The sequence below is a fragment of the Cygnus atratus genome, chromosome 4, assembly GCF_013377495.2.
Source record: "Cygnus atratus isolate AKBS03 ecotype Queensland, Australia chromosome 4, CAtr_DNAZoo_HiC_assembly, whole genome shotgun sequence".
Classification (NCBI taxonomy): Eukaryota; Metazoa; Chordata; class Aves; order Anseriformes; family Anatidae; genus Cygnus; species Cygnus atratus.
The window spans coordinates 7,401,533-7,473,086 of record NC_066365.1 but is presented as its reverse complement, the minus strand read 5'-3'; the positions used below and the strand labels follow the sequence as shown (position 1 = coordinate 7,473,086).

General features: G+C 42.5%; 4 protein-coding genes across 4 annotated transcripts in view; 2 read left to right on the top strand and 2 right to left on the bottom strand.

The window, feature by feature from the left end:
• Positions 1 to 8,984: 8,984 nt before the first annotated feature.
• Positions 8,985 to 19,903, bottom strand: LOC118243545 (alcohol dehydrogenase 1). The gene is given in 10 exon segments (XM_035537690.1): positions 8,985 to 9,065; positions 11,017 to 11,155; positions 12,525 to 12,660; positions 13,155 to 13,265; positions 13,267 to 13,416; positions 14,108 to 14,327; positions 14,435 to 14,522; positions 16,658 to 16,796; positions 17,507 to 17,608; positions 19,886 to 19,903. Coding segments are annotated over 10 exon segments (1,128 nt in total). The 3' UTR covers positions 8,985 to 9,040.
• A 17,228-nt stretch (positions 19,904 to 37,131) lies between these two features.
• Positions 37,132 to 43,041, top strand: C4H4orf17 (chromosome 4 C4orf17 homolog). Its single transcript, XM_035543537.2, has 7 exons — positions 37,132 to 37,282; positions 39,252 to 39,458; positions 40,054 to 40,118; positions 41,670 to 41,831; positions 42,096 to 42,177; positions 42,512 to 42,680; positions 42,990 to 43,041. The coding sequence occupies exons 1-7, from the start codon at positions 37,132 to 37,134 to the stop codon at positions 43,039 to 43,041; spliced, it is 888 nt and encodes a 295-aa protein (XP_035399430.2).
• A 6,048-nt stretch (positions 43,042 to 49,089) lies between these two features.
• TRMT10A (tRNA methyltransferase 10A) lies at positions 49,090 to 59,729 on the bottom strand. The gene is made up of 8 exons (XM_035543524.2): positions 59,612 to 59,729; positions 58,303 to 58,604; positions 57,158 to 57,320; positions 55,943 to 56,014; positions 55,418 to 55,492; positions 54,250 to 54,399; positions 53,003 to 53,108; positions 49,090 to 50,183 (listed from the first exon to the last, which is right to left on the bottom strand). Exons 2-8 carry the CDS (start codon positions 58,521 to 58,523, stop codon positions 50,017 to 50,019), a joined length of 954 nt encoding a protein of 317 aa, XP_035399417.1. The 5' UTR covers positions 58,524 to 58,604; positions 59,612 to 59,729; the 3' UTR covers positions 49,090 to 50,016.
• Positions 59,730 to 71,281: 11,552 nt separating this feature from the next.
• Positions 71,282 to 71,554, top strand: part of MTTP (microsomal triglyceride transfer protein) — a 28,596-nt gene continuing 28,323 nt past the window's right edge. Inside the window, exon 1 of the mRNA XM_035538009.1 lies at positions 71,282 to 71,427. Within this exon, the coding sequence (XP_035393902.1) occupies positions 71,367 to 71,427 (61 nt within the window). The 5' untranslated portion in view covers positions 71,282 to 71,366. The remainder of the gene's footprint in view (positions 71,428 to 71,554) is intronic.

Here is a 71,554-nt window from a genome sequence, read left to right as displayed (position 1 = left end):
CAGCAGCCTAGACAAGGCAAGTCCCTCTGCTCCCCTCTCCCACTGGGCTCACGGCACAAGAGATGCACCTCCTCACGCTCCAGGGGCAGGGGTAGGTGCTGTGGACGGCAAGGAGGGGCTTGCACACCAACTGAATACCAGCAAGGCTTTGATTGACTGCTGGCAGACCTGGTGCAGGCTGGCCGTGCCACCCTTACCCACATGTGGGATATCTGCATGATTTGCCCCATCCAAGCTCCTGTCAAGCATGGGGGGCTGTGCCACTTGCTGGGAAACGTGGCGGTAACAGGTTGGGGTTAATGGAAGACCACTGCCCTTTCCGAAATGTTGTTGCCACCATCTTGTTGCACAGGAACGCCAGGCATGGGATGAGGAGGGGGCTGGAGGCCAGGGCACACGAGGGGAGGCAGAGGGCAGTCACAGTGCCCAAGGGGCAGCCTGTCTCTCTGGCAAGCAAAATGGCCCAGGAAAGGGGCCCCCAGCCCCCCTGACCATCCTCCTGCTTCCACACGAGGGCCTCTTTCAGGCCGCAGAAGCCCCCTCCCAACATGCCCGTGTTGGGCCTGGGGCGTGGTGCGCCATCACAGAGGCTTCCTGATGTCACCAGGCCCCAGAAGCCCCCTCCCAACACGGCCATGTTGGGTCTGGGGCGTGGCGCGCCATCACGGCGGCCATCACAGAAGCCTCCTGATGTCACAGTGGCATCTGCCCCCCCCCACTTTGTTCTGGGCCTATAAAAGCCCCTGCGCCTGGCCCACCACTCGCTGATCTCCCAAGATCTCTAGCGACTGCCAACGATGGTTGGACTTAAGAGGTCTTGGGGAAAGCTGCCCACCTCTTTGTGGGTCCAAGTGGGTTCATGGAACCAGAGAGGAAGTGCAGGCGGAGGAGCGCCAGCGGAGACGGAGCGGCCGTGGCGGTTGGTGTGGAGCCCATGGAGGTGGATCCACCTGTGGAGGAGGAAGAGCTGATGGAGGTGGATCCACCTCCAGCCCATCTGATGTGGCACAACACCATCGTGCCAGGGCTCCCACCAGCGAGACCATACCATCGTCATCGCAGAACCGCCCGGACCGCTCCGTACTCCCGGCCCTGCCTCCGCCTCCGCAAGTAGGGGGAAGAGGCCATCCCTTAACCGTCATCACGCAGGATTGCCTGCACGATGGCCTCTTCTCCCACCCCCTGTTCCCCCTCTCCCCATCCCCCCTCCCCACCTCTCCTGTAGAGGTGTCACCTCTTCTGCACGGAGTCCCAAGCGCTGGGCAAGAGCGCACTCGGTTTCCTCTGGGCTGCTGCACCGGGCGACAGGAGAAGGCCTCCAAAGGCCACGCCTGGCATGGGGTGTCTCGGTCTGAGGACGAGAAGGCTGCCAAGAGGTGCTTGAAGATGAACCCGCGCCCTGCATGGCGGTGCACAGAGAACAGCAGCAGATCCCTCGAAACAGGCATGCAGACAGCTGTTCCTCTGCAGAAGCAGAAGCCTTCAGGCCTGCCAGGAAGAGCGTGGGAGTGCAGCGTAAAGACCCTTCAAGGCGCTTGGTTACCAGCTCTTCCCGGGACGGGGCAACAAACTGATAAAATAATCATAATAAAAAAATAAATAATACATTACAACAACAACCACAAAAACAATAATAAAAACCAGTAAATCCGCTTTCCTCTCTGATTTTTGGTGTCATTTTTGCGACTGCACCTGGACTCCGGGATCCCTTTCTGGTCTCCCCCAGACAGGAAAGATACTGATGGGTGTGGAGTGGGCCCAGCCCAGGGCACATGAGGGAGTGAGGGGCCGGGGCACACGGCATACAAGGGCAGGCTGAGGGAACTCCTTTGGTCAGCACGAAGGAGAGAAGGCTCAGGGGTGGACCTGACAGCTGCCTGCAGCTGCCTGCTGGAAGGGAGTGGAGAAGATGAAGCCTGCGTCTTCTCTGAGGTGCTCTGTGGCAGAAACGTGAGCAGCACCAGGCCCACACTTGCAGGTGGAGACAGCCCAGGCAGCAAAAAGGAAAGGCTTCCACTAGAACACAGTTCCCAAAGCCCCGTCCAAACTGGCCTTAAACACTTCCAGGATGAGGCATCCTCTAGAGGATGGTGAAGATTTGTGCTCCTTCTCCAATCGCTTTGTCAATGCCCCCTTCCCTAGAGAGGGATCCCAGCTGCCTGGCTTCCCTGCCATCTAATACCAGGCTATTGGCTCCACTGTCCCAGCACCGGAGCAGCCAGGTGACAAGGTGCTCACCTGGACAATGACTGAAATCTTTTTGCATATCTTGTAGCTCATCCTGGGATAGGCATTGGGTAGCTATGGATGCTTTTATGATATCTTCCTCTTTGTCTTCCTGTTCCTCTGATGGCCCAGCCACTTTGTAGTAGCCTGCCTGGTTTTCTTCTTCCTCCCCAGTCTGAGTAGGAGTTCCTCCGCTTTCTAAAATACCTGACTTTTTCATCCATTGTTTCATCTTGGATACAAGGCAACTGACACTGGCACAGTTTGGTTCCCTGGCCCAGCTTTGGAGCCTGTCACAGGGACTGGAATGGCTGCAGGGTCCGTTGCAGGGGTTGGAACTGCTGCAGGGCCCGTTGCAGGGGTTGGAACAGCTGCAGGGCCCGTTGCAGGGGTTGGACTGCTGTTTCTCAGCTTTGCAAAGGCAGAACCTGTCTATTTCATTGGATCCAGCAAGGGGAAGTGCAAAGTCCTGCACCTGGGCAGGAGCAACCCCAGGCACCAGGACATGCTGGGAGTTGTCCAGCTACAAAGCAGCTTTTTAGGAAAAGACTTCGGGATCCCAGTGGACACCATAGCTGTGCTGACAGCATGTGCCATTGCAGCAAAGGCAGCTAATGGTATCCAGGGCTGTATTAGGCAAAGTGTTGCCAAAGGGCTGAAGGAGGTGATCATTCCCCTTTACTCAGCACTGTTGAGGCCACAGCTGCAGTGCCATGTCCAGTTCTGGTCTGCACAGTAGAGGAGTGATGTGGAGCTAATGGAGAGAGTTCAGCAGTGGGCTACGAGGAAGACTGAGGGACTGAAACATCTCTCCTGTGAGGAAAGGCTGAGAGAGCCGGGGCTGTCCAGCCTGGAGAAAAAAGGTTCTGGGAGGATCTTCCCAAAGGGCACTCATTGATGTATTCGAGAACTGCCCAAAGGGGGATCCAGGAAACTACAGGCCTGTCAGTCTGAGCTCGGTGCCAAGGAAGCTCATGGAGCTTGTTATCTCAAGTGCCATCTCGCAGCACTTGGAGGACAACCAGGTGATCAGGCCCAGTCATCATGGCTTTATCAAAGGCAGGTCCTGCTTTACAGCCTGATCTCCTTCTACAACAAGGTGATGCGCTCAGTGGATGGGGAAAAGGCTGTGGCTGTGGCCTACCTAGACCTCACTAAGGCTTTTGACACCATTTCCCTCAGCATTCTGCTGAAGAAGCTGGCAGCTCAAGGCCTGGGCAGTCGTATGCTTTCTTGGATTAAAAACTGGCTGTGTGGCCAGGCCTAAGGAGTTGTGGTGAATGGAGTTAAATCCAGCTGGAGGCCAGTCACTAGTGGTGTCCCCACAGCTCAGTGTTGGGGCCACTTCTCTTCAATATCCTTATCATTCATCTCAGCAAGGGGATCAAGTGCACCCTCAGTAAGTTTCCAGAGTGCTACTCTGCAAGTTAGGCGTGAGTGTTGATCAGCTCGAGGTAGGAGAGCTCTGCAGAGGGATCTGGGTAGGCTGGGCCATCATACACCTAATACCTTTTGACCTTTTTTGTGCAACTCTTATCCCAGTCAACAGCCCTTTGAGCTTCTGGAAACCTCTCAGTACGGTCAGCAATTACACAGCACATCATGAACACACACACGAGTTATTAAAGGTTAACAAATCCCATCTTGCTGCCAGTTTACAGTCATGTTTGCACACAGAACTCACTTTGCCCTGCTGTAAAAGTCACCTTTAATTCTCTTCATTACTTTTTAAGTATAAAACATTAAGGCTACAGGTAATTAAGATGACACCACAAGAACTCATTACGTTTTAATTGAGCTTCAGCAGTCCGCTTCCTAGAAAACACTACAAGTTCCTCCCAATAAACTTTGATGAAACAAAATTTGATTGCTACAAAAGTCTGCCTTGAGTCAATTATAACTTGCACTTTACCAGTTATTTTGTACTCTTCACGTGAAAAATTGTTAAGCGCTGCAGAGTACTGGTATTATAGCAGTGCCACCTGGCGGTTACCTCCTACCACTTTCTCTGTGTGCTGCTGATCGACTTCTCCTGGCCAGGCAGGAAGCTCTGGATTTCCACGAGGACCACCATTTGCCTGCAGCAGACGTCCGTGGCTCAGGCTCGCCCCGGGCACGGGCACTAACAAAGGACTAACAACGACATTTATATGAATGTATCAGAAGAAGACGCTGTCAAGTATGAGCAAGGAATTATCAGCATAACCCTTCCCCTATTTTTATCCTTCTGATTTCTCTTGAATGGTATATGCATCAATATACTAGAATCAACCCATAAAAGAACCATCCTTTGTGGTTTATTTTATTTTTATTTTTATTTTTTTTGAAATCAAAGAGCTAGAAATATTAACCATGAACATCCCCAAATGACTCATTTTCGTTCCTAAAATACTAAAAATCATTCACTATCCCAGCTTCTTGCATCTCTACTGAAAAGAATTCCATGATTATTTTAAACATTTCAGTATTTAAATACACTACATTAGCATGGACCTTTGATTTGAGAAGTTATTTTACTTTGGCATGCTTTAGTATTATACGTCACTATAGTGAAATTACTCTTCTAAACATTTTCCTTTCCAATCAACCATTTTTTTTGAAGTATTGGATAATGTTTTAAATTATATTTGTATTTACAAAAGCAGAATTTTATAATTCACTCGGGACTATCCAAAGAAATATCAACCACCTTTGAGTATTTCACATGAAAAAGATTTTTTTTTTATTTTTTAAATATTTCCATTTTCCAAGCAGCTACGACTTGCAGAAAACGGACTCCACAATCAGTAAGATTGTAAAGTAGGTATGTTTATTCAGCGCTGCGCAGCACGGGAGGGGAGGTAGTCCCACGAAAGTCGTGCGCACCTGACGCGGCAACTTGCCATAGTTACATGCAGCAAAGAGTTACATATGCATGAAGTTTCACAATACACCTATACATATTCATAACCTGTCCCGCTTCATATTAAAATTAGTTCCAAGGAGTCATTTCCATAAACTCCTCCCATCTGCGCTTGGGCAGTGTCTCCTGGTGTGGTCGTTGGGGTTCGTGGGGATGAAGGTTGATGACTCTTCCTCGTCACCGCTAGTTGACCTCTTGTCTTTTCTGCAGACTCAGTTGCTCCTTGGCTCTTGTCCATCCGCAGGACCAGTTTCTACCAGTTTCTTAAGACAGGCTCACACTCTTATTAGGAGACTGACCTTGGTAAGGGGCCCATGGCTTCTTGCTTTAGTTAATTTGTACAATGCACCATAGTTAGCAAAGACACTAAGTAGCATCCTAGCTTAATGCTGTCAGCGCTCTCTCTCTACTTGATAAGATTCTCCTAACTCCCTCTCTCAGCTATCGATGTATTTTACAGAAATAAATTGTTGCTTTGAAGAACAATAGGAGTTTCTAATTCTTTTGAATGCTACAAAAGTATCTTCCAGTACTTCATAGGAGAAGGTAGGAGAGCCTAAATCAGAATTCAGAGGGCTGGTTTGGAGAGCAATGCCCCACAAAAAGACTGCTTTACTCAGGTAGTCACAGCTGAAATTTCTAGATCTGCCCTGTTCCACTTGCACACAGGAACTTGCAGAATGAGGGCACACATTATCACAGGTTCAGCAGGGTTGATCTAATGAAATATATCTATCAAAACTATTAAATCACATTAGTCTTATTTGGGAAATTGTGTTAATGGGGGAAAAAATACCTCTGGGGCAATCTAGCACTGATTCTGTTTGTGGAAATGAACCAGGTGATGTTTCCCTGAGGGCATCTCAGTTTTTCCAGCAGGTAGGTGTGTCGGTCCCCTCCTCTCCACCCATACCTCACCACTCTGTTCAGCAGTGCGAGGTGGCAGGCAGCAGTTACAGTGCCACCACCTTCCCGTTCCAATGCTGGCACACTCCTTGTTTCTCCTTTGGCACTCTTTTGGTCAGCACGAAGGAGAGAAGGCTCAGGGGTGGACCTGACAGCTGCCTGCAGCTGCCTGCTGGAAGGGAGTGGAGAAGATGAAGCCTGCGTCTTCTCTGAGGTGCTCTGTGGCAGAAACGTGAGCAGCACCAGGCCCACACTTGCAGGTGGAGACAGCCCAGGCAGCAAAAAGGAAACGATTGTCCCCACAGGGGTGCTCAGACAGCTCCGGTGTCCAGAAAGGCTGCAGAGTCTCTGTCCTGGTGGGTAGCTGACCTTGACTGCACAAGGCTTCCACTAGAACACAGTTCCCAAAGCCCCGTCCAAACTGGCCTTAAACACTTCCAGGATGAGGCATCCTCTAGAGGATGGTGAAGATTTGTGCTCCTTCTCCAATCGCTTTGTCAATGCCCCCTTCCCTAGAGAGGGATCCCAGCTGCCTGGCTTCCCTGCCATCTAATACCAGGCTATTGGCTCCACTGTCCCAGCACCGGAGCAGCCAGGTGACAAGGTGCTCACCTGGACAATGACTGAAATCTTTTTGCATATCTTGTAGCTCATCCTGGGATAGGCATTGGGTAGCTATGGATGCTTTTATGATAACTTCCTCTTTGTCTTCCTGTTCCTCTGATGGCCCAGCCACTTTGTAGTAGCCTGCCTGGTTTTCTTCTTCCTCCCCAGTCTGAGTAGGAGTTCCTCCGCTTTCTAAAATACCTGACTTTTTCATCCATTGTTTCATCTTGGATACAAGGCAACTGACACTGGCACAGTTTGGTTCCCTGGCCCAGCTTTGGAGCCTGTCACAGGGACTGGAATGGCTGCAGGGTCCGTTGCAGGGGTTGGAACTGCTGCAGGGCCCGTTGCAGGGGTTGGAAACTGCTACAGGGCCCGTTGCAGGGGTTGGACTGCTGTTTCTTAGCTTTGCAAAGGCAGAACCTGTCTATTTCATTGGATCCAGCAAGCGGAAGCACACGCTGAGGTGTGGGGCTTGGTCAACAGCAGGAGTTCAGATCAGAATGATTTCAGAGTTTACTGTTCCAGACCCCAACCAGTAAACCCGTAAAGATGCTACTAGCAGATGTTTACCATGTTTGGAAATAGGGAATAGAAATGGGACTTTGCACGCTCTCAAACAGGACAGAGGCAAAGAGGTTTGTTGTACCGTACTCCCTAGCTCAGTTTTTGTTTTGCTTTTTTTTCCACTCTGGATCCTGTTATTGTATTTTCTAAACTTCAAGAAATAGGGAATGCCGCAGATACACCATGTATCTTGCACAGGGGGGATAATTTACCTCTCTGTACTTTCTAGCCCCACAAGCTAAGTATAAACAAACCTTCTTTGTCTTTTCTGTTTAGAGCATGAGTTAGATGTCTCTTAGCTGATACAGTAAATTAGTTTTGGCCCCACAGAAAATGTTTTCTGTGTTACTCTGAGAACTGAGACACTCTTGTTTCTACCGAATCCATGTTAGTCCAGATGAGATCAGTTAAAGTAGAACTAAAACCCCTCTCCCTCTTTTTCGAATGTTTCAGTGATCCAGTTCATGCTGCTGTTTCACACATAGCCTGCCCTGGAAGAGAAAATTCTTTAGCTGAACTGCACCTAAAAAGAATTATTTTATGGTCCACAAAAAAACCTTCAGACCTGACTGCACAGGTAACCACACAGAAACAAATGATTGGAATTTGGGTCTTAATTGCAATGTAAACTGAGTTTTATGATACGCACACATATTTAAGCAGTTCTTTTTGTTAAGGTCTAATCTCTTGGCAAACCTGTCTTCAAATCATTAACCTTGCTGGGCTGCTCAAGGCCCCTTTTTGCTGACACAAACAGCTAAGTCATCATTAGCACACTGTCCTCTTCTATCACAGGCTCTTTTACCCAGCTACCATGCAAGCTCCGATTAGTGCTGTAAGAGGCTATCATCTCTTTTAAAAGATAAGTCAATATTGACCATGTTTTCCAAGATAGAAATAGCTTCTGTTCATGTTTCCATATTACAGATGCAGAAAGCATTATGATTCTTTCTTTGATCTCTAGCACACTGCTACCTGTCTCCTGTTTCCTTCTTCTGTCTTCACAGTTAAAGGTCTGGCACCCTTCCCTCTGTTTAATGGAAACAAATAATAGTTGATGCACATTCATATATTTATTCTCAGTTTTCCAATCATCAGACACACCTATGTAGATTGGCAACAGATCTAAAACAACTGAAAAGGTACACAATTTTAAAAAACAAAATATAACACAACCATTCTTCATAAAATGCTTGGAAGTATTAATTTGGTAAAATATTCATCGGTGAGCGATTCTCTAGTACATCAGTTTATGATTTACTGAAATCGTTAGTTCAAACACACGGTCACACATCACCCAGAAATCCTAATGTCTGCCGTATTTTCCTTGCTTATCAGGTAATGGAATAAGAGGATGCTAAAATCATTCAGGATGGATACTTAGTTCCAACCTAGAGTTTTATTGAGCAGTACTTTAATTTCCTGGTGTGTGAGCTGTTAAACTTGCAGCTTTATTAAGATCCAAAGAAACGGCTTGCTTTTTTTTTTTTTTTTCTTTTATTAAAAGATTGCCTGTTAAAAGCTGTTTAAATAAAGCCAAACCTTTCACAACACCTGTGACAGAAGCAAGTATGGTAGTATCATTGGCTATTAAAAGAAAATTGCTGCACAATACAGAGATTTTTCCTGATTCCTGCTTTGAAGTAGAAGGAAAGATTATTTTTCTTTCTAAATGCTGTGCTTGAAGTCTGGATGTTGAGCTTGATCCTTTTATTCAAGGGTGGTGGTGGCAGATCATTCAGAAATGTCTTATTTCAAATTTGTATCGTTGTATTGGAGGATAATGAAGTTTGTGCTGCTGCTAAGCCATCTGCTGTTTATCATTTGGGAATCCTAAAACGTCAGGACACTGCGAATACTGCAATATAAAACGACAAGTTAGTGACTGTAGAAAACCCCTGTGACAACATCAGCACAATACTGCTGTTTCCTCTGAAAATCTAGGTTATTACTGTTAACCAGGGTACTCCTCACCTCCCCTGCCTCAGCTTGTAGGAAAGTGATGGAGCAAGGTCCAGCAAGCTGAATATACGTGGTATCAAATGAGGAAAGAAAGGGGGTAGGTGAGCAGATCTGAAGGCTGCCAGGAGGGTAGTGGAACCTTCAGCATTGGAAAGATAAGCATTTTCTTTCCATTAGAAGGGGTTAATTTTTGATCTAAAACCCCCTCAAAAATCTCTGTAAGTGGAGATACACCTGCTACAGTAAACCTAAAAAAATACCTCCAGGGTATAAGCATTCCCATTCACTTTTGAGGCATCTTTGTTTCTTTCTTTCTTTCTTTCTTTCTTTTTCTGATCAGGAACAGCATGCAATAAAATAATTAACTGAGCTCTACTGTGGCTCCTTTGTCAAGCAGGATATGTTGATTTCTGGTATGGATGATGGATGAAAGGGGCCAGAAATTTCATTTTTTCAAAAGTAGGGCTTGGCTTTCATCCCTCATCTGTTAGAGTGCAGCCGGCCTAAGGTATGGGGACAATGTGCATAGATCAGAGATAATCAGGAAGGTGATTAATTCCCTCTCTTGCAAGCGTTTAAAAGGGCAATCTGAACTTTCTAATGGTCTTGGCTAAACAATCATAGGTACACCGCAGTGGGATTCTTGCATGCTCTATGCAGAACACTGTGAACACTATTTCATTTAGTAAACACTAAAATGTTTGACTGAGTAAATGATCAGGGGCAACATGTCTCTGTCTTCAGGTTGACTGTCGGTATTTTAGCAAAACTGATGTTGTCTATGTCCTCGCCACTTCCCCTGTTTGCCACACTAAAATCCAAAACTGACATTTGCAGCACATCTAAAATAAGGACAGTCAAAAAATGGAGTAAGTGCTGCATAGTTAAAACCTGGGAACAAACCTAAAAGAAAGCATCAGGGGCAAAATTCTTCATCTGTTACATGATTTTTTTTGTGTTTAGAGCAAGTAATGCCTAAAAAATTGCTAGCAACTGACAATGAAAAGAAAAACATCAATATCATTCTCCAGACTGTGTAAGTTATAAAGAGCTAGAACCTTCAAAAAGGTAGCCCCCACATGTATTGAAATACTCAAAAGTATTTCCCACTTCCGCCAACAAGAATTTTCAGTTATTGCCATGGTGAATCCTTGTCAAACATCTCTGGCAAACAATATTTCTGATTTCAACATCCAGTGAAAACATAGTCTGAGTTGAACTCACAATATTTGAAGAATGCATGAGAGCCAGATTCTGAGTTTGCAAATACTAGTTGTGTATATACACAAAGTAGTTTCCCTTTTGAAAAAAAGCTCTAAAGTTTAGGGCAAGCTACCCAGTGACTTTAGGACTAATTGCACTGGGACTCTGTCCCTAACTCATAAGAAGAATGGTATTTTGCTTTTCCAGTAAATGTAGGTTATTTCTCTGTTCTGTTCCTCATCCTAAAATGTTTCCTGGAATGTGAGGTAACTGACTTCTGGTGCTCTGCAGATTGACATTTTCAGTTTCCTTGGGTTGCTTGCTCTTTTCCAAAGCACGGTGGGCACTGATTTGCTGATCTGTGTGGGTTTTTCTCCCTCTGCCACTCAGACTCTTTGCTCAAACTAGACAGGAAATAGAATCCAAAAGTTCCTCTGGAAGGAAATAAAACATCCCTTACATTTCAAAAGCTAAGGTGTTGCTACCTTTGTTACTACAGCTGCAGCTCATGGACACACAATATACTGGGCAAGATTAAGGGGCACAGTGCATTGCTTTCACCAGTCTCTGTCATGAAGTCAGTCATATTCTGTTACGGTACAGTTCTTATTTATACAGAACTTTTATAATTAAGCAGTGTTTACCTCTTCCCTGCCCTTAGCAGATCAAATCCTTCATTGATTTTACTGAAAGGAAGGGTGTGGGTTATTAATGGGTCCAGAACAAATTTTTTCTTCATGTAGTCAGCAACCAGCTTGGGGACTGAATCTTTACTCTTCCAGCCTGAAAGGAATCCACAGGCAATGTATAATGAACCATTAAATGCTTGTGAAAATGGGAAAAACAGGGACTTAAATTCTTAGATAAACTTTCTACAGCAGAATAGCATGATGAAATGTTGCAGTATATCTTTACCTTTGTAATACAGAGTGCCAGGAGGAAACATGATGCTGTATATAAGTGCAGCTAATCTACAGTGGAGTGGAATGCATATGACAAACCCAGCAAGTGCTTTACTGATACAAGACTAAGTTTCTGAAGTTTGAATCCTGAAAGAATCCAAACTTTTTTCCCACATGAAATACTGATTCAGGCTGTCTATTCATACTTTCATGCCCTCAGTAACACATAATTAAAAAAAAGCCACAGTGATGACATCTATGTTGGTAGCTAGAAACTTGATTGCCTAGACGAAATAGGGCAGCAAGGTATTTATTTTCTTAGAAGCAGTACTAAATAAAGCTCTCTCTAATAGCAGGATCCCCTTCCAGAAGAACTTAATTTGTCTTTCGTTATTTTATCCAGGTGTCTGCTGAATCTATCAGAGGAACTGGTTGCAAAAGGGAAAATCTCTTGTTGGAATTAAGCTTCCTCTGGCCTTCAGTTTTGTGTTCAGTGATCTAGGGCTCACTGAGTGTAGGAATCCCTGGAAGAGCCCAGAAAAGAGAAGGAACTGGGAGTGATGGCAGCTTGCTGGGGCCTGACCTTCATGGCAATCAGGTTTTTTTTGACTGCCAGTGTCCTCTGGGATTCTTGACTCTCCATCTTGTTCCCTGCTCTCTCTTCTTTTTCTCTTCCTCTGTCTTTTTATCCTTCTTATTCTCCATTTGTCTTTTTCTTGGTCTTTTTTTTTTTTTTTTTTTTTCTTTCTTTCCCTTTTTCTTCTTTTCTTTTCCTTCCCTTTCTTCTTTTCCTTTCTTTTTCTTTTCCTTTCTTTCCTTCTCTTTTTTTCCTTCTTCTTCTCTTTTTTCTCTTTTCTTTTCTTTTTCTTTCTCTTCCTCTTTCCTTTTTCCTTTTCCCCTTCCCCTTTCCCTTTCTTTCCCTCCTTTTTCTTCCCCCTTCCTTCTTCTTTCCCCCCCCCCTTTCCTCTTTCCCCCCCCTTTCCCCCCTTCCCCTTTTTCCCCCCCCCCTTTCTTTTTTTTCCCCTTCCCCTTCCCCCCTCCTTTCTTTCCCTTTTTCCTCCCTTTCCCTTTCTTTCCCTTCCCTTCCCTTTCCCTTCCTTTCCCCCCTTTAAAATAGTTATCAGTAGTATGTCCAGCTATCGGTAGTATAATAAGACAAGCTAAGCAGTGAATTTAGATACATCTGCTTTGATTCAAGATGATTTACAAGTTCCCAAGCCAGTTTAAATTGCATCTTTCCAAGTTCTTACCTCCAAAGACAGACCCTTTCCAGGTGCGACCACTGAAGAGGAGCATGGGGTCAAAAGTGATATTCTGTGCTGCAGGGGGCACTCCCACAATGACACTGACTCCATAGTTGTAGTGGCATGAGGCCAAGGCTGCAACCTGCATTTAAAACAGAGAGGGACGTGCCAGGGTCACGCAAGACCTGCCACTTGGAGCACAAACATTTGGTTCCTTCTCCTCTCAGGACTCAGCTTGCACTTCATGTTTTGTTATTGCAGTCACATCAAACAATTTCTCAAGCTCACGTCTTTTGTCTGCTGTCATGTTTTATCTTGTTCTGTTTCCTTACTTTGTCTTATTCATTAATGATAAGACACAGTTGGAAAGAAGATACAGAGTTATGTGAAATTTAGCCACCCTCCTTAGGCTCCCTTTCTATCAGAATATAGAGGGACTACATTTAAGCTCCCTTTCCAAAGTTTGTGAGTGTCCTTCTGTCCTTACATCTTAGTGGCAGATAGCCAGATTTCACACGTTTAAAGTTAGCTTCACAATTTGTCAGTGGCTCTCAGCCCTTCACCCTCGGTGCTTAGCTGGTTAGAGAAGAGAGAGCTAACAAGCTAATGCCTCTTTTGACATTTTTGGTTACATACCATGGTTTCGATACGGCCAATGACCTCGAAGGAGTAGTCCACGCCATAGCCAGTCATTCCAATCAGCACTTTGTGAATGGGCTCCTTGTAATCTTTAGGGTTAATGCAGTCGGGTGGCTCCCAGCTCCTTGGCCTTGGCAAACTTGTCACTATTGATATCAATGGCAATGATGCGAGAAGCTCCAGCCGCCTTGCAGCCCATGATAACAGAGAGGCCAACTCCTCCAAGGCCGAAGACAGCACAGGTAGAGCCTGCTTCCACCTATGGTAACCATATTAACACAGTATCCTGTTATCCTGTTACAGCCCAGGTAAAGTGCAACGCATGTTCTTACTATCAACATACTCACCTAAGCCAATTCTTCTAACTTAGATATCACACGTTAAAAAGAAATTTGCATATGCATACCCTACAAGTGTAGTAGCCAACTACGCTATTATAATCCTACTTGTGACTAAGGTAATTTGTTGCTAAAATATGTCTGAGACTAGGTCTTCATTACAGCACTCAGCTTCAGGTTTATAACCAGATTTTTTTTATGATGCTCTAATTCCAGTGGTGTTAAGATCTGTAGTGTCACTCTACTGGGGGTAGTGCCAGCTGTAAAAAGTCACATACAAGTACTGCTACAAATCATGAATTTTCCATGTATAGGCTCCCTGTATTCCTAGACTTAAGTTACAATAAAATAAATCATCTCATAACATTTTTCTAGGGGTAATACAGCTAGAGTTCTGAGAGAAAACCTAACAAATGGTAATAAGTTTTTTTAAATTGGATTTTGAATTGAAGATTCCTAAGTACCTTAGAGAAACGTAGGCAGGCAAAGAACTAGTATCTTCTTTCCAGCCTGAACTCTGCGAAAGGAGCCTATACGTCCTGGCTGCCATGCTGAAGACCTGTTTGCAGGCCACACAATCCTGAATGGCCCAGAAACGCCCATGGTACTTACCTTTGCAGTCTGCAGAGCAGCCCCATAACCAGTTGAGAATCCACAGCCGATCAGACAAATTTTTTGTGGAGGAGCAGCAGAATCGATTTTGACTGCAGCAGTTTCATGCACTACTGTGTATTCAGTGAAGGTGCTTGTACCAATAAAATGGTGAACTGGTTTTCCCTTACAGGTAAACCTAGTGGTGCCATCAGCCATTAAGCCAGCAGCTGAACCAATGCTGTTTGAAAGATAACCAGAAATAATGGCAAATGAGATCTGTTGGATGCGGTCAGTTCTGTGTAAATTAAAATCAAATAAGGGCCACAGGTAACCCAGGAAACTCACTCATTTTTAATGCACATATTACCCTTGGAGCTTAAGCAAGCGCTGCATTCCCCACACTGTGGAATGAAGAGTGGAATGACCTTGTCTCCTAGAAAGAAAACAGTGATGACAGGGGTGTTAAAGAAAGAAAAAAAGGCAAAAGGCATGCAGGAAGCATGCAGGTAAAAACATAAAACAAGCATATTTTATCCATAGAAAAATGTGCACTAGTAGTGCAGTGCTGAACTTATTTCCTTCATCTGCCCTCATGCTGTTGGAAGATAAACCATCTCTCTGATGTAAACAACATCATTAATGCACTTATGACAACTACTTTCAACATGCAATATCCCTGGTGTCTTTCATAAAACTGAGTCTTAGCTCTGATATAAAATCTTGCTAGCTGCTGCCATTCACCAAGTACTCATTCAGCAGTTTTTTGCATCTTCTACTTAAAAATAATGCTACGCAGGTGAGGAAATGGAGATAAAACTGACATCCATCAGGACAGGAGGCTGACATGCTAAGATAACAGAGCTGTAAACTGCATGTAGAAAGAATGGGAAATTATTAATTTCCCAGCCCTCTTGTGTCCCTTTCTTATTTGCAGTCCTATTACTGTTGCTTTGGAGTAAAGGCAGGTAAAATATTTTTCAGAGAAGCACTGATACACACAAGGTAAGACATCTGTAATTCTCTAGCACAATGTGAATAGCAAAGTAGCAGCTACATCCTCAGTGCAATTTTTCACTGCTGTACATTTTCCACAGCAATAAAGTATGGTAAATCCAGAACAATCCCTAGACTGATAATTCCTAATGCAGATCAATTTGTGATGTGGCAGTTTTGAAATGTGGCTAGTATGTGATGTCTTCGAAGGCAAAGGAAATCTTTGATTTTTACTAAAAAGTGGAAAATGACCTACAGAACATAAAATGTATGCACATGCATGCACACACACCACAACCCCCACTTTATTTAGAACTTTTTGTTGTAAGCTTAGTAATCATTCTGGTAAAACAGCTTTGCATGTCTTTTTTAGAAATCAGAGTTGTAAATTTAGCAACATCAGAGAAACATGACTGTGTGCGTGTTCAGACCTGCTGTTTCAGCTCACCTGGAAACACATGGCAGCTAGCATTAAACAACAGAGTGATTTATAAAGTTTTTGAACCAAAACTTAAGAGAAAAAGCAGCCAGGGCTATAATTGAATTTTGAAATACACATATTTCTTTGGAGTAAAAACAAATCAGAGATCTCAAATAAAATTTGTTCTCATCACACATACCAACCTGCTTTGGACAGACTTCATAGCTGCAGCCAGTACAAACAAAGACAGTAGAAGTACAGAGGTGTTAAAAGTGAACTACTTAGGTAGTTTAACAAACTGCCTGGATAAAATTCAGCATTTCTACACAGATTTAGCTCACTGCATATTTCTTCTTAGCCCTTGTTAGAATTTGTTAAATCCTGGAAAATTGTAGTGAAATGCTGTCGAATCTTGCAGCAGGTTAGAGGAAAATCAACACCTTTTGCTGACTTCTGTATCTACTGTCTGTGGTTCACAGAGGATGCAGTGTGAGGATTATCCTGTGGGAATGTGTGCTTAGAGCCATCCAGCAGAAGGAGAGAGCCCTTGGTGAACAGTGCTGCTGGCACTGTCTTCATTGCTCACTTCAGCACTGACGCTGAACCGAAGCAAACCTGCAGCAGAGAGGGCATCCCAGTTGTGTCCTGATACTCTTAAAATGAAATAATGAAACACGAAGACCTAAGTTCTGATCTACTAAAGTTAATAGATTATTTAGATGTTAGGAGAATGAAGGTGCTTTAACATGTTGTCTAATGCTTTTTCCCAAGGTACGACAAACTATACTTTTATTATTCTTGAGAGAGATTAGTTGTATAAACTGTGATTACAAAACCTTCAGCCAATACCTGTTTTCCTCTGACCAAGAGCAGAGAACCTACAGGAAAAGCACGATACCGGTGGAAAGCAAGGTGCAGATGTTTTTGTCAAAAGCAAATGAAATGGAATGCAAAAAATCTGAAAATAAATCGAGACTGGGAACACAGAAAGATGTGAACAAACAGCACATACTGGTTTTTAAGATATCCTTGAAAAGACTCAGAGTTGGAACACACTCAGCAATACAAGTATTCATGCACATAACAATCTTGACATAAACAGGAGTCTGAAAACTCAGCACAAGGTTTGTGTTCAATATTATGCTGTTTCATACCTGGCTTTAACGAAGTTACTCCCTCCCCAACACTCTCCACAACACCAGCCGCCTCATGCCCAAGAATTATTGGGAAAGGCATAACCAGTCCTCCAGTTACCACGTGGTCATCGGAGCGACAGATCCCCGTGGCCAAGATCTGATTTAGAGGAATGACAAGAATGCTTCAGCATTTATCTATGTCATGTCACATACAGAAGTCAACATATGTCATATATTTGGAGCAGCCACTTGCTTCTCTCCAAAATCACATATGCACACAATAAAACTAATCTAAATTCATGCCTTTGATTATGTGACTCACGATTTTCCTCATTTGTATTGTTTCAGCCAAAAAATTTCAGCCATACGTAGTATTCTACATTGCATTTTGCCTTTTCTTACATTCAGCACAGCCGTATTTCTTTTAAAACTTTCAAGTATGCCTTTACAACTTTTATTTTGACAAGTGCAGCCATTGACACCATGTGAGGAAACCTCTCTTGAGCAACGCTTGAAACTGCTCTAAAATGAAAACATCTGACTGTATCAGATGCTCAATACCCAGATAAAAAAGGAGGCACCCAGCCATGCTGAGTGATTTCCTAGCACGTATTCTAAGAAAGTAAAGGAGAAATTCTTGCTTCCTGGGGATTCAGATTTTTGCCTTCTTGCGTGTTATTAAAAAACAAACAAATAAAAACCTGACTCGTGATCACACTTAGGACTTGAAGTATGTTCCATAGTATCTCCTGAATAGTAACTACTCACCTAGTGAATATTTTCCAAGACTGGATCCTAATAATCTCTAGAAATAATTGTGACTAACAGCAAGATTGAATGCAATTCATAGCACTTATTTTTAAGTACCTTAATGCGAACTTCATGTGTTTTTGGTGGGGCAACTTCCACTTCTTCGATAGAAAATGGTTTATTGGCTTCCCACAGTACTGCTGCCTTGCATTTAATAACCTGCAAAAAGAGCAAAGGAAAAGGGAATGGCACTTGCACTGGGAAGGTCACCACACCAAGACAGATTCTTACATTTCTACATGCAAAATTCCTGCTCGTTTCTTGGGTACAGGGAAAACTAGAGAGAAAAAAACAAGTGAACAAAAACCACAACCAATACCAAAGTAACTGTATATAAGCCCATGTTTTTTTCCCACCAAGATCACACCTGGCTTTGTTCATATCTCTGCTCCCACATTCAGTCCTGCTCTTTCTTTGCGGTGTCTGCTCCTCCCACAGCTTTAAAGGACTCCAGGCCATGGAATAAGGTTTTCCATGTCTCCCTTATGGGGAACAGTGACTCCATTAAATTCTACTGGCTGCAAGTGTTCAGGTGGAATCGTCTTGACAATGCAAGAAGTTCAGTGCATGCCTAAGCATCCTGCATGAGCAGGGGGGACTCTCGTGCAGTCTAGCACCACTGTGCTGAACAATTCTGGTGAAGAACAATAGCAACCTTCTCATATCAAAGCTTTTGAAGTAAAAACAGATGTCTAATTAGCAAGAACTTGTCAACTGGTAATGAAGAAAACAAGCACTAGGAAATAATAGACATATGAAATAAAATAGCACACTCTGAGCAGGCAGACACAAAGTGGGAATGAGCACAGTGTTTTGAAAAAGACACTCGAGAGACATCCGCACTAAATTTAATGCTTCACATGCCAAGCGCAAGTGTGATCAGTAAAAAATTTACAAGTAAAGCCAAAGATCAAAGGGCAACATTTAGAGGGCAAAGGAAATGTCTTTGGAAAAAAAGGGCTTTATGTTTATACTCTCTTGCACACCACACGATAATGATTACACAACTTGCAAATGCAAAGCTTAAAGAACAAAAAGTAGCCAATAACCGTGGACTGCTGAGAACAAATATATCTCTCATTACAATTAGACATTGGTTAACTCTGCTCTGTTCTGATGGCTGATTCCCTGTGAAATTTTGTCAGCCATAACAGGATCCCACAGATGCACCAACTTGCACATTCTCACCCAACTGATCTATTACAGCAAGAACTGTCTGGAGTCACAGCATTTTCATTTTTTTTTTCTATTCCTGTTTTCCACCAGCCTGACAAGTCAGTGCAGCACAGGGAGAGTAAGTTGCAGAAACACACCCTTTTACGAAGGATAAAGATCATGCTGCATGACCAAGTAATCTGCACGGTAACTCATGTATTAACTCCAAGACAAACACGGTGAAAACAAAGTGGTTTAGGTCCACCTCAATACTTTATTTATCTTGCTCATTCAAAGGCTGAATGGAGGGCCAAACTTGCTGATTTTACCTCCGCATGAATTAAAATTAATTTTGTACTTGCTGTATCTTGAGTTAAACTTTAACTTGAGTTAAAGAAAGCCTTATTTTTTTTCCTCTCTCTTGTTTTGTTCAGTTTTGGAGTAGTAAAGACAACTGGCGGCACACAGTCCTGGTACTTTCTTAAGGCACATTCCAGCAAGGTTCATTCCTTCAGTCATTTTCCATGTATGGCTTCCTGTCCATTGACCATTCTGCCACATTTCAGTGTATTTTAGCATCTCTCAGGTAGCCTGAGAAGCTTGATACACTGACATCAGCAGCGGTAACAACCTCACTGTCTCTCATCACTTTCTATCAAAGATGTAAATACTCATTTCAGTCCCAGCTCAGTACTGCATTGCATGTGATACGTACTTCAGTCTTCATTAGCTTAACCCTTAAACTCATTATATCCGTATTCAAACTTAATGACTGTCTTAACATAAACAAACCCTGAAATATAACACAATGTTTTCTGAAGACAAACCATTAATAAACTGATAGGAAATGTCAAGAAGCTAATAATAGTTTGAACCAGCCTTGGATCTCAGAATGGAAATCAACACAGTAAATACATTTATGTATCTCAACACTCACTACATTATATTCTATATTAGCCCATCCAATCAGAGATTAAAATTAGCTTGCTCACCCTGGGGTGACTTAATTCTCATTCTAGCACCATTAGCTTATGTTGCCTCAGTATTTAAAATAAATACATAAATAAATATTGCCTTGAAGAGTGTAATAACCATCTCCTAGGAGCATACAGCGTTCTGCAAGGAAAGGCAGCTCTACCATACAAGCTTTCTCCGAAACTGCCATTTATGCCATACTACCAGTATTTGTGGTGTCCCTGTAAAAACTGCATTTAAAATACATTACTTAGCTGCAGCAAAAAAAAAAAAAAAAAAAACTTTTCTAAAAACATTTCTGCTTACTTTGCCTGCTGTGCTCATGTTGACTGGCGCGTCTGTTTCAGATCTTGCTACCACTGATTTCTTGTGCCAAGGATTGGGTCAGCTGCGAAGTGGTCAGGTTGCTGATTCCGCAGGTGCTGTCCAATACACTAGAAGCTTGTCTAGCAAAGTGCTCCTGCAAGTGCATTGTTCTGACCTTTTAGCCAAGCTGCCAAGCTCAGAGTCCCACCCCTTAAACATCCAAAGCACTAGAAAAAAAATAAGCCACCCATCTGCTGAAATCTTGGTTTTCCCAATTCCTTTGTCAGGCTCATCCCCACCCTTTTCACATCCCATCGGTGGCTGGCCTCAGCTGGAAGCTGTCCCCTCCTTCCACCTTGCCAGGAGGCTGCCCTCCGAGCCTGCAGCTCTCAGTGCAACTGTGGGAGCAAGGAGAAAGGGGGAGCGCTGCTCTTGATCTCACAGAGGCAGGGTCATGGGAACACGAAGGCTTTGTTGAATTATTTTGTTGACACTCTTAAGAGCTCAGCTGATGAACTAGAACATGTTATTGTGCAAGATGCTTAAGAAATATACACTGTCAATCTGCTCCCCTAATTGCTCCTCCAATTCCTTAGTTTTACAGTCTGGCTACTCATTAATCTGTTGGACTGTCTTTCAGTGATCACTGACCAAGGCCAACGAGCTGATCATGCTGATGGGAAAACAAAAATCAGTAAGCTGGCCAGAAGCTGAGAGGATGCGTGTTTCTTACGACGTGCAACACTGCTGATTTCACAAGAGACCGCCTGACCTGTTGGATCTGCCAGCTCCAGCAAGCCCAGGTCCCTCTGCTCCTCAGGCACCCACGCACTTACCCTCTCCTGACACAACATCTAGGGGTTGTGCTGCCCACGGATCACGAGTGGAAAACAGAGGTGCAGGTGCATTTAAGGGCTCCGTGCTCCTTTGAATCAGGTTAAGGCTCCCATACCAATAGGCAAGGGCAGGACACCTCCTGAAAGCAGGGATCACCATGGGCAGGCTGGAGAGTTCCTCCAGGCTTCTTTCTATTTTAATATATATAAATATATTTTTTTCCAAATACTAGATTTTTTAAAAATTATTTTATTTTATTTTATTTATTTATTTTAAGATTTCTATCTTTACAACACAATGAAAGGCTGGGTGGTGGTCAGCACCACAAGCCTTTGCTGTGGATTTCAAGCTTCATCTATTTTCAAATTATTTCCAACACTTTGAAATCAAGATTTTGCCTTCAGAAACAAGCAAAAAAGAAATAAAATACTGCATATAACCTAAGTAATAAGTACTAAGTACAGCAGTCTCTCAGAATTACCTGTATGATTAATTATTTCAAGAAGGTGTAGAGAAAGAGGAGCTTGGGAGAAATATGGCAGATATATGTAATGTCAGGTGAATGCTTTGGGGATGACAACAGAGTGCAAGAGGCAGAAGAGGTCCAGCCAGCTAGGGATGCAAACCATGTTTGGCCCAGGCTAGAAAAGTAGAGATCAAGAGCCCCTGCTATACTGTTTCCAAGACCCACAGATTAAAAAAGAAGAGGGTGTGATCTGAGGCTTCCTATGCAAAAGGGCTCACAGAGTCCATAGGTGGTGACCTGGCTTACCTCCAGGGAATGGCAGACCTCGGGGTACTCATCCATAGGGGCTGCTCTGCTGTTGCAGTCTCCCCACTCCCCAGTGCTTTTACAGTATAACAGTTCTGCTTTATACAGCAGTGGTCATAATTCATCTCAATGGATGCTTCTTGAAAATAAAGAGCTACAGATGGCACAGAAATTTCATTTGCTTTCAGCAAAGTTCATAGGGAACCTAATTTCATAAATATATTGATTTCCAATAATGCTGCTGATCAGCCATGACTGCTTGCAGTATAGCAGATGCTACATGATGTGCTTACATGCTTTGTTAGATGTGTAATCTTCGTGGCACATCTAAGGCAAAGGAATCTCAGATAAGCCCTGCGTTGGCCAAGCTCACACATGGACACTATGACTGACCCATTATGTAACTGGAAGCAACAAATGCCTTCTCCCGTGTACTGCTTACAGCAAGGCACTGACACCAACTCACTGCCAAGACAAAGATTATGCAGATAATCACCATGTCTGAAAGAAGGGGCTGCAGCTCCTTGGTTGCTATACAAAACGGGCCAGGTTAGCTTGCATTCTCCCTCAAGAAGGCACTTGAACATGGACTTGTAACAACCTTGCTCTGAGCTCCGCCAGCTAGCCAACAGAGACTTCATGCTACAAGTTTGACACATCAGCTGAGAAAGACTGTGCATGTGGATGGCCAACTTCGAAAAGCAAAAAAGACTCATTCCTCACTCAGCTAAAGGGAAATCTGCTCCCCAGCTTGCCTGTGTACCCCACATAACCATACATCTCTGAGAGTGGGGTGATGGCTGAAGAGCCCAAAGTAGAAGGCTGGGCACCTCTAGGAAAGGGCAGGCAATACTACAGTCTTACATGTTGCCTTGTTCTGTCAAGTTGAAAATTTTTGAGGTGTGTTGCTATTAGAGAATTGGTATTGTAACACAAAATGTCAGCACAAATATAATGTGTTGAAAAAGCCTCCAAGTTCTCCCACTGAGGCCTTCAACGTAGAAGATACATTCTGTGTACTCTGCGTAGAAATAAACCCAAAACAACATGGCTTACCTCCCTGTGCTGTGATGACTTCTTTCACAAAGCCTCGGGAGGCAGGACCTAGTGACTTTACTTTAAAAAAAAAAAAAAATTGCAACAGAATGAAGAATTTCTAATCCAGTCTATCCCTTGACAGCTGTCTTTTTCCTTTTTTCCAAAGTTCCCAGCTATTTTTCATTATCAGTTTCTTCTTTGTTCCCTTTGTGCTCCCTTTCCGCTCAAAACTCCCCTCATGTCCTCACCTTTTTGCATGCCAATTCCATGAAATGTTTTTCCAGGGAATGGAGTGGAAGCCACCTGGAAACCATCTCCTTTTGCCAGACTGGATGCCTCCTGCTGGGAGCACTGGGCAGTGGATCCTGTCTGCAGGTGTAGGTGGCACAGTCTTTAGGAAAAAAGTGTCAAGAAAAAGGACTGCACATGGAACCATTGAAACACAAGCCGACTTGCATAACTGTGTTGCAGAAACTGCTTTATCTGCATTGCTCTGCCAGATTGCTCAAGATGCTTGGAGTGGGGCTTGGGGACAAGGCATGCAGCAGCCCCAGAATGCAGGGAACCTGCAGTGCTGCCCCTTTTCGGTTTGCTCTTGCTCAATGTTTTGATTTGGCACTGCCACAAAATACTAACTGCTCCCTAGACCCCATCCTGTTCCCCTCTAGGGCAGTTAACTACACAAGTATGTTTTCTTTAAGCTTATCTACTTAATCTATTCCTCTTTATGCAATTAAAACATAAGTAATCGCTACCAGCCTTTTATCTAATTTGTCCATCTCAACACGTTGCACTAATATTCCCTAAGTTGCGTCAACGGCTTGATGCCCAGGTGGAGGCCAGTGATGAGTGGTGTTCCTCGTGGGTTGGTATTGGGACCAGTACTGTTTAATGTCTTTCTCGGTGACATGTACAGTGGGATCGAGTGCACCCTCAGCAAGTTTGCTGATGACACCACGCCGAGTGGTGCAGTCAACACACTGGAGGGAAGGGATGACATCCAGAGGGACCTGGACAGGCCTGAGAGGTGGGCCTGTGAGGACCTCATGAAGTTCGACAATGCCCTTCAAGTGCAAGGTCCTGCATCTGGACTGAGGCAGTCCCAAACACAAACACAGGCTGGACGGAGAATTGATTGAGAGCAGCCCTGAGGAGAAGGACCTGGTGGTGTAAATTGATGAGAAGCTCAACATGAGCCAGCAATGTGCACTTGCAGCCCAGAAGGCCAACAGTATCCTCAGCTGTATCCAAAGAAGTGTGGCCAGCAGGACGATGGAGGTGATTCTCCTCTACTCAGAACCTCCTGGAGTGCTGCGTTCAGCTCTGGTGGTCCCAGCACAAGAAGGACATGGATGTATTAGAGCGAGTCCAGAGGAGGGCCATGAAACAGAACAAAGGACTGGAGCACGTCACTTGTGAAAGCAGGCTGAGGGAGTTGTGGTTGTTCAGCCTGGAGAAGAGAAGGCTCCAGGGAGACCTCCTAATGGCCTTCCAGTACCTAAAGGGGGCCTTCAGGAAAGCTGGGGAGGGACTCTTTGTCAGGGAGTGGGGGGATAGGACAAGGGGGAATGGTTTTAAACTAAAAGAGGGTAGATTGAGATTAGGTATTAGGAAGAAATTATTTACTCTGAGGGTGGTGAAGCAGTGGAACTGGTTGCCCAGAGAAGCTGTGTCTGCCCCATCCCTGGAGGTGTTCAAGGCCAGGCTGGATGGGGCTTTGTGCAACCTGGTCTGGTGGGAGGTGTCCCTGCTCATGGCAGGGGGTTGGAACATGATGGTCTTTAAGGTCCCTTCCAACCCAAACCATTTTGTGATTCTATGGCTCCATGACATCTTTACTTTGGGACTGTTACTTGTGCAAAGGACACAACTCTGAACGTGCTCAGAGGATGGTATCCATATCTGCAGTTTCTAACTATAGGAGCATGTAATGGGGGATGATTCTTTTTTACTCCCACTTCATAGGCATTACAGCCTGCTTTTCACTCCTCATTCCCCTCAGGGCTGAACAGCCTTGCATCACCTGCTTTCCTGAACTGGTGCATGAAGTTGACTCCAGGTAAAAAGCACTAGTAATTTCTGCAACCACCTTCATTTAACATAAACAAGATTAATTTTTTTCTTGCACTGAACCTGACCTAATTTAACAGGATGAAATTATAATCACAGCTAAAGTAATTTAACTCTTCATAGAAAATGCTTTTAAGGCAAATTATGCTTTACAGTTTTTAGCGGTAACTAAACATTGTCATACAAATAACATGCATATTAACCTTAGCGAATACTTAAGCATTTTTTTACATAGGTTCCTTTTTCCCACATCTATGCTGTTGATATTATTTCTAAGCTTACTAAGGTACATTTATATTTCTTTTCAAACCATGATTTAACTGTCCACAACTAAATAAGTAAATAGTTCTGCTCTCACTGAGGTTCTTTAAGTTGAAAATTCAGTATTTCTTCTCCCTGATAGCAATTTCCAAGTTACTTTTTTACAAGTCACTTCTTACTCTTCAGAAAATGATAAACACAAAAGATTCAGCTCTAGACTCTACACGTTAAAAGTAAATAGAAAAAAAAATGCAACATTGCCAAAGCCCCATCCTGCATAGCATGGAAGCTGTGAATGCTCATCTCCTTTGTATTTCTTCCACCTACATGTTTCAGGATGTCCAAAGGATTAGGTACATGAAACACTGCAGGTGATCACTAGTATAATACTAAAATGGAATTAAAATTGAGCAGCAGGTAAGATTCAGATACCACACAGGCCAACCCAAATCAGATCTGTTCAAAAAGCTTGCAGTGAATATCTGAAGATTACACAAATGTGGATTACAAGGCAATGGAGCTGGATTAAGCAGGCACAGAATTACAACATCTGGTTTTGTGAGAAACATAACCAAAGACTTCTGGAAATAAACAGCAGCACCTTTCAAGAACACAAAGATAATATGTAATAAGTCAACTGGGAATTGTTCGTGGGACAATGCCTTACTCCTTTTAGTAAGATGAAGAACTAAAGCCAAAGGTGGAAGCTGCAAATTAGCTAAACACCATTTATGAAAGTTTGCGGGTTTAGAGCAAGCATTAAAGTAATTTGAAGACAAAAAATAATATCTAAGGAGAGCAGTGATTCAAATACAAATGCTTGTTTGTTTGTTTGTTTTTTTTTAATAATATCTTCTATCTTCCCTTTAGATCTCAAAAAAAAAAAAAGAGAAATTGCAGCCTAGTTACAAAATAGATGAGAAGAATAAAGGATATCTGACACTACTTTAAAAGTAAAAATGGAGCAAAAGGGTATGAGTATGAATCAACAGTTTTATTAACTACTGCCTTTAGGAGTGCTCACAAGACATTAGATGCTGATGTTTCAGCTGAATGAGCCACCTTCTTGGAAGAGAGACAATTAAGCCATACATTTCAAAGACGAGCTAAAGTTTAGTCAGCCTTAGATTTCGCCATCATACTGAAGTTCACCTCTACCTTTCGAAATAAATTATCACAAAAAGAATGTGTGCTTACCTAACCTACTTTCCAACAATATGAACCAATACAAGTAACAGTGCAGTGAACGCATCAACTTCAGCGTGCTTAGCTTATTAGTTGTATACTGGACCTGCAACATAAACAGAAATTTCTATTGCTAGGGATAAGTCAAAGAAATGCTGGCACTCTTCAACCATCTCCCACCTTATCTCTATGCACGGAGGATTTTAGAAACGCCATCTTCAAGGTCTGTTTTATGAATATATCAATAAGTAAATGCATTGTTAATACATGCAAGCCACCTAAATCTGCCCAGTGCACAGTAGAATCTCCCCCTAGAAATCCTGAGACAGCCCTTGTGCCACCTTGCCGAATCAGAACAGATTAATCTCCAAATGAGCCATTAGAGCTGCCTACATCTTTGTAAAGCGTGCATCAACACTGTGGGTGTGCCCACGAAAAAAATGTGTGTTTACTTCATCATCTATCTATAGATTTCCAGCTACCTGTGCATTTATATAGCAGATAACTGATCTTTCTCCAAGTTTCCAGCAAAGGAAAATCAGGTTATTGAGTCAGTTCAACAAAGTGACTGATGGCAAGAGGTAACCATATTTCAAAGGGAAGCCCAGCAGTCCTCCGCTGCACTCGGGTATTTTTTCTATTTTGGTTCCTGGGCTCTGGGGTGCAAAGGGCAGGCACAGGCTGTCTCCTGGCTGCAGCTGGCAGCTGAGCTGCCCTAAGCCAAGGTGCTGACACAGGTGTTTGGAGTAACTGGTCGGTGCAGACCCTCTCAGTTGGCTGCACCCCTGTGCTGCAGGCTGGTCTACAAGGCAAGAAATACCACCCGTGGCCATCCTGACTGAAAGCCCTCAGATGGGTATGCAGAGAGGACCTGGGTTTAGTAGTCAAAACCAAAACATTCTCACTTTTTTCTTTCTTTTTGGAGGGTGTGTGATATGCAGCAACAGTTTTAAATGCTGAATGTCAGTTTCTGTGTCTGACACAGAACCTAGATACTTGAAATGTGACATGCCACAGCATCTTCACTTTAGGTTGTTCTAGTTTCCCTAAAAGCTAAAACCTTCCTGTAGGTTGAACCTACTTCTCAGTTTACATTGTGCACTTTTCCAGTCAAATAATTCAGACGTCCTCCTGCAGAGTCAAGTTTAGAATTGAACAGAATTGCTCCATAAGCAAACAGAGGGTCACAATGAACTTATATGACGTGTAACAGGAGTCTATCTGGAAACTAAATCAGAGATAAATTGACCTGAATCCAAGAAAAGAACAAACAGGGGGCTAGTACACTAACCTGCAGTAGTGTACTAGTGTTTGGGAAACTGCCACAGCACAGATGAACACTACTGGGGTTCCAAGCTTCAGAAATCTGGTATATCTGTCATGAAGGGAAGGGAAGGGAAGGGAAGGGAAGGGAAGGGAAGGGAAGGGAAGGGAAGGGAAGGGAAGGGAAGGGAAGGGAAGGGAAGGGAAGGGAAGGGAAGGGAAGGGAAGGGAAGGGAAGGGAAGGGAAGGGAAGGGAAGGGAAGGGAAGGGAAGGGAAGGGAAGGGAAGGGAAGGGAAGGGAAGGGAAGGGAAGGGAAGGGAAGGGAAGGGAAGGGAAGGGAAGGGAAGGGAAGGGAAGGGAAGGGAAGGGTGTAAATATCTCTGGATGTTTTCTGCTGTTCAGCAGCTGCTTAGGGTTGCTAAGTAATAGTTCTGGCAGCACCTGAAATTTTACAAACCTTGTGATGAAAATCATGGCTTTCCTAAGCAGAGCAATTATGCCTGATGGTGAAACACTGATCATAGCCTTGTAGCACTTCTGTGCAGCTTTTCTTTTTTAATGTTCTGTTCTCCATCACCATGGCAGACAAGTGAAGAATTGATTTAAACTGAATCAAGGACAATTCAAATTACACTTCAGAAAAAAGTTTTTTCTTGGTAAGGATGGGGGAAAAAAAAAAAGGATTACATTAGAGATGGTGAGTGGTGTGGAGCTATTATCTTGGAGATCTGTAAGACAGGGTTAGACAAGCATGCCACAGATGATCTGCCCTAGGGACAGCAGGGTGAAGCACATAACTTCTCAGCTTATTTTTCTACAGCTTTGTTAACTTTGTACAGCTGAAGCTGGATTCATAGAAGGATTTTGCTTTAATAGATGCCTGAGTAGGTATAAATGTAAGTGTATGTGTAAATGTAAATAGGAGCATAGATATTTAGTACTGCCCTCTAAAACTAGTTCCTTGTCCTTTTCTATTACAAAAAAAAAGTACAGAAATTCATCTCTGCTTCCATCTCTGATTCAGTGGTCCACACCTGAAATATTCAGGTGTGTCCAAGGAAAATCTTAATACAGCCAGGTTTGTAGATTACAAACAGAAGATAAATGTGCTTTCTTAAATAATGCAAGCTACAAGCTAGAACACCAGAGTGCCAAACAGTGCTACAACTTGCATACAATACATAAATCCAAAATGAAAATAAATTAAAAAAAAGTACACTTAGTAACCTCCAAAGCCAGTGGTATATGCTGCCTGTAGAGCTGTTTTGGCTTTCCTTTTCAAGCCCACCTCACCTTTTCTGTGTGCAGCACTGTGCAACTGGAAGTGGAGGAAGCTCTATGTCCACCACCAGCATATTTTTGGATAAAAACATTACAGGAGTGGCAGTGACAAAGGGTAAACATCCTCACAATGCAAGAGGTGGTGTTACAAGAGGCAAAATTATTTGTGCCTCCAAAAGTCTGTCTCTTCAAAGGACCTTGTAGCTGCTCAGACAGCTACAGCATCATGCACCCCACACCAGATCTGTTGCTGCTCAGACCCATTCACTGCACAGCACAATCACTCCTGGGTGCCTTTGTTTCCCTTTGTCACCTACAGCTGTACCTCTGCTGTGAGACCCCACCTTCCTCCTGGGACCAGCTGGCAAAGAAAATCCTGCAGAAAACCCAGAAGGCAGGTACAGATGAACATAGGAATCCTTATTGCAAAGTTACATCTGAGACCTGTAACTTCCTACAGCGGTATTGCAAATTGCCCTGGAGAGAGCATGTTTTGGACACCTACATATCCAGAAGCTAAATGGAGTACGTTGGCTGGGGTTGTATTTCCTCTACAAAATGGGTAAAAGGACTTTCAGTGAGAGTGAGAGTTTAGTGTAATTCACCAAGTTTACCTTGCAATACAGCCATGCTACTGCCACAGTGTTCATAAATGTCATACGTTTATGTTTAATGATCCCTGTTCTGTGGGCTGTGTTAAATTGTTTTGGTCCAAATCCTCACAATTAGGACAGCTTGAGAAACAGCTTACGATCACATTCGTGAGTTATTAGTCAGACTTAGCAGCAAGTCAAATGATGTGAATTGGTTTAGAGACTGGGCCTTCCCCTAACTCCAAAAGATTGTTGCTTCAAAACACAAATGAAGAAAACAATAATTTGTCAGTTAATTCCTTCATGATAAATATGTTCAGTTCCTAGACTTTCAGTTCAGCTTTGTTCAGTTACCAGTCTCCTCATAGAAATGCAGGAGCAAAATTACAGGGATAAAGGTATTGTTTAATCTCTTGTCCACATTTATTTCATGTGAACATGAAAGGCTGCCAATAACACTGCCTTCAAATCATTTGTGGGAATTTCATAACAATATGCTTCTCTGAATAACCCAATCAAAGAAGTGTGAATGAGAGAGAACCTTACCAAGCAAAATTGCTCTTTCATCAGAAATGCTTTTCGCTGTCAAGAATGCGCTGTCAATACAACTCCAAAAAATTGGTTGCCTTCATATACTTCAAAACCCAACTACTCCTTGAAAACAAGCAGCTACATACTTCAAGCATGAAATCCAGTGATAGGTGTTGAGGAAGTAATCACCTGAACTGCTGCAATGAGCCCTGGCCAGTTCAAACAAGAGATATACAATCTCTGCCTTTCTTAAAATGCAATTATTGTTATCAGATACCAGTAAGATAAATAAGTGGAAAGAAAAAGCTCAGAGAATCAAAGAGACTTACTGCCTGATTTTAGCCAGAAATTAGAACCAAGAGAGGCAATTAATTGCTAAATAAATATTCCTACTTGTTAAGTAATCATATCTGGCATTATGGAACGTACTAAACTCACCCCTGGAAGGAGTGATAAGAACATGGAATTCAGCCAGAAGGGAGCAGGTTCCCTGCCCATAGTAAGAACTGATAAGACCTGCCTCGCAATGTCTTCAACTGGCAGTTCATGAAAGGATCCAGACCTTAAAATTTTATGGCAGCCCTTCCCCTCACATTCTGAAGATATTTGAACATAGAAAGATCACAGACTTTTCTCAACTTGGCTTTATCCAGCATTTCTGTTGGTTTTCTCATTATTTACTCTCAGTTGCTATTTATTGACCGAGTCTGTTCTGCTTGTAAACTTGTTTTAGCAACTGCCATGAACGTGATCTAAAACAGAGATGTTATTTCCTTTGCCTGAAGAACATCTGGCATTGAGAAAGTTATCTTAATTAACATTTGGAAAATTGGACTTAGGTTTTTCATAGCACAACAAAATACAGACCCATAAGAGCTATTCCCTTAAAAATGAAAAAAAATATCTCAGCGTTTTTCTAGGACTGTAATGGCTGAAATATAGATCAACTCTGGGGAAAGGAAAGTGTGAAAAAGCAAAGTGCCAGAATTACTGGCAGATTCTGATACCTTAATAATGCCTCGTCCTTTAACTTTCCACTGTAGTCAACAGGCTAAGCTGAACAAAGGAACAGTAGAATATCCATCTCTCCCAAGACACATAACTTTGGCAACTAACATTACCGGTCTTTACCCGACTCTTTCTTCTTTTAGGTATGACATTGTCTCTAACATTTAACATAGTATGCATTGTTATTTTGCAGTAGTAGCTCTTGATATGCATCCTAGTCACAGAATTACACTGAATTTCAGTCTACGAATTTACTCTTTGCTTTGTAAAAAGAAAAGAAGTTTTCCCAAATGATCATTTTCATCAATTTACCAGACAGGGTTAAGCTCCTTGTACTGCATCTCACCAAAATGCTGTTCCAGACCCTCACTTTTTTTTGCTATGTTTGGATAAAGACAATACTGCGCTATTTGAGATCTTAACAGCAAACACCTTTTAACTAATTCAACTGGCTATTTGCTTAAGTCGCTTTTATAGCAACTACTTGTAAACCCCAAGCAATTGTCAAAAGCTGCAGTACACTGGGAAAACAAGGTTTGCATCTTGAACTCTACTCTGTAGGCAGACAGCCATGGTCCATGGGAAGCCATTTTGTTGACATAGTTTACTTGACTATCATATAGGACATTGATGGAAAATTACCTGAAGAGCAGCATGAGAGAGTCCTATTTTGCAGTGCCTTCCACATCCTTTGAATTTCTTGAATTCCTCCCTACAACAATGCCTGTTACGTGTAGCAAAGATGCAGGTATCTTCTGTTTACTCTGGTTCTCTCGTGCTCTTCCCCAACCCACAGACACAGAGGGTTCCTGAGGAAGTAGATCCACAATTTCATGCCATTCTCCTTGGCTTGATTTAAAGAGAATCTATACGAGTGCTTTCAGGAATAGAATATACATTTTAACACATGCACTGGGGTTCTGGCAGTTTGCCTCCCCACATGTGACAACTCAAAATCAGTCTACGCTTCATGCTACCTCTGTGCTTCCACAACAGCCTCTTTTCTACATGGGCCTTATAACAAAGCAAATGATAACAGGCCATTTTGGGCTGCAGGATCAAAAGCTAGGAGCTGCATGGACCCTTCCTCAGACAGCTTCTGCTCTCAGCCGCCTTCTTAAAGAGATTCAATTGCATCTTAGCCTGATAGCCTGTAAGTTATCCAAACATTTGTCAAAGTGATTAATACAAGAGGCACACCAGGAACTCTCCTTTTTCCCTTCCAAATGTAAACAAACAAGCAAACTTTTTTTTTTTTTTTTTTTTTTTTTTTAAATTCTCCCATTTATTGTGCACAATACCACATATTCCCACTCCTGGAGTCACAAAAAGGGAGAGGGGGTGTGCCGCCTTTTTCTGCTGAAGAATTTAAAGCCACAATAAGAAACCACAACCTAATTTATTGCTGACCTCTCAGCCAAAGCTTTTATCTTCCTCTTTGTTTCCAAAATGGCTTGCAAACCAACAAAACCAAAAATTAAATGAATAGAAATCACTCGCAGGTACAATGCCCTGAAACTGAGATCACAGGATAACAGATTACTAAGGCACCCCAGTGGGACTAAACTTGTGGTCTACCTTCAAAGGGAGGGAAAAGTCCTCTCTGATAGTTGTGCCTTCTGGAATACAAGCAGTGACATAAGAGCCTAAAAGCTGAGACACACTGACAGAGACATCTCGGGTAAAAAACAGTGGCCACTTCATAATGCATCAATCCCCTTCTTAGATTTCCTTTCCAATTTCCCGTGTTGAAAATGGGAACAGGGAAACTATTTAGCACTGCACTTTGTACTTCAGAAAAATTCATCCCTGAAATCTTCTCCAAAAGTGTGAATTTTCATGAACACACAAAACCAAGGTCAGGTGATTTTACAGTCCTGTGTGCATCTATTTCTTCAGCATCCACATGCAGACATTACTTCTCTACATAAATTAGTTCTTTCTGGTCATTAATATTCCTCTCACATTGAAGAGGAAGAGTGATAAAAATGTAATGGATGAACCGGTGGTACAAGAGCATTTCTCTCAGCTCATGAGAGGCAAGAGCTGTGGTGGCATTGCTGCCATGGTGTCACAAGGAACCGGGGGGATTCTAGAGTCTCCATCCATCCATCACCAGGCCCCTGCCCTCTGCAGGCTGCTCAGCAGAGCAAAGAAGCCAGGCTTCCACTTGCTCAGCTGAAAACCCCTGCCCAAGGGAACACACTACTGCCTGCTACGGAGGGACGTTTACCTGCTGTAGCTAAAAAAAGAAGGCAAGCCAGGCTGGCATCCTACTGAGAAGGAAGCCCTCTGCAGTACTGCTTCTCAGGTAGCTCGGCCTTTCCGTCCATTATACCACTGGGACTTCTGACACACTTTCCAGGTAAAAGTTGAGAACTGGCAAATAAAGCAATAAACAGTGTAAATTACATTGTCCCTCGAGAGCCCATTAACAGAGCCGGATAACAGACTGCTCTAAGTAACTACTGTATGCATCCTCCATAAGGAAATGGGAAGCCTTTGAAGTATTTTTGAATACTGCGATGATAATCAACATTTGGGGTGTGATTTCATCTACAGTGTGAAAACAATAGTGCTGGCTGGTAGCATAGTTCTATCAAACATCCAACTGTTCATGAAGTTACTGCATTTAATTTTACTAATTTAAATATTAACACAGCATCGTGACAAAGTAACACACCCAAAATCCCCCAGACACACTGTGCCAACAATAATTTTATACTTTCTATATATACCTTGAGGTAATACTTTGAGTTTGAGATGTAATACTTTGATGTTTCTAAATAACTAGTGGGATTTTATATGCGCATTTCACAAGCTGGTTTAGATTACCCAAGAAAATCTACTAAACAATTCAGTAAAGAAGAAAACCCTCCCACATGAATTTCAAAAAATTGAGTTAGGCATAGTTAGTCCTTTATAAGTAACCAATATAAAAGCGTAAGTAGAATTATGTAGAAAATCAGAAGCCACAGAAAGTATATTCTGCTCCTACAAGTTACCTTATACACTATTTTTTAGTAAGCATTTCATCTTAAACATAGAGACAGAATGTGTTAAGGTACTACACATTTTAGAAAAATTACAGGGCTTTGGAAAAGCTAATCTCCAAATTAATTTTTTCTTTTTTTAATCAAAGTTATTGTTGTGGTTTAGCCCGGCTGGCAGCCAAACACCACACAGCCGTTCGCTCACCCTCCCCCCTCCCTCTCCGGGATGGGGGAGAGAAACAGGAAAGTGAAGCCTGTGAGTTGAGATAACGACAGTTTATTAAGACAGAAAAATTAATAACAATAATAATAATAATAATAGTAATAATGTGTACGAAATAAGTGATGCACAATGCAATTGCTCACCACCCGTTGACCGATGCCCAGCCTATCCCCGAGCAGCCGGCCCCCCCACCCCGGCTAGCCACCCCTATATATTGTTCAGCATGACGTCAGATGGTATGGAATACCCCTGTGGCCAGTTTGGGTCAGCTGTCCTGGGTCTGTCCCCTCCCAGCTCCTGCTGCACCCCCAGCCTGCTCGCTAGCAGGACAGAGCGAGAAGCTGAAAAGTCCTTGGCTTGGTGTAAGCACTGCTCTACAACAATTAAAACATCAGCATGTTATCAGCGCTCTTCTCATCCTAATCCAAAACATAACACCCTGCCAGCTACTAGGAGGGAAATTAACTCTGTCCTACCTGAAACCAGGACAGTTATGCAAGTTGTCAGATGTTACACAAATTAGCCATTTCCATTATTTTAATTATTCCATCAATCCACTACAACCAATACCAGGAGATAAGTGTTTTTGTTTTTGTTTTTAAACAGATACAGATATTTTTAACTTTCAGTATATCCTATACATCCCATCATTACAAAGAATTACTTTTTACAAAGTCTATTTTTATATTTATCTGGAAAAAAAGTCTATTTCTATATTGTTATGCTATCTTCTTTCTTTCTTTCTTCCTTCCTCCCTTCCTTCCTTTCTCTTTCTTTCTTTCTTCTTCTTTCTTTCTTTCCTTCTCTCAATTAAAGTCTCCTATCAACTTTTGGTATTTTGGTATTTGATTGTGTTTAGAGTAGATGAAAGCTAGGCTGGACTACTGTGATAGCATAGACATCAGAGCTTAATGGCATTCTTTTTGCAGCATTAAAAGCAGCCGTCGGATAGGCAGATGTCTGATGGTCAAAAATACCAACAAAATGTTTTGATCAACATTCATTTCATGTAGTATGACTAAATGTGGTTAAAAACAAAACAAACAAAAAACAACACAACAACACAAAGTTCAGTGAACTATACAATTCAGAGTCAAAATTCTTCTTGAAAATACACAAATCATGACATCTCTTTGCAACCTTGAATTCACTGTGGTGATTAATCCATCATTCCACAGTTTTCCTGCAACCTACCATTTCTATCCACTGAAACCAAAATACTTCCTCTAAGTATTCTTACAATAACAGAGAGTTATACACAAACCCATCATATAACTTACTCATCACAAACAAAGATAGCGTTAATTGGTAACTGCTTCAAACCTTGCTTTACAGTTCAAAGCAGGGCTTTCCTTAGAGCTGCTATTTAAAATTAGCATTCAGGTTTATTTTTTTTCTCCAAAACCAAAACTCTGACTTCAAATTTAATTTCATTTAAATCAGGAACAAGCCAGTAGAGTTTCATTAGTACAAAACTTTGTAGTGATGTGAAAATTGACTTTATCATTCAATTTATGAACAATTAAACGTCCGAAATATCAGAGAAAATTACTGAATAACTGGTACTGAAGAGCACAGAGCATCTGGCAGGCTGCCTGGTCTTTTTAATCAAGAATAATTTCTGCAGGGCAGCAATCTGCAGGAATAACACCAGGACACCTGCAATGTGCCAGTATTGCTGTATGGGATGAAAATGGCAACTAAAATGATTTGGTAGTTCAAATCATACGTAATCGAGTATTGGCTTTAATCACCTGCCCTTCCCTGTATTTTGTTTTGTTATTTTCAGCTTTTGTTTATTAGTCATGTTATTTCCTGTGTTATTCTATATGCTTCCAGGCATTCTCAAATTAAAAAAAAAAAAAAAAAAAAGGAAAAAAGAAGAGATAAAAAGAGCTTGCCATTAGCTACAAAACATTTATATAAACAGTTGCTTCCATCCTAGCACAACTGTACTGAAATGGTATGATAACAGAGGACAAACACTGACCTTTCATCAGTTGGTTTGTCAGGGCATACAATGACCTTAATGCAGGACATTCAACTCTAGAATTTGCACTTTTTGTTTTCAGATGGGCACCCATCGCATTCAGTGATCTTCTGCACATGTTGCAAAATCTGTCAGTTCACTGGAGTTTTTTTCCTGAGTCATACACAGTCATGGAATAAAAATAACCTTGCAAAACATTAAGAGTTGCTTGAAAAGAAGTCCTTTCCTTCGCCAAACCTCTTCTCTCCACATATTCCTTAAAATACTAACAACAAACACACACTGCTTCCTGACCCTAACAGGTAACTGATGAACACTTACTCCATTCTCAGCCTGTGCAGACTCTTATTGCCAGGGGACCTACAGGTTAATTTCTTGATTAACTTGATTCCAGACCATCACAAAACAGATTAGGCAAACCCACTGTGTGAGATTTGCAAGATGCCTTAAATAAACCACCATTCTTAGAATGTCCCCAGTCTTCAAGGTTATGGTACTGAGTATCCTGACAAAGGTGTCAGAGGCAAAGAACAGTGTGAACATCTGTGATTTCTACTGCATGGAAGGAATAAATAATCAAAGTAACGGTAACAATGGCTACAAGTCTATTATTCAACATCTAAGAATAAAATCTAGAGCAGACACCAAGTATTAAGAAACACGGGACCTCCTCTCTGAATGCACAACCTTTAGTAAAGACGGAAATCCAAAAGGCCCAGACATTTCCTTTGCTGTCACTACTTGTCCCTGCACTTCTCTCCACAATCAGAAAGCAATCTTATCCCTCTACTCCCATGTATCTGTTTCTACAAAAAGACATCTCAGAATACACATGGCATTGGGCAGCTGAGATCCTGAGCAGAAACAGCAAGGAAATAAAGGCAGCTCTAAAGGGACCACAAGCAGTGGTTGAGCTGATGTAACTGTTACTTGGCTGAGGTAACTGCCTAGGTACGGAGCAGTGGGCAGCTTGCTTCCACCGCCCTGTGCTTACAGCTTCTCCAAAATGCTTATGGAAGAGGTAAAAATAAGAGATAAAGTGCTTAAAAGAAAAATAGAAATAGACAGAAAAGTAGCGGAGAAGTCAATGTCAATTCCTATTCTTTACTTCACCTCCAGCATTTGGCCTCAGCTGGAGAGCAGAAGAGCCAGCCTGCCCTGCAGGAAGACACTCTGCAGGAGAACAAGGACGGTCACACGATGAATACCAACCTCAGGTTGGGGTGTGAACCCGAGTTCAACCACAACGTGCCATGGAACCACCGCCATTACTCGGACTCCAGCTGCGCGGGGGGAAAGTACTACTTCTCCAGGAACATCCCCCACCCTCGGATGGTCTGCCACATCCCAGGTGAGAGTTGTTCGGGACCACATGGATAGTCTGCATGCCTGCCCTGGCAAGCACATAGAGAAATGCGAGTGTAATGCATTTTTATTCAAAAAACACCCTATGCTCCCGTTTCCTGTATCTAAAAGAAGCATTTCACCAGCATGCACAACTCAGTAACAGATACCACTTTCAGAACCGTGATCAATCATGGCCAAAATACTGAGACCTCAAGGGGGCAATATGCACATGCAGTGTCCCTGCGTGATAGCATGGCATTCGTTGGAGAGAGCGAAGCACTAAGCTTCGTTCTGAGTGAAGCTTACTCAGAAGTAAATGCTGAAAAATTCTCTTCAAACCCTTTTCAGTATAAATTTGTTGCTGACAACCTACCCTGAACACTCTCCACTATGCACACGCAAAGTCATTACCTTCATTTCATTCCACTAAGCATCTTTACCCATTTTTCAGCAGCGAACAATCTCAGGCTGGCAATGTAAAGGTTAGCAATGCTAAAATCTTTACAATGTACCAGTAACTATTTCACTAAGACAACTGTCTGAGATTTCGTTTCAGCTAAAATAATTTCTTTCTTTTTCCTTCTATATATAAGTGTATGCCAAGTGCCAGAGACTCTGCTTACAGAGACATTTTCATTTTTATTTTTTTTTAATCTATTTCACTCTCACCATATAATTGTGATACCTTTCCAGGGGCAACATATTATGCAATGTAGAATTTCATACTAATCTGGTGCTCTAAAAACACTGTGCTGCTTTATTGCATGCTAACAATGATTACTATTCCTACACCTGAAAGGAATACAGTCAAAATCAGTGTACCGTTTGCATCAGCAAAAGAAATAACACTTCTAGGGATGAGCTTCTGTTTCTAAAGCTGCACCTGTACGTTTGTACAAAGGCATCTTTCTGTCAGTGGCTGAAATAAGATTGTTGATGCATGGCCAGATTTACATTGTAGAAGGTAAATAAAGCTCATGATGGGGAAACAATCTCTACTGAGTTCCTCGAGAACTATTAGGATGAGCAGATATTGCTACAGGATTTGTATTGCTAGTCGATGAGTCTGTGATATAACTTTTGTAATAAGGTATGAAGGGTGATCTAAACCAAACTAGCTCTGAAAAGGCTGAATTACTTTCAGCCTTCAATTCAGAATGGATACCTTTGAAGGAACAAAACAAGACTTCTTTCACATTGACCACCCAGCTTATAATGTCTAAAATTTTGTGTCTCCCTCTGTACATGTATATATAGAAATCTAGATAAATAAGAATATAAAATATACAGAAATATAGAATGTATTTCTCTCTCTCTCTCTTGTCCTAGAACCTGGCAAAAAAGACAAGCTGACAACAGTCAGCAAAGACCAAACTCTTATACTGCTCAGCCAAATGAACTTTAATTTGGTGGATAACTTTGTAGTCTCAGCAGAGTAATGTTTAGCTGTAATTATTTTCTGCTTCAGCTTGGTCTTATGTCAAATACTCAATAGAACTGAGGTTCTGAAAATCATCATCAGCTACTTAATAGAACTGCTTTTTCTCCATGCTAAATTCAGTTGGACCAATGATAAAACTAATGGTTGTTTTCAAAATTTGTTTTAAATGAGAAAAATATAAGGGCAATCTCGCTTGACACATGAAAAAGTACACAGCAAACTCGGCTGTTTCTGTCTCTGTAATGCTGGCTACAGGCTCATTCTCAGATGGCAGAAAGTATCCTTTTTTTTTTTTTTTTTTTTCCATGTGCTACCAGCTCTGTTCCTATCATGCTTCTGGTCTAGCAGCAGATTGTGAGGGGCCAATCATGGACCTAACGCAGTAACGAAGTCATACTGTATTTGCAAATTTTCTTGCAGCTGAGTAGCAATTTTTCCTGCCAGGCTTTCCAGATTTCTGAAATTCCCTTTAAGTCATTCCCCAAGCCCTATATTATTATATTTATTTTTATTATTATTATTTTTTGGACAGGCTTAAATAATGTTCCAGTCTGTATTGTAAGAAACAGCTTTTTACAAGAACAAGCACATGCTGACGTAACAGCCATCCCCAAGCAAGAAGCCAATCAAGAGCGTGTGCTAAGTGGGAACGCTGCGGGGAGCTCGCTTGCCAGCAGCTACCTTCCAAGGCTCGAGGCTCTCATGCAAAGGGCGCCAGGCTCTTCACAGTTTGTGACACGTGAGTAGGGGCACCACGCTGCTGCATTACACGGCAGCAGAAGGGGAACATGAAATGCTAAAGGTGGAACCAGGTCTCAGCCAGGGCACTGTGTCATAACAGCTCGGGTCCAGGTAAAGGGAACGTAGGGCAATTAGTCCATTAGCCTAAAAAATGTCCATTAAAAAGGCAAGTATTTCTTCCCTTCTCTCTGTTAACCACCACATCTTAAAAGATTTCTCCTTGCTGACTCCACTTGTCTCTTTATAGGTTTTAAAGATCCCATGCTCATTAGACATCTAACAATTTCACAGTTATCAGCAATTACATCTGTGAGCAACGTTCTGCAGTGGTTGTTACACAGCACCATAAGCATGCACCTGTGACATGCAGTTTCCAGGATTTTCTCTTGTTAGGCTAATAATTGCATTAATATACCGTGTGAGGTAGTAAAAGCAAACAAAAAAAGGAAATACAGGCTTCTAAAATACGGCTAGCACATTTTTGTAATTAAAAATGTCCCCCCCCCCCGCCCCCCGCCCCGGATACAACGTAACGTGTACCTTATGCTTGTTATTTTTCAACTTGATAAAACACTCTGCTTGTTGATTTCCAGAAAACAGAGAAGGACTTGCAGATGTTCCTAAAAGGACTCAAAGCAACCCTACTTCACCTGAAAAGGTAAGGGAAAAAACACAGTAGTTTTTCATTTACGCGCTCTCTTTCTCACTTCTGACCACTGTAACCCAAACTGACTGTCTCAAGAGCACTAAGGAAGACAACACAGATCCAGAAAAGGGATATGAGGAGAGCTTGGAAGGGGTATGGTATTAAGTAGGGTGATGACTAAGCTATACCTCCATCACTTTCTGCCCTGTAACTATACTTTGCTACTAAGAAAAGTGGTCAAATGCAATGAAGATTGCAATAAAACCCACTTTGTCTTGGACTGCTGGGGAAAAAATGGTCATGTTATAAAACAAGCAAGTACAGGAAAAAGCCTGCCTTCTCAACACAAAGGATCTTTAGATTATTTACTGCCAACAGCTTTACTTTTGCTGATGCTGTTTTTGCAGAAGCAGCATGCTGGGGTTTAGATCCCGCTTTGCAGCTGTGTTCATAAATTCCAGTAAAAGATTCTCCATGTAGTGGCTCTTTAGTCTCAAGTTGCAGGCACTTTCTCATCTCCTCTATAGCGACTGTACAATAACTGAGTGCTAAGTTACTATTCTATTATAAACAACACATCACGAGGAGGATTGCTTAAAAATGAAATGCATTTCATTGTATAGGTATAGGTGCTGTATAGGTACTGAACACCAGAGGGCACTACTGAGATGTTTTGCAGTAAAGATGCTAAAAATAAGGAATAATTTTTCTTCCTTTTTTTTTTTTAATTTTATTTTCTATTTTATGTATTTTTCTATTTTCTTTTATTTTTTTGTATTAATATTGCTCTTTTGTCCCCAATCTGAAGATAGTAAAAAACGTGCATTACTTTTACTGTTCACCTATACATTTAGATCACAGTTCTTCAAACTATTTACTGTGTTTTGGCTGCAAAATAGTAATACAATGGCCAGATACTGCCATACAGCACCACACAGTAAACAACTGTTGTTAAGAACTCTGTTGGGTGCATTTTGCTTTGTCTCTGCATTTCCCCTCTGAGCTTACAAACAAAACCTTCTGTCAAACATATTGATTCCAAGGCTTTTAATAGACTGCTTAAACTTGCACACGCAGAAATGAAGAGTTGCTCAGGAGCACACTACAAATTCATGATGGAAAAGCAAACAGAACGTAGAAGTCCAGATTTAATTCCTTACTGATCTAATTTCCATTAACTGTTAACCAGCATCACTTTCATTCTTATACCAAAATCCAGATCTTTCCAAAAAAAAAAAAAAAACATAGCTATTCCGAAAGACATTTCAAAGCAAAGCATGATGTACAGTTCTACACATTTTCTTCAGCAATAAAGGGAAAAATCCAACGTTACATATTATGCTATGCATATCTGTTATTATTCCTGGTGACAGTGTTAAAAGCTGTAGCCATCAACCTATGTATTTCCTATTTCTGGCCATATTCAGTCAAATAACAGCTTTACATGTGTTTACTGTATACCCTTGTTGGGGACCAGTGTTAGACATATTTCAGATTGCCTTTAATTCCTGCTTAAATGGAGTCATGCCCTTTCTTTATGTGTTTTTTTCTATTTTGGAAAAGCTTTTGAAAAAGCGATGCCAAACCTCTGCACAACCTGCAGCTGTGCAGGGAGCCCACAAGTCTCTCACCCAGCCTTCCTCTCCGTTTGCCAACTTGACTCACAGTCCTCACGTTCAGGAGAACGTGAATTTCATCCCAAGCTACCTGGATCGGGAAATAAAGGTAAGACATGAGTGCTGCGGTACATGGCCCCCTGTGATGTTATACATTTTTATTTCTCTTGAGGACAGCATGAGATGTTATTTGATGAACTTATTTTCTCAAAGTGTGGATTCCGTTTGCTTAATTTTGTATTTAGCAATTACTCTGCTAGGCAGCTGTAAAACTCTGCACACTCACACAGATAGAGATAAACTAAAATACATAAAAACTATGTTGTCATTCAGCTTCTTCTCTCTCATGGTAGCTATCCCATACATCTTCCAGGTGCTGGAAAAACTGAGCAAAGTTTTACAGACAGATTCGCTTACAGAGATCCAGAAATGGCTCTTGAGGGCAAGCCTAAAAGGTAACAAACTTATGCACATGCATCCATGTTTGAAAGGAAAGTTCTCTTTTATATTTGTGTAAACCCCTGACATCCTCCGAGCTAAACTGAGCGGGACTGCTGAGCTGGAAGGACTAGGTCCCAGTGAGGTGTGCTCGGCCCAGGCGGGGCTGTTCTGAACAGAAATCTGTCAGTCAGACCTCAGCATGCTCAGATTTAGTGCAGGGTGGGAAAATGTTCTCCCCGTGGCTGCTGCGGGCTGGGGGAAGGCAGAAAGCAAACAAAACATCATCTCTAAACATCCAGATCAGCAGGTGGAAACGTAAATAAAATTTCTGCTACTTTCAAATTTCAGAGAAAGACTTAATGTCCAACCTGATTTACTCAGAACTGGCTGACAAAGACGTGCTGAATAATCAGCCCCACGCCATGAAGGAAGGCGCAGCAGAGAACACGAATATCCACTGTCTGCTAAAGCCTCACCCCCCTCCTTGGAGAGGTCCAGAAAGGGAAATGAATAACAGGTAAAATCTGCAGTGATGCTGCCAGGATTAGAGATGGGCTAAGCCTCATAACCAGCAAATTTTGGTTTCTTCACCAGTGAATCTTGTAAAGAAAGCTACTTTGTGATTGAAGTTTTATCAGGCAGAACTTGAATCAAAGACACTCCTAACTACAATCAACCCCACGCACTTTGATACAGATTTAGTTATTGCAGGAGCAGAACAAAGCTTTAGGAGCACCTGAAACCCCTTTTAAAAAAAGCCTCCTGTACATTGCAGTTCTCAGTTTATACTATTCAAGAAGTGTGACTTTATTCCTCTTTCATTCAGGCCTTCAACTAAAGAATCAGAAGCAAGTCAAAACATGAAGCATGGTAAGTAACGGAAATTGTAAATGTTAAGACACCGCGTGTCTAGGATGCTACTGAACAGCACAGGGACTGTGAATGCTCAGAAGCTCTGACTTTTGTCTTTGCAGCAAGACCAAACTTCAGTGACAATATGAGAAATTAAATTTAAAATCTGAATTTAAGTTCTCTAAGAGCTAGATATTCAAAGACCCTCTATTATTGCAGCCACTCAATTGGCTTCTCTTGATACAACATTCACGTAAATCTTAAAGCCCACTTTTGCATCCTCTAGCCAGCCAGGGCAAACAAACAGTACTGGCACTCCAAACAGAGACTACCATCACCTCTTTGTGTCCCCTCCGAAACACAAAGAGACAACAAAAGTCAGTCACAGAGTACATTATTGTTTTAACAAAGCCACTCAGGACAGCTCTAATGCTACCAGCATTTATGGCTGTTTGTAACCCCACTGAAGGAGTGGGGGAGTGTGACCTTATGTAAGTAAAAGAAGGACGAAGGAAAAATCTCCAAAGCAATGATTTCTCCTTTTCAAAATGTTGTGTGAGGGGGGGGTGGCTTCCTTGCTCAAGAGTGAATGGGCTTCTATACTCTTAGCTGAGTACATAAAACCAAATCAGTATACCAAAACCCTAAGCCTAGTCTGGGAATTTACAGCTTTCTTTTTCACAATCTTTTCCAGAAAAAGATGCAGAACGTATTATATTCTCAAGGCTGAGAAACAGATGTCCAGCACACGCAGACACATTGTCCCCAGGGAAGAACCTTGGCCAACAGAGAAATGGAAATGGAAACAAGAGAGAGTCCTGCTTTCACACCCCCCCCAAACAACAGACGCCTCCCTTCCAGGGGAGTCCCACCTCCTCATAGCCACTAAAGCAGCTGCTAGTCACCTTTACATACAAAAAAGTATACTTACAGATACAAAGATTATAAGAGATGTAAAGACAGCTGTTCAGACTCTTTTAAAATAATTTTCTGCTCATTAAATTTGATCTTCATATGATTCAACCAAACCATTCTGCATAAATACATGTGAAGTGGGGTAAGTGAAAAAAAAAAAGACAGAGACAACACTTTTGGCACCAGATTCATCTTTTTGAATGTCTCAGCCAGGCCTGCACAAAGAGTTCTTGTGGGCAGATTTGACTCTACAGCCACAGACATATTGGGGTGAGGAGAGGGACACACTTAAAATCTGGAGAGATGCATGTCAAGCCTCAGGCACTGTGGAAAAAAAAAAAAAAAAGAAAAAGGAAGAAAAAAAGACCCTGGATTCTCAAAATCTGGCCTGCAGAGTGACTGCAGATGTCTGCCTCACTGCAAAGTTATTTGCTTCCATATCTCCATTATTAGTATAAAAGCATCACAAACTTTAGCATCCACGGTGTGGGGTTGGAAACAAACATTAAAACCACCATGTAAACAATTAAAATACAGGCCAATAATGGCAGAAAAGTATCTCAGGTCTTGTGAGTGAACTGCGAAGGCAGAAGAATTGGACTTTATCTGCTTTAAACATGCCTCTGTTCATTCTCACAAAACCAAAGCAAGTTGGTAAATCGAGCACACTTCCATTGATTTTCCAGAGAAAGATTATTCAGTGAATCCAGGCTCATTCAAAAGATCTCAAAAGTTTCTGAGTGGCCAGTGGAAAGCCACGCACTTATAGTGGTCCTTTACTCAGGTACTCTTGCCAACTCATACCACGGATGCAGAAACTCATTTGTACAAAACAATTGAAGTGGGCCTCGGTTTCTGGGATATGTAATTTCTCTAGAGCTGTGCAAAAGCATTAGCCCGTAGGGCACAGTAAATGGAGGCAAAGCTTCGAATGGGAGGAGCTGGCAAACGTGATATTGCTACAAGATGCATGCCCTTCACTTTGGCAGAGCTTTGAAACTTCCCTTTTGTCTTCGGTATAAACACTACAAAATGAGATGGAAAGCAAACAGCAGCAAAACCAACAGCAGGGCTGAGTGACCATACATTGAGCTGTGGTAAATAACTTCATGTGTACTTCTGGCCATATCCATTCTGCCTTAATTCTGTATAAATCTCTGTCCTGAGCATTTCTTATCAGTTGTCTCTTAGCATCATGCTGCATTAGCTGAGCCTGAAAACTGTAATTACATCTCGGAGGCCTTGGAGACTCATTACTGAACAGAACCAAATTGAAAGCTACCACGTTAACACAGCCTTTCAATAGCACAGTTACATTTCCTCCACAAAGCTGACAGGCTACTGAGCAAACACGTTAGGGCCAGAAGTGGGATAGTTTGCGAGGTCAGTTGAAGTCATTGCATCTTCTCAGTACTTTATTTCTCAAAGCATCTGTTAACACTTTTGCTAGATGTCTGGAAACAAATCTCCCTCAAAGGTGCTTCACTCATCCTAGTGAAGGGAGAACAAGGTTATATTCAATGTGTGAACCTCAAGACCAGATTAAAAGCCATTTATGTTGGGAAGATAGGGGATGGCAAAAAAGATAGTGACTGGATTCTCTAACAGGAGAAGCTGAAGCAGGTTCTTACAAACACACCAGGGTGCAGCGAGGATGGAGATCCTTGTACGACTGTTCTGGTGAGGCAACTGCATTTCTTTATTCTGTAATATAATTAGATGCCCCATCTTCTGAACTATCACTTGTCCTTGCCACTAACAGCTGGCAGTCTACAGTCTTTTGGAACCACCTGCTGTTACTGAGAAGGTTCGGATAGTATACTAATTTAACTGTCCATGCATCAATGTCAAATATTTCTAAATGCTTTGTGAAGCGCTCGGGTAGCAGACCGATCTTCCTCTGCAAGTATTTAATTTCTGTCCCTTCTCAGAGAGGTGACCCTGGCGCTGCAGACCTGGCCCATACAATAAGTATGCAAAATCTCTGCAACATGCAGTAAAACCAGAACTGAGTTATACACATTACCTGAACTAAACATGGGCAAGTCTTCAGGAGAAAAAGAAGAGCTAGGTTCAGGTGGCTGTGTAGCCATTTAAAACGATTTCAGTAAGCAGTTAAGAATAAAACGCATTAGTATTCTAATGCATTTGAGTATTGTTAGCTCTATAATATTGCTTATTCACTGTAGATAAGCAAAGACACATTTTAGTTTTATCTAAGAAAAAAAAAGAAGGAAGCCAGGAGAAACACACTAACAGGTTCATTGAAAGTAACAAAACCACATGCTGAACACCTGGACTGCACGATTTAATCAGGGTTGAATTGTCTTCCCCAGCCCAACCCCCACCAGTTATATATTAAACTACAGGAAAATAAAGATAATGGGTATTCTCTTCATCAAGATAAAAATAGACTAAAAATACTGAAAAGTGGAATATGAGATACACGGCAAGACAGCAGAGGGCACAGATGCATGTCATACATGGGCTCTGCTTTCCAGCAACTGCAAGGTAAATGTAACTACAAATATAAGCTAATGTAAAGCTCTAATTTAATTTCATGACCTTAACTACTGCAAACCTTGTTCTGTACAACTCTATTTGATTTCTGCCCCATTAAGCAGCCAAGTACATATAGCTCATGGCTCACCATTCACAGCGTTCGGCTCAGACCTAGTACCTGTCTCTTACTGGGGACTTACTTCCCTCTCACCTGGGACCCCAGCAGCAGTTTCCCATTTAACAGCTGGATCGCTGCTTCTGTTTAGGTGTCTTTCTCCAGGTGATGTGCCCAGATTTCACTGTGAGCAACTGTGCTGTCATGGCTCTTTGCTGCACAACTGGCAGATGCATGCCATGCCATGTTGCAGGACGCCCAGAGGCCCCTCACTACAAGTCGAACAGCTGGGAAGCCACTCTCAGATTCTACCACTTCTCACAAATCCAGATTTTTGGTCACTGGATTGTTTTCTGCCCCCTGCTGCAGAGGCAGGAGGTATTACTGGGGAAGCCTATGCTCTGTTTCACAGGTGCAGCCAGAGACATTTGTGGGGAAAAAAAAGAATGAAAAAGGACACAGCTAGAGCATCAGAGTGAAATACAGCATGAGACCAAGACTGCTCACTCAGGATGCTTTTCCTAGGGATGTCAATAAACGACCATCTTACCATCCTGCACTTCTTGAACTGTCACTTCTCCCTGAGGTCTTCTGCAGAGCTTATATGCTGCCTGAAAGCAAATCCTAATTTACTGTAGTACAATCATGTCCCACGCTGCTGATTCCACCAGTGAAATATCTTAAGTATTTTTTATCTAAGTAGCTAGCACATTTAGAAAAGGGCTTCAAGTGTCGTCAGTATACATCCAGGTCCACAGAGAACAGGCCTTTTCTAAATGGCTGCAAAACTGCAGGAGATGGGAAAGCAGAGGGTATGCCCGTCAAAACACCAGTCACACCAGTCTGCTCTCAGTCACTTCTCCATCTCACTAGTTAACGCACCCTGAGGACAGCATCCTGCAGAGACAGCTCATGACAAGACGCACAGGCTTCAGCCTAGTGTGACTGGTTAGGTTAGCATGAACAGAGAAAAAAACACAGCACTAATGGAAAACACAACGGGACCAGAGGACACGAAGGCCAAGTGATTTAAATAAGCAATGGTATGAACAGACAACGACTAGTCCTCTAGCTGCTGTGATATTGTGGAGTAACACTAGGAGCCTTCCAAAAGCAGCATGCCAGACTATCTTTTCCTTAATTTGAATTTAAATGTATCAGAAGACAGGAAAGTGGGAGCCAAGAGACACTCCCAGTGCTACCTTGCCTTGTAACATCATGCAAATTCTACTGACTCCAGAAGTTGGTGGGAAGCACTGCCCAGGTCTCTCACGAGCCCAGCACTTCCACCTCCATTGTGTCAGTCACAACTTGCGTGTGAGCTTTCTTTGCTCATTGGTGCCACAGGTCATGATACCTGCAGACACACATGCTGCATCGACTACCGTATCAGGCCTCAAAGTTGCAGGTACTTATTGCCTCCAAATCCTTGGTAACCCCTCAGGCAGTCATCACTCAGTCTTACGATCATTCATACATCCTGCAGATTAAAGCAAAGACAAGACTACGTTCCAAATTTTTCCATAGGTAGGTAAGCTTCAAATTTGCAACAGTTTTATTTAAAAATAAATTTATTTAAAAACACACATGCATGTGTGTTTACCTAACTTTGCTGCTGCATATGCAAGACAGGCTGTGTTTTAAGCTGCAACACAATTCATTCACAGAACAAAAATGCTTTGTCAGCAGAATTCCATAAAAGTGCCTCTGGACTCTTTCAGAATGTCTCCAAAGTCCCCTTTTTGTCTACTAAAATGAGGCACTCACATTAAATAGCCTTAAGAAAACCTTTGAGAGACTGAAGAGTCTTAGATCAGGTTTAATAGGTGCTGTGCACCATTAACATGCAGCACCTTAGCTGTAAAGATGTACCTCCTTGTAATTCACCACTTCACACATTTGTGTGTGACATTTATGTGAGACACACATTTACATGTAACAATACATGGTGGGTATACTTACACTGCACTTTCTGTTACAGAAATAAAACCAGAAGCGCTTGCATGAAAAAGCTGATCTAGTTTCTGGAACAAAAGAAATCACATTTTTGCATAGCCTAACAAAACAAAACAACAATAAAAAAAACTATTTGAGGGAAAAACTACAATCCATGCTTTTAACAGAAGAGACCTTTATTTGGTAATTTAAGAAGTATAGGGAGAAGTATACCATGTATAGAAATTCAAGACCAGTTTAATGCCAACCCTTTACAGACCACAGAGGCAGTGTAGGGACCCCACTTTTACTCTCAATTTGCAAGCAATAATAACAGAGGAAGGAATAAAAACAGATACAAACTAAGCCATATTTGTATCACCCCCCTGATTCCAGCTCAGACAGTTATGACGTTTTTAAGCTGTTCAGCCAACCTACCTGAGGCTGCACTTGTTGACGATCCAACACGCCCCCTGCCGCTACCTGGCTAGCCCTACAGAAGGGATGGGGCAGGCTCACAGGTGAGAAGTGAAGCCACACCTCCAAGACGTCCATTTCAGCACTTTGCAAAAGCTCTTAAATCAGATAAAAATAAATTGGATTACAGTTAAGACAAACTATGACTTTTTATTTTTTTTAAAGAAAAAGTATTTGACAGACACTCCAGTTAATACATGATCATGGGACAGAACAGGTATACTGAAGCTGAAGAGCAAGGACTTGTAACTAGAAGTTCCTGCCTCCTGGTATATTCTGACACTGCAGGTTAAATTTTGCTAAGGTGATCAATAAATCATCAAAAGTGATTGCATCACCTCAACTCACCACACACCAGGTACCAAGCAAGGTGCATGATTTGCACTTGTGCAGACATCCATCCCACTCAAACTGAAGCATTAACCACTGGCTTAACCCCCAACTTGTGTTTCATCTTCTGACCCCAACTAACTAGATGCAGATGTATAAGTGAGAGCGGCCCGGCAGACAAAGGCAGCTCAGTTGCTTGTTACCATCTGTTGAGATGCTCAGGAAACTTAGAACTTTTTTTTTTTTTTTTTAAACATTCATGCACACTTTGCAACAGGCACTAGTGGTACAGGTTTTGAGGTCACAGGAATATTTGTCATGCACTGCTTTTAAGAAACCTTAGAATTGATATGAAGAGTACACACATTAAAATAGTAACTACTTGTTCTTTTGGGTAATACACCCAACTTTGTAAGTATAAAAAAAAAAAAAAACAAACAAACCGTAAAATGAAAATAAATAAAATAAGCTTCCTTGGGAAACGAAATAAATTCTGCATTTGCCATTCATTTATTTTTTTAAAAGCTCTTAATATGGAAGTTTCAGGGTAAGAACTGCACGTGTCTTTACCCTTTCTGTCCAGGAACAGCTCTAAGCCAACTACTGAGCATTGAGACAATTCAGTATCGCAAGGGCAGCAGATGATCTTCAGAGCTTAACTACTTCACGTCCCAGCGTCATCCCGTGAACTGCATGTCTCATCTTTCCCATCTTCTCACTCTGAAGGCTAGTTGCTGTCGGAGTCATTGTCTTCACCTTCTTTTTCAGACAGGGCATGTGTGGATGAATCGTTGGCTTCTCCCAGAGGAACAGCGCCTTTCCGCTGTGGCAAGACGCTGAAAAAGGCCTCCTTCCAGTCTCTCTTCTCCAGGTACGCAAGGATGATTTCAAACACTGCAATGTCAAGAAAGACCATCAGCTCTTTTACATGTAGGTAACTGAACTGCTGATAGGAACACACCCCCAATTCATTTTACAGAGGTTTACATGCATTTGGTTATTTAGAAAAATCCCAGGCTACCCAAAAAAACGTAGGTTGGGGCTCTGCAGTAGCAGGGAAGGCAGGAGGCGGCCCTATGGCTGGTAAGTAAACCAGACATGGATGACAAATCTGGGGCATAAGGGTCGTTCCTCGGGCTCAAGGCTACAGGAATAGCATTAACACCACTGAAGAATGCTGACTTCAGAGAACGCACCCAGTTCAAGTGTTCTCAATGCCAAGTGACAGAATACTAGAAAGGATCAAAGGAATTACAGAGGGGAGAAAAAAAAAAAGTTAGGCAAGCATTCAGAAAGGGAGGAGCTGCACAGCTCTCGTACTCACTGAGAGTCAAGTTACAGAGAAGTGTCACATTTACAAGAGGTTTCCTGGATCCAGGCTTACTGGACAGCCAGCCAGGATCCACAGTTTACAAGACTCTGTGACACTGATATTGAAGAGCTGGCCATTTTATTAAGTGGGTTATTCACCTTCGAACTACTGTGAAGATATCTCAAAGGACTGTATTAACATCAATCTAAGTTACTGCAGAAGGCATCTGTGGCAAAAACAGTTGCTTAAGAAACAAGAAGAGTACAAGGAGCAAGTTTATCTTCTTTGCATAGGAACTTCCTTTACCTGCATAGCAAAAACAGAACTGATGGAAAGAGAGTGGCTTCAACAGAACAACAGGGGCTTTGATATGGGGCTGCAACAGCAACTAAAATATGAAGCAAGGACAGGAACAGGCAGTGCAAACAGTTAACAGACATCACTGCAGACTGGGATGGAACAATAATGGTCCGGTAACGGACACTACGAAGTATTAGGCTTGGGATAGAAAGCTGAAGATTAAAACAAATTCTCTCAGCTACACTGGCAGTTGTGTTTTGCCCTGATTTCACATCTTCCAAGTTTTAACATTCCAGATCAAGTTGGAAACAGTTTCATCTCACAGTTTGTCAGTTTTCTAGCACATTTCACACATGTATGCATTCCTTGTGCCATTATAACATGGCAAGGCAGGCACTGAACTGCCTGTGGAGGTATATGGAGACGTGATCCCAAGAAAGGTTAAAAAAAATCAAAAAATAGAAGCAGTAAGTGGATTCCACTGCTAACGATGCTGTCAATCTCCCACCGCTAGAGGGCCCCATTTAATTAAAGAGCTTCAGAGACTAACAAGGCAGTTAATAACGAATTTCTTCTTCTGCAGGATTTTCCAAATTCACACCTATTAGAAGTATTTCTATACTGAGCAGGCAGGTCCCAAAGTCTCATCTGGCAAGCTCCATTCTGTGCTCTTCCAGCTTCAACTTCTGCACCAAGAGTAGACATCCAGAAGTCGAAATAAACAAAACAGAAACCATGTGCAATTATACGTTACACAAAGCAATGAGGTAGTCATGTTCGCAGGAAAATACAAAAATCTCAGTGCAAATAACTGAGAAAAAAAACAAAGACAAAAAGCAGTGATTTGAATGCTTTAGAAGGGCTATCTCACATAATATGAGATCTCAGCAACTAAACTGCAGTGAAATCAGGTGCCTAAAAATCTGGCACAGGAAACATGTGCAAGACCGTAAAGCATATAAATGAAAGCCTCAATGTCAGCAATCCAATCTATACCCAACGCTCAAACCTGTAGGAGACAACCTCCAAAAACATTGACACTAGAGGTCAGTATAAGATTATTTCAGAAAAAATCTAGTACTCCAGTAAAACTCTACAGCTATCATAACTCCTGATGAGTAACACAAAGCCCTGCTGGTCCATATAAAGAACATTTAAATATCATGTTTTAGAAACATATAAATTATCCAATCCCTTGTATCTTTTAATTCTGGGGACATACAAGTAAAAGGAAGCTATAAGGTGTATTTTCCTCTATGTTTAAATAATCTGTAGTTTCATGTATCATGCCAACGCACATCTAATCAATCAGTGGCCTTTCAAGAAATTGAAGTTATCATCAAGCAACATGTTAAATAATAAAAGAAACTTGCAACAAAGCAAGGCAAAATAAAAGAACACAAAGAGAGGAAAAAAATGACTTTTACAAGTAGTTCCCACGAAGGTCTGAGATGACCCCATTTCCCCTGTATAATTCCCTGTTTAATGACAAAAAGATAAATTTAATAATAGACAGAAGAACTAAAGGGGGTACATGTGTCAAGACGTGATTAAACATCATTGTATACTTCAATCCGAACCAGGAAACCTGCTAAAAACGCAGTTAGGAAAGCTCAGCAGATGGAGCACTGCTTATTCCATAGATCAGTCTACACCTACCTAAGCAGCTACTGCTGAGCAAAGCTGTCAGAAGAGGGGGAAAAAAAAAAAAAAAAAAAAAAAAACAATCACATACACTCAAACCCCGAGGGGATACAATCCATGGGATGGTTTCCAACATTTTACTCACTTACACATTAAGTCTAGAAACAAGGCTGGGATGATAAGAATGCCAATACTAATTATGGGACAAGTTAACAGAATAAGAGGTGCACTTCTAAGTGGGTAGGGAACTTCCTTAGCTACACTTAATATTTCACAGTAACCAAAATATTTAGCGGTTAGGGCAATTACTGATTCCCAAAGGTAATTAGATTCAAAAAAATATCAGCACAATAAAGAATTAGGTATCTGCATTATAGTGCACATTTTGAGGGTTTAAACTCTTAATACGGCAGGTATATTCTATCATAATATAATTATCCTGTGATTTAAAACTTACCATGATTGACTGCTAACACTTTCCGACTGTTCATCTTCACAAAGTTTCCAAGGGGGAGCTGTGCATGACCAATTCCCTGCTCTACAGCTTTTCTGTAAGTAATTCCCTGCAGGAAAGACACCAAAGCAACTGGACTGAGAATCACAATTTTGAATCAGCACATACAGATTACTACAATTATCATTTTCTTGCAAGAGTCTCGCCAACACTGCCATGCTATTACTTTACAAGATACTTAGAAACAGAAACACATCCAGGTAAGATCGTACCTGCTTCAAGGGCTACCTTTGAAAACCTTCCTACCCTGAATACGTCACACTGTGATGTATGGTCAGAAGGACTGTAAATAAAATCTGGTCATGCAGCTCTAGAACACGTCAGCCATAGCCTGTTTTAAAGGCAAGTCTGAGCTTAAATAAAAAATTACTCAGGTTACAGTAACTGGGTATTTTTTGAGAGGAAGAATAAAGGAAAAAGAATTTTCTTTTTTAAAACCAGCAAATTCTGTACCCAATATAGGGAAAAAAACACTCTGAAAAGTGAGTAAACAGTTTATACCACAATAAATATATAAAGGATATGCTTTAGCTCCCTCCTAGCCTTTAACTGTGGACTAACTGCTGAAGTATCATTTGGTAAGGCTTAAGATTCATCCCTTTTTTTTAGCATTACATTGAAGTATCAAACATCACCAGAAATTACATAGGAGTGTCCCTGAAGAAAAGCAGTAGCAGTGCTTTTATTTCCCAGCTGCATTCTCCATGACATTCCAGGTCCACACAGCACGATCCCACATGCAGGTATGGAACCAGATCCCTGAGGCATGTGCATTACATAGCCAAACTCTCCTGACAAGCAAACTCATTAAAAAAGGACATTCAAGATTCAAGCGCTGTTCTTCATCTATTTTTGGGCATGTGCACATACAAGCACACACACGAATGCATGAACAGAAACCAAACCCTTCTGTCTGAAAATATGGCCCTCAGTAAGCTGAGCAGTGTTACTAATTCCACTCCTATATTTAAAACAAAAAGATAAAATCCCCAAAAGGCTCAGCATGTCTGTACTCTGGAACACAAGCCACTGCTACCACCACAAGTTTTTTTTTTTTTCCTGTTTTCCTTAAACGTTTTTTGAATTAAATCTTTTTGAAGAAGTTGCCTTATTATTTATTTTTGTTAGTTTATATACACACAGCATTTATGCCAATAAAAGAGCTCTAAAGAACCATACCCACAGTTTACCTTGTGGTGATTGTGATCCACCAGTCCTCCAATCACATATGCTTTCTTCTCATCAAGCTCGCTGAGAACATCTGGGGAATCTGAGGTAAGATATACTAGGTCTTCTTTCTTTATTAGCTCACTGTAATGCTCTGTTCTAATTTGGATATCCTAAAAAAAAAGAAAAAGAAAAAAAAGAAAGTAGTTAAAAGAAGTTACATTCAACTGATGAATTGCTGGGCAAGATTACAGACTCAAGACAGAAGCAGGAAAAATGAAAGAGTATACAGTCATTCTATGCCTCTCATTCATGTATAAGTACATTGCACAGCGCAGACTGAGTTCTGCATAAATAATCCACAGCCTCAACTCTAGCTCCCTAATGTACCAGCTTGTAAAAATCATCAGGAACCTTTCTGAAAACCCAAAAGAACTTTGTAAAACCTTAAGTTCCTGTAATTCCCTTCAGATCTTACAGCATGTCCCCTAAGGGATCCCAATCATTTTCAAGTCTACCTTTCTAAAAGGCAAGACCAGAAGTAAATGCTAAGTTAACATTATTTGTTTGGTAGGAGAGGCGTATGTTATGCTTTTGCACAGCAGTTCTCACATGAAAAATAGTTCTACTTTCACCAGGTTTTATTTATGCAAAGCATTCTTATTTCGACTTGTTGGAGTGCTTATTTAACAGGGAGTCAGAAGGAAAACCAGCATGAGCTTGACACTGAGTAAAACTACTTCTCTAAAGAACACTTCAATGTTGAAAGGCAATATAATAGCAAGGTGCCAGCAGGAGAGTCACATCATGATTTGACGTGGTATTTTCCCAATAAAAACACAGAGCACTGTCAAGACAGATGACTGTCTAAAATGCATAAATAAAGTAGGCTTGCCTATTCTATCAGAGAATGGTATCTGTTCAATAAGAACACGTGAAGACTGTATATGTGGAGTTTTTAAAGCAAAAACCAAATCTAGATTCAAGACTAGCACTGCTTGGTTTATTCCATTATTTTAGAACACAAAGAGCCACACTAGATTTTTTTAATATATTGCTCTGATGCCACAGAAAAAAAAAAAAAAAAAAAAGAAAAAACAACCACACAGATCCTTCATGACAAACAACCTAGCTAACAATTACAACGAAGATTTCTTTTTCCTTTCTTAACAGAAATAGTCAATTATTCACCTTCCAGTTCACCCATCCTTTGTCGTTTTCATTCATGTTGCTCTTCAGCTGTCCGCCATGGCTCGTCAAGTAAAACTTAGAAAAGAACAACGAAAAGGTACATAGTACTGAAATGTTAATATGCCAATGTTTTTCCACTCTGTACAAAAATTTTTTTCTACCCTTAAGTATTAGCTAAAACTCTTACTTACTATTTAGCTAAAAGTGGTACTAAGACCATGCTCAGACAGTTAGGGACAATTTTAAAGACAAATATATGCAGTCACTTTTTTTCCCTTCTGTATCTGTCAGACAAAAATTGACTATCAACTGTGTTTTCATAGCATGAGAACGTCACTGACATGCACATACTTTTACAAATGTGAATTTTTGTAACACGTGGGCTGAAAATTAATCAGGTACAACAGAAGTAATTTTCTTACTAAATAAAGGCAGCTTCATTTTTTTCTCCCCACTTGCGGCACAGCTGCCCTCTTAAACTTTGTACGTAGCAATACAGCCAGTTCCCAGCTTGGTTAAACATACCTGCACAGGATGGAATGCTTTGCGGTTTTCTGCGTAACATCTCTGAATTTGCTTGTGAAGCTTCTTAACATCCTGTACACAACACAATTTGTTTTTACATAGTCCTTCAGATAGACCACCACAAAATGCTTTACCATGAGCCAGTCAGAAGCTAAAGAGAGAAAAAGGAGGCTTTTAACTGGCTAAAGTGACTATGGAAAGAGAGTGGACATCAGACCCTATGAGACAAAAGAGCCCTTGTCAAAGGGATTATGCTGACATGGAAACATGCATCTTGTACAAAAGTATATTTAGACACCTCCATGCATGTGCTTGATTTGCATAGTTTGATGAAATGAACAAAACATAAAAATCACCGAGGTTTAATTATGTATTAAAACACAACTCAGAATTCATCTGAGGAATCAAGTAGATTCACCACTCTGCAACAACACTCAGTTGGTGCTGGACATGCTCCACCCTACAGTCAACAAGAGGCAAGACAGGCTTTGCAAAACCCTGAATTCAAGTACTCTTGCAGGGTGGGGAGGTCCCAGGCAGCAGCAATATGGGAGGAGAGAGATCTGCCTCCAACACTGCCCTATTACAGGAGGCTGCAGATTAACGTGTTCCTTGTAGAGGTAAAGGTGTTTGATGACAAAACGGCAGGCCAAGCATCTTGACCAGCGGCTGCGTATCATGCTGATCTCTCTCATTTTCACCTATCCTGCGAACATCTCACACACAATTTTATCCACTCTAAAATTTCAGACATGGGCTGAATTGTATTGTCCTGTCCCAACTGCCTATGGTGTAACTGGGAGAAAAAGCTCAGCAGACTCATGCTAAAAATTCTGAATTCAGTGGATCCTTGCTAACACTGCTGGGAGCCTCAGGTCCCTTTCAAAACAGTATTCGTGGCATTTGCAGCCCCTCTAGCAAAACCATTTTGAGGTAGAACTGCATGTATCAACAGGCTGAACACACTGCACAAATTGTTCCTGTACTCCTGTTTTTGGAACCAAGCTAACTTACCACATCTCCATGAAGGTGAACAAAATCTTTAGCCATCTTACAAAAAAGGTATAATTAAAACCCTGAAAAATTCAGCAACTGATGTGAGCAAGTCTAGAAGTCATCACAATCTGAAATGTGTTAACTATCCTCTGCTACTGCATCAACACTATCACTGGAGAACCCGTCAACATTTGCATTTGGTAGGCATATTTCTTTTACCTTGAGCACCATTAAGTCATCGAAGCTGCAGTCCACAATGAGGCGAAGCGTACTGGGAACAACTTCCCTTCGCATACGCTTTCTGCCACTCCCTTCATTATTGGAGTCCAATTTTGACTGACGTTCTAATTTTCTCTTCTGGCGTTTTTCTTTTCGTTTCTGCCTAAGCAAACAAACAAATTAATCTTTAAAAAGTGCAGCCAAATCTCCTGAGGTACACATTACGCACACGAACACATACTTCTGTAATCCACGTGGATGGCCCATAACTGTGGTTGTTTAAACTTCTCTCTGTTGTTTGCATTTGTGTTTTGCTAACAGTGTAATGAAACATGTACCCCAGCTTTGCTTGTGATGTTCTGGATATACCTACAGAGATAGACATCTGTGACAAATCCAAGTGAAATCAACAGTCTCGTGGATTTAATGGTGCTCTGAACTAAGTCTCCTAACAGAAACAACCAAAAATATGCACAAAATTGCAATAAAAATGTGCAGGACAATTTACCTCCTGTTTCACTAAGCAGAATTTGTCAGAAGACTTCCAAAGCAATTGTTTCTTCCCACCCTATTCTCCCAGTGGAGCAGGCAGTTGGTAGATTTCAGACAACTTTAAGGTCTCTCTTAACAGCTGCTACCTCAGCAAGGAACACTTTTGTTGTCAGCAGGACAAGGATACACCACGATCAGCCCACTTGCAGGTATGTTTTATCTCAACAACAAAGCAACACCGAAGCCCACCATCTTCCAAAAACTTTTTAACAGATTGTTAGTCAACATAACTTATGGAAAAAATATATTGTTTTGCAAGATTCTCCAGGTCTGACAGCAACAAGGAATGGGGGACAGCCCACATGTCATTTCTCCCTTCCTACAAGCCAATAACATGCAAGTTTGAATCCCTCCTGGTATCGTCTTCAAGCTGAGGAACACCTCTAGTATGAAGGGAGGATGCTTACCTTTAAAGCTTCTTCATACTCAGATGGAGCAGCCTGTGACTACTACTTTAAACCTAGTGTGGGAGAAAACTGGTTCAACTGCCTTGATTTGCTCAAGCAATCTACACACAGATTCTGCTGATGCACTGTTACTGTTAGAAGTCACTACTACACACAATCCTAGGAAAGACACTTTGTGAACCATACCTACGTAGATCCTTCTGTTCTTCCCACTGTTTCTGCTTCAGTAGTTTCTTCCTTTGCCTCTTGGACAGGGACTCGGGACATTCTACCTCATCTGAGCCTTCCACCTGTCTGTCTATTTGACCATCACTAGACTTCACCTTTCCTTCCACAACAGAAATGTCAGGGGGCATGGTGTTTTCTGTTGGCACCTCTGGACTTTCTGCTGGCGTTTCTGATGACATTAGCTATTGGTTGGGTTTACTGACTTGTATCTTAAAACGTGATGGGTATTTCATAAGAAGCAAGATTTTCTTTCGCCAATTCTGTAAGAAATAGAAAACTAGATATTAGATTTATTAGCAAGAAGTTCAATCAGGACAAATATCACTCTACACCTACCACAAACCTGAATAAAGCATAAATAAGAGATGCGCCTTTTTTGTTTAAAGTAAGATTAGTGTCTTTGCAAGTGCTAATATATAAAAGACTTAGAGATGGTGACCTGTATTCTGAATGCATCTAGAATTCTGTGTATTATCAGCAGCTATTCAGCAGTTTCTAATGAAAAACTCTGAACACGCAACCACACACAAGTAGGGAATCATACTGGATTGAATACAAGAGTAAAAAAAAAAACACAATAGCTGTACTGCTATGCATCACAAACTATTCTCAAATATACAAAGCAACAAAAAAAACGAAGAAGTATCTTGCATCTTAACCACAGCAGCACTTTAGGAAACTGTACAAGATAAAAGCTATTTGGGTAAAACAACAACGAAAAAACGTGTTGTGAACAAGCTGTACCCCTTCAAGATTGTTTTTTACTTCTGAAAACCAAAACCACTGACCAATCAATGACACTGACCACTGCCAGCAGACACAACACTAGAAAGGTAGGAATAAAATGAAGTGTTACTCAGCAAAATGCTCTGCATCCAAATTAACTAAAATGATAACCCTATTCTTTCCACTATCGGCTGCTGTTCTTTCATACATTACTTCAGTACCTCCCTGGTGCTCAAGAGCTGTGCAATTTCCCAAATACACCTGCTTGGCTGGCAAACACCGCACCTCCATAGCTAACAACCGCACAGCCATGAAACACACACCAGAAAACCGACAGAGCTTCGGCTAACATCAGTTTCCTTAATGGGGCATTACAAGGCCCGAAGGGCCGAGCCGTGGGTGCCCGAGGGGAAGAGAAGGGAGCCCCACTCGCAGTGTGCTGCCGGCCGCCATTTTCCTCCCCTCCCTCCCCCGAGGCACCCCGAGCCCCCTCCATGGGGCAACGGACGCCGCGCGTGAGGGGGGGGGGGGGTTAACGTACCCGCGAGCCGCCCCACGCGCGACGTCCATGGAGGGAGGGGCGGGGGAAGGAGCGGCTGCCTCCCCCGCGCATGCGCACGCCGTCGCCCCTCGCCGCGCCTTCAAATCCCGGCGGGCAACAGGGGGCCGTGACGTAGCTGAGGGGAGTCCCTGTCGCGCCTCCGCCCTCCCCCCAGTTTACAGGTTTACTACGGTTATGTTAAAGTCACAAACAAACTGTGTGTGGTCGCTACAGTACGCTGCTGACCTTTAACTGTTCGTGTTGGATGTTTGCTGTCATATTTGGTTTCATTTGCGGTTGTTTCTTGCGTTACTTTAAAAATAACACCTTAATGTGATTGACAATAAAATGTTTGTTCATTATTTTGCTACATTAAGAAGGGAACAAGAGAAGTTGCCCAAGCAGTGGTTGAAATGCTGAGACATCCCCCAGAAAAAGGATGTCTCGGATACATGGCTGAGAGAACATTGTATAAATAGTAGATTGCTAAACCGGTAACCTACTTCCCTGTCTTGAGGACTAACATAACCAAATGAGGGAGAGAGAGAAATGAGGAAGACTACTGCTACTGCCCTCATCTGTGCGACCACCAGAGGGACAGAGACGACCCCCTAGCAACAATTGACGCAGCCGCGTAGAAGAAAGCCACTTAACCCCGGAAGAGCCTGATGATAGAAGGGGACTGCAAAAGGGGGAAGTTGTGCGCCGTTTGGAGGAGCATGGGCTCCCCGGCCGCCCAGCGCTGTTTTGCTTGCTGATCGCTTACTCAATAAACTAATCGACTTAGTACAAATTCTTTCTGACAAAAGAGTAATTTATAACAAATTTGGTGCTGTGACTCGGATAAGGGCAATTTGATTGGGAAACCCATCGAAGGGGGCGCCTCGCCGATTTCGGCGGCCTTCGCCGGGATTATTCCCATTCGAAACCTTTACCGACAAACCCTAAATTCGGGCAGCAAGCAAATAAAGCCGGCAAAACCCCTAGGTAATCTTTGTGCACGAAGGCCGAACGAAGACCCACAGGGTGTGTAAGTATAGGCCGGTGATCCATTTGGTTGGGGTTGGTGATCCCGGAGTGCGTCTGTGTGAGATGTCCAATTGCGGATGAAGTGAGTGCGGACCCCTCAGAAGTGCGGTTCCCACATCCCGCGAGGGACTGGGCCACGACAAGGAGGAAGCGGCTGTGTGTGTGTGTGAAGGTGCTCCGGAAGATGGGACAGAAGAAGAGTAAGCCTTCTCGTCCCATGGGTGGGGGAATGCCTAGTGTTAGGTTGCCCCCTATTCCCCCAGAAAGCCCGCTGGGGTTAATGATTAAGAATTGGAGCGATTCCCCTTCTAGGCGGGGAAAGAATAAAGTAGAAATGATTCATTATTGTGTTGAAGTTTGGGGAGGTAAGCAAATTCGAGGTGACCGTCTTTATTGGCCCATATTTGGATCGTTTGAAGACTGGGTTTGCCAAGCCTTAAATGTTTATGTAAACACAAAGGAACCTTTTTGTTTAGAGGAGGGCGAATATGCGAGCTTTTGGATTGGCTCGGGGAATCGAGTTAATCTGTACCCTTTAAAAGAAAAAGGAGGGGAGGAAAAACGTAAGAAAAAGAACCGGGAATTGGAGGTCCCGACATCACCACCTCCCTATATCCTGCCCACAGCCCCTCCAGGGCCCTCTAACTCACAGTCCTCAGGGGAGTCGGACAGTGATGTTGATCCAATCATCCAGGGACCAGTAACTAGAAGCCGAACTAGAAGACAAAAATCTGAGAGTGTGGGGGGGCTTTATCCGTTGAGTGAAATATCTATGGGAGGCCCGCAACCTGAAATGGGATATGTGGCGGTCCCCATTAATTCCGGGGATGTCCGCGATTTTAAAAAAGAAATGGGGAATTTATTGGAAGACCCCCTTGGGGTGGCAGAACGAGTGGATCAATTCCTGGGGCCCAACGTGTATACTTGGGAGGAAGTGCAATCTATATTGGGGATTTTATTTACCTCGGAAGAGAGGGGAATGATTAGGAGAGCGGGGATGTGAATCTGGGATCAACAGCACCAGCAAGGTCCAGCTGCAGATATTAAATGGCCACTGCAGAGACCTAATTGGAATAATCAGGACCCCGTACACCGCGGTCATATGCAAGATTTAAGAACTATCATTATACAAGGAATTAGGGAATCAGTCCCGAGAGGTCAGAACATCAACAAGGCCTTTAGCAAACAACAAAAAAAAGGATGAAACCCTGACAGAATGGCTAGAGAGGCTGCGTAAAAGCCTGCAGCTATATTCAGGGGTGGATCTGGGGACTCCTGTGGGAGAGGCCCTGCTAAAAACTCAATTCGTAGCGAAATCCTGGATGGATATTAGGAAGAAATTAGAGAAGATAGAAGATTGGCAGGATCGGGGTTTGGATGAATTAAGAGAAGCGCAGAAGGTGTTTGTTAGAAGGGAAGATGAGAAGGAGAGAAAGCAGGTGCGAATGATGGTGGCAGCGGTCAGGGAAGGACAGAAGAGAATTGAGTATAAAAAGGGGTCTGGAGTGGGTCATCGGAGGCCAATGGGAGAAGACAGACCAGTTGACCGAAGGCCGAGGGATGTGACCTGTTTTTATTGTAATAAAAAGGGTCACATGAAAAGGGAATGCCGACAGAGGATGGAAGATGAAAGGATATTTAAGGAAGATTAGGGGCATCAGGGGCTCTATTTGCCGGGGACCCAGAAAAAGACTGAGCCTTTGATGAAATTGAAAGTAGGTCCCCAGCGAGAGGAGGTGGAGTTTCTCATAGATACAGGTGCTGAAAAATCTACGGTCCAAGTTCTGCCTCAGGGGTGTAAAATATCAACGGAGAAGGTACAGGTAATTGGGGCAAAAGGGGAACCGTTTGGGGTCCCCGTTATAAAAGAAGTGCTAATTGAATCAAATTCGAAACTGGGAATAGGGTCTTTACTTTTGGTACCTGAGGCAGATTATAATTTGTTGGGTAGGGACTTGATAATAGAATTAGGTATAAGTCTGGAAGTAGTAGATACGGAATTGAAAGTTAAATTGTGTCCTCTGAGAGTAGAGGATGAGCAAGATATAAATCCAGAAGTTTGGTATACCCCAGAAAGTGTGGGAAGATTAGATATTACACCTTTTAAGGTAACTATAACCAACCCAGGTGTGCCAATACGAATTAAACAGTACCCCCTGTCTGAGGAAGGCAGACGAGGGTTAAAACCTGAGATCGAAAGATTGCTACAGCAGGGGTTATTAGAACCCTGTATGTCCCCCTTTAATACTCCGATTTTGCCAGTAAAGAAAAAAGATGGTAAATATTGATTGGTTCACGATTTAAGAGAAATTAATAAGAGAACAGTAACTAGATTTCCAGTGGTAGCCAACCCTCATACCCTGCTAAGTCATTTACATCCGGAAGATCGATGGTATAGCGTGATAGATTTGAAGGATGCGTTTTGGGCGTGCCCCCTGGAAGAAAAGAGCAGAGATTATTTCGCTTTCGAATGGGAAGATCCGGATACCCACCAAAAACAACAATTGCAGTGGACAGTACTTCCCCAGGGGTTTACCGAATCCCCCAACTTATTTGGACAAGCATTAGAATGAATTCTGTGGGATTATGACAGGGTACCAGGAGTAACCTTAGTACAATACGTAGATGATTTACTACTAGCAGGTAAGGATGAAACTGTTGTTAGACAAGCAAGTATACGGCTGTTAAATTTCCTCAGCTTACAGGGACTAAAAGTTTCAAAATCAAAATTACAATTTGTGGAACAAGAGGTAAAGTACCTGGGTCACCAGTTAAGTAAGGGAACTAAGAAGTTAGACCCAGATAGAATCAGTGGAATATTGGCTTTAACGTCCCCACGAACTAAAAGGCAGGTACGGCAATTACTGGGATTAATAGGCTATTGTAGACAATGGATAGAGGATTATAGTGGAAAGGTGAAATTTCTATATGAAAAACTAACTAGAGATGGGTTGCTGAAATGGACTAGAGAGGATGAGGAACGACTGGACAAGTTAAAGGAGGAACTAGCACGCCCCCCAATGTTAAGTTTACCAGATTTAAAGAGGCCGTTTTTTTTTATTTGTGAACAGTGCAGAAGGCACAGCATACGGAGTGCTGGCCCAAGAATGGTCAGGGAGTAAAAAACCTGTGGCCTATTTGTCTAAATTATTGGACCCAGTTAGCCGGGGTTGGCCAAGTTGTTTGCAGGTAGTGGTAGCTGCTGCCCTGTTAGTGGAAGAAGCACAGAAGATCACTTTTGGGGGGGGAAATCAAAGTAATATCTCCACACAATATACGTGGGGTATTGCAACAGAAGGCAGAGAAATGGATCACTGATGCCAGATTATTAAAATATGAAGGAATTTTGATTTCCTCTCCAAAATTAACATTAGAAACAACCTCCTTACAGAACCCTGCTCAATTCCTTTATGGGGAACCAAATGAGTCCCTAGGACATGATTGCCTCCGAAATATAGAAGAACAAACGAAGTTGAGACCTGATCTAGAGGAGGTGGAATTACCCATCAGTGAACAAATATATGTGGATGGTTCCTCAAGAATAGTCGAAGGGAAACAAAAATCAGGGTATGCGTTGGTAAACGGGAAAACATTTGAGATAGTGGAATCTGGACCTTTGAGCCCGAGCTGGTCAGCCCAAGCTTGTGAACTATATGCCATATTGCGGGCCCTAAAATTGTTGAAAAATAAAAGTGGTACAATATATACAGATTCAAAATACAGTTATGGGGTGGTACACACATTTGGTAATATGTGGGAAGAGAAGGGCCTCATTAATTCACAAGGAAAGGGCTTAATACATCAGGAACTGATTACCCAGGTTTTACAAGCTATCAGAGAGCCCAAAGAAATTGCCGTAGTACATATAAAAGGGCATCAAAAAGGCCTCACCCCTCAGGTTAGGGGTAATAACCTGGCAGATCAGGAGGCAAAAAGGGCAGCACTAATGAGTATTAGAATTATAAAAACGAGGGAAGATTGCCCAGACTGTGGAAAAGACTTAAAGGAATTTCCATGTTATGATTGCTGGAAGGATTTTGGTTTTGATGCCATACAATGTAGCTGCCCGTTCTGGGAAGAGGAGGAAGGGAAATATACGCATTGCTACTTGCACGGACCTATATATACATTGCTCTGCTTTACGTTGCCAGAAAAGGATAAGATGACTCAAATGGGTATAAAAGAGACCGATGAGGGTAAATGGGTATTGCCCGATGGATGGGAGATGCTCCCTAAGTCTGCAGCTTTAAGAGTGCTACGGAGGTTTCATGAAAACACTCATTGGGGAACTCAAGCACTGGCGGATCAATTTGCTACAAAGTATATGTGCATTGGAATATGCAATGTAGCAAAACGAATTGTAAATGACTGCCTTGTCTGTAGAAGAGTGAACGCCCAACATATGAGAAAAAGAGTGTTAGGAGGTCGGGAATTGGCACACCGACCTTTTGCCAAAATCCAACTAGATTTCACAGAGCTTCCAAAGGTAGGAAGGTACAAATACTTATTAGTAATTGTAGACCATCTCACGCACTTTGTCGAAGCTTTCCCAACAGCGAGGGCAACGGCCCATGCCGTGGTGAAAATATTATTAGAAAATATTATCCCGAGGTACGGGATTATAGAAACAATTGATTCTGACTGAGGTCCTCACTTTGTGTCGAAAGTGTCCCGAGAGACTATGAAAGCTCTGGGGACAAGTTGGGAATATCATACTCCGTGGCACCCTCAAAGCTCTGGAAAGGTAGAACAAATGAATGGTGAAATTAAAAGGCAACTAACAAAGCTTATGATGGAGACAAAAACCTCCTGGGTAAAATGTTTACCACTTGCATTTTTGAATATACGTACACAGCCCCGAGCCGATGTCGGAGTCTCACCTTTCGAAATGCTGTATGGTATGCCTTATGATTTAGAGATGCCATCTGATCATCCCCATGTACAGGATACCCAATTAAAACCTTATTTAATACAGCTTATGAACCGACAGGGGGAGTTGCAGGTGAAAGGACTGGTGGCACAGCGTCCCCCGTTAGATATAGCACTTCATAGGATACAACCTGGAGACAGGGTTCTAATTAAAACATGGAAAGAAACGTCTTTAACGCCACAATGGGAAGGCCCCTATGTTGTTTTACTTACTACAGAGACGGCTATCCGGACGGCTGAGAGGGGGTGGACGCATGCCAGTCGCATGAAAGGACCGATCCAGAAAAGCGAATGGGAAGCGGTCGCAGGCCCTGATGACTTAAAGCTCATGTTGAAACGAACTCGATAAGTATAATTTGACTGTCTATGTATCGTAAAAAGAGGGAATGGGGACCTTGATTGGAGAAAGGTCACGGTTACCGGGAAAAATCCCCTGAAGAACACTACTGCTGCTGGGAAGAACCTGCACCTTGTAGTTCACTGCAACCGAACTGACAAGTGAGGCAGAGAGTGAAATGGTGGGGAATTACGTGGTCAGGTAAAGAACTCTGGAAGATGGGCCCTAGCCACTTTCTGCGATACATAGTAATGGGTGTGATTGTTTCCACTGTCTCTGGGTCTGCACACCCTCACAAACCTTTTAAATGGAGTCTGATTAGATGGGAAGATCACCATGTTATTCAGCAGATAACCACTACTGGGGGCCCTAGCTTCAATGTCTCGCTATGTGATCTGGTGACGTGGGGCCACGACGGAACAAGCATGTGTTCTAATCGATCGAGTTTTTATTTGTGCCCAAGCTCTAACCCAGGAAAAACGTACTGTAATTACCCAAATCAATACTATTGTGCTCACTGGGGATGTGAGACTATTGCCACAGATTGGGAGACTGGTGGAGATCAATACCTAAGGGTAGGATATGGGCCGTCAGGATGTAAACGCCTGAATAATGGTGGGCATACTTTGCAATTGGGTAGAAGGGCCAGCCCAGGCTACTCAGGAAATTGTAGCTTTCTGTATATCAATGTAACTCAACCAGACAATCAAAGATGGGTTCTAGGACAACAATGGGGAATCAGGTTTTATGAAACTGGAGCTGACAGGGGAGGCATAGTCTATATAAAGAAAGAAGAGACTAGGAGTCCCCAAAAGGTGGGACCTAATCAGGAGTTGTCGGGGAGTGTTTTGGGGATTCGACCTACACAAGCTTTTAGAATATTAACGCCTAATAACTCTAAACCACTGGAGACTGCTAGCAAATCTACGGGTCCGGAGTATGAGACGGGAAATGAGGGGATGACTGGAAATAACATGTGGAGAATCATGAATGCTAGTTATCAATTGTTGAACCAAACAAACCCAGACATGCCTAGACCTTGCTGGCTATGCCTTGATATAAGGCCCCCATATTACGATGCTATTGGGGATCTGGGACAGACCACCCGTTCAAACGAAACTGACCCCCCACAGTGCAATTGGGGAAGGGATGTAGGAATAACATTGACGCAAGTAACTGGGAATGGCAGGTGTGTAGGCACGGTCCCTAGTAAGAAGCTTCATCTATGTAGTATTATAGAAAATGTTACACAATTAGACAGAGGGGAATGGTTAATACCAGCGAATAACACTAGATGGGTCTGTTCATCGATGGGTGTTACTCCTTGCTTATCACTCAAGCTTTTTAATATGTCTCAAGGTTTCTGTGTACAGGTAATAATTGTACCAAGAATTCTGTACCATTCTGAGGAATATGTGTATACACGACACACGGTAGCGGATTATCATTTAAAAAGGAGAGAACCAATCACGGCTGTGACCCTGGCTACGTTGATAATTTTGGGAGGTGCCAGGGTGGGTACTGGAGTTGCCTCTTTGGTCAGACAAAGCCAGGAGTTCACCTCCCTACGTGTGGCTGTAGATGAAGATCTAACTCGAATTGAACGATCCATTACTGCCTTAGAAAAATCTGTAAGGTCACTATCGGAGGTTGTCTTACAAAATCTCAGAGGGATAGATCTGGTATTTTTACAACAAGGCGGACTGTGTGCAGCCTTAAAGGAAGAGTGTTGTGTATATGCAGACCACACTGGAGTAGTGAGGGATACAATGGCAAAACTCAGGGAAGGACTGGAAAAGAGAAAATGAGAGATTGAAGCCAGACAGAATTGGTACGAATCTTGGTTTAATTATTCACCTTGGCTTACAACCTTACTATCAACAATAGCAGGACCTCTACTGATGTTAGTGCTAGGGTTAACCTTTGGACCATGTATTTTTAATAAGGTAATCGCAATTGTAAAAAGCCGTTTAGAGGCAGCGCATTTGATGCTTAGCCGTGCTAAATATGAGCCTATAAATACGGACGAGGATGCAGAAACTTTAATGCTCAGCCACCAGGCATACATAGAATTAATGAACAAAATAAGCAACTAAAAGAAAAAGGAGGGATTGTGATTGACAATAAGAATGTTTGTTCATTATTTTGCTACATTAAGAAGGGAACAAAGGGAGTTGCTCAAACAGTGGTTGAAATGCTGAGACATCCCCCAGAAAAAGGATGTCTCGGATACATGGCTGAGAGAACATTGTATAAATAGTAGATTGCTAAACCGGTAACCTACTTCCCTGTCTTGAGGACTAACATAACCAAATAGAGATGAGAGAGAGAAATGAGGAAGACTACTGCTACTGCCTTCATCTGTGCGACCACCAGAGGGACAGAGACGACCCCCTAGCAACAATTGACGCAGCCGCGTAGAAGAAAGCCACTTAACCCTGGAAGAGCCTGATGATAGAAGGGGACTGCAAAAGGGGGAAGTTGTGCGCCGTTTGGAGGAGCATGGGCTCCCCGGCCGCCCAGCGCTGTTTTGCTTGCTGATCGCTTACTCAATAAACTAATTGACTTAATACAAATTCTTTCTGACTAAAGAGTAATTTATAACACTTAAAACCTCACTCGTGTTGCTATTAATATCTAGATTTGCACACCAGACTACTCAGCAAGTCCAAATGCACCGCTGTCCCTGTGAAGAATCCTTCATTTTCATTTGATCTTTAAACGGCTGACAATCAGTTACTGAGAGAAATCCATTTGTTTGCTTTCCTTTTTGAAAAATCAAACCCACATCTAACAAATCCACGTAATATTCATGTGTGTCTTAGAGCAGAGGAACTGATTACACATTTATTTATTTTTTCTCACATTGCGCTTTCCAAAGTGGCAGTATTGCTCATCCAGAGCCCTACGTCCTCAAACACCAACACAGGTTCGTGCAACGTTTCCTGAGTGATGACAAAGCAAAACAAAGACCTGAACAGCTGCAGAAGTGCAGAAAGAGCTGAATTTTATTATTTTGCCGTAGCCATAACGTGACATCTCGAGATCAAACAGCAAGCTGGCTGCACACCATGACGTTTGGCAGCACTTGAGTGGGTGGAAGGAGGACGGGGGAAGAAACGCCTTCTGCTGACCTCCTTAGGTAGACTGAAGTCTGGCAAGGGAGGCAAGGATTAGGATGTGAGTGACACGCAGGACTCACCTTTAGACAGGTTTGACTGTGTGTCTGCCTCCCCCCAGGGCAGAAATGAGGATATCTTGGGAGCATCATTCACCAAAACACCCAATGTCAGGGCATGCAGGTGCTAGCTGCAGGGCAAAGACAGACTTGGATGCTTTGGTGCTCACAGCTGAAAGTTTGAGGTGAAAACCACAAGCTTCATGCCATTGTTTATGAAGAGAAGACAAAATTCTTTCACTGAACCCAGAAGATGTGAGGAAATCTCATTAGTTTTATTAGGTCATATAAAGATATGAGCTTTATTGTTTGGACTCTGGAAAATGCGCAGCAACAGTAATACTTTGACCTTAATACATATGCCAGCATGGCGTGAGGCATTCATTAAGGGACTGATCCTGCAACCTCTCTGTGTAGTGGACTTTGGTGGGTGCAAGACTTGGCTTATGGAGTCAGGGATATACTCAAATCAACAGGGAGATCCTGCCTCTTGGGATGTCCATAGAGGCTGGGGGGTGCCTCCTGGAGCACGTCTGGTCCATACATGCTCTGGGCTCTGTTCAGTTTCCTTCACTGGTGTCCACATGAGGCCCTGCCTCCAGACCCTTTTGTTAGGAGCACTTCACAGCCTGCACTGGGGAAGCAGTGTACATAACAATAAATTGGGGAGCAGCAGGCACAGCCCCAAGGTTTTCTTCTGTTCATCCTTCCCTGCCTCTTTCCCTGTCAAAGCACACACACAATGCACAGAGAGCTTCCAGGGGGCTTCCACCATGTGTTGAAATAAGCATGAGCAAGGAGACCTGTTGCAGCCCTGTTGCTTCCCAACATTGCATGACATTTTACATCCACCATACTCGGCTTCTCTGTCAGCACAAGGCAATGAAGGAGGCATTTATACCATCCAAGGCTGTTGTCACCTCACAGCTCCTCGCTAATACAGAAGAGCTGATGACAGAAATGGCCTATTGCTAGCAGTTAAATACAGCCTGGGGCAGCACCATTTTACTAGAGATATTAGTAGCTAGCAGCCAGACAAAAGTCCTAAGGCTGTAATGCAACGACGATGCAAGTAGCACTCCAGGCTATAGTGGAAAAATTATTCTGTGACCAAGAGCTATTCAGAGGACCTAGCTTGTTGAAGGAAAATATATATGTGTATATATATATATATTGGTAAAACAACCTCTGAAAATGAAGAGAAAGAGCGTGGTGATGGCTCACGGTTCTCTCTCTTATCCCTACTTACATGCATAGGAGCAGATCTTTCCCTGTGCAGAATGAGGGAGGCTTTGTTAGTTGGGGAGAGTGTGCCCTTGCACAGATTTTGGCACGCAGGCTGTGCCAAGGAGCACTGGGGGTTAACTCGCTGCCACGCCGTTATCTGAGGGACAAGGGTTTCCTTAACGAGTCCTGTGGCAGCATGGCTTAGTGAGGGATGGGCTGGGGTTTGCTCTCAGAGGAAATGGGAAAACGCTTGGGTTAGTCAGGCTGGGGCTTATTGGGAGATAAAGTGAACGTGAGGAAAGGGGAAAATACAGGTGAAAAAGGAGGACGTAGTTTGCCTTGTTGCTTGACTGAGCACAGCAGCTGTTATTCATCGGGGTGGGGCAGAGCGGCTGGCTTGTCTCATCTTTTCAGTCTCTAACCTGTTGCTGCAGTGATCATAGAATCATAGGATATGCCACATTGGAAGGGACCCACAGGGATCATTGAGCCCAACTCCTGGGTCCTCAAAGGACCACCCAAAAAATCAGACCATGTGTCTGAGAGTGAGTGATGTAATACAGGGGCTGCTAATAGAGAATCCCATGTAACTGCTCCCAGACCCTTATAAAGCATCTTCCTCTGGTTGCCCACAGAGTTGATATATGAGGGTGGAGAACAGTGGGCAGAACCTGGCCCCTGGCAGCAGCAGACCCCAGCATACCTTTGTTAAAGCAGAGGAGGAGTGCGGGGAGCTCTGGTTCTGCTAGGCCTGGAGGCCACCTCCACTGCTCAGAAATGTGGCCGCACAGCACTAGTATTCAAAAATGAAAGCTGAGGCAATCAATAGAATGGGTAAAAACCCCTAGTTACCTTAGTTCTTAATAATTAACTGGAAGTCCTTCCATGAACTTAGTACCTGAGTGTGGAATTTGGAATCTGACCTTTACTACATCTAGATAAACACGGTGGCCGGCGCGGCGGCTCCCTCTGCAAGCACAGCTCCACTCTCAGCAGTTCTCTTCTTGGAGGCTTTCACACTTCATGCTGCAGTCAGGAGCTCGGGGGAGTCCAACATGATACTTCTAACTGTGCTGTTCCTTTGCATCATTTCCACGTATTCGGCCTCTGTTAAAGGTAGGTCAGCCATGGCACAGCCAGTGTGCATGCACAGATGTATGCTTTGCATCAGAAAGGAACATCTTTCCTCGGCCATGCCTGAGTAATGCCAAACGCAGCTGTTAATTACAAAAGTTTAGGTGCT

What these genes read in the sequence shown, in the direction of transcription:
- C4H4orf17 (XM_035543537.2), top strand. Translation starts at nt 37,132, where the DNA reads ATGAATACCAACCTCAGGTTGGGGTGTGAACCCGAGTTCAACCACAAC. An exon ending in ACCTGGATCGGGAAATAAAG is followed by an intron (nt 41,832 to 42,095) that starts GTAAGACATGAG and finishes TACATCTTCCAG; the next exon opens with GTGCTGGAAAAACTGAGCAA. An exon ending in GAAAGGGAAATGAATAACAG is followed by an intron (nt 42,681 to 42,989) that starts GTAAAATCTGCA and finishes TCTTTCATTCAG; the next exon opens with GCCTTCAACTAAAGAATCAG.
- TRMT10A (XM_035543524.2), bottom strand. Translation starts at nt 58,523, where the DNA reads ATGTCATCAGAAACGCCAGCAGAAAGTCCAGAGGTGCCAACAGAAAAC. An exon ending in AAGGATGGGTGAACTGGAAG is followed by an intron (nt 54,400 to 55,417) that starts GTGAATAATTGA and finishes CTTTTTTTTTAG; the next exon opens with GATATCCAAATTAGAACAGA. An exon ending in TGGATCACAATCACCACAAG is followed by an intron (nt 53,109 to 54,249) that starts GTAAACTGTGGG and finishes TCTTTCCTGCAG; the next exon opens with GGAATTACTTACAGAAAAGC.